Source organism: Arvicanthis niloticus, chromosome 1 (assembly GCF_011762505.2).
Source record: "Arvicanthis niloticus isolate mArvNil1 chromosome 1, mArvNil1.pat.X, whole genome shotgun sequence".
NCBI lineage: Eukaryota > Metazoa > Chordata > Mammalia > Rodentia > Muridae > Arvicanthis > Arvicanthis niloticus.
Genome location: NC_047658.1, coordinates 1,499,519 through 1,571,607, shown reverse-complemented (window position 1 = coordinate 1,571,607; position 72,089 = coordinate 1,499,519). Strand labels below are relative to the sequence as shown.

Here is a 72,089-nt window from a genome sequence, read left to right as displayed (position 1 = left end):
ATCATGTTCTTGACAGCATGCACTTCCAGCCACCCACATCAGTGTCTAGCTTAGGTGACTGTACATGGGATGAATACCCAGGTGGAATGGTCTCCTGATGGGCCCTCCTTTAGTTTCTGTCCCATGTTTTCTTTCCATATTTGTTCCCTTGACTATTTTGTTTCTCGTTCTAAGTAGAACTGAGGCATCCCCTCTTGGTCTTCCTTCTTCGTGAGCTTCATGTGGTTTGTGGGTTGAGTCTTTGCTATTCCAAGCTTTTGGGCTAACATCCGCTTAACAGTGAGTAAATACCATGTGTGATCTTTTGGGATTGGGTTAAATCATTCAGGATGATAATTTCTAGATCCATCCATTTCCCTAAAAATTTCTCAAATGCATTAGTTTTGATAGCTGAGTAGTACTCCATTGTGTAGATGTACCACAATTTTTGTATCCATTCCTGTGTTGAGAGACATCTTGGTTCTTTCCAGTTTCTGGCTATTATAAATAAGGCTGCTGTGAACATAGTGGAGCATATGTCCTTATTATATGTTGGAGCATCTTCTGGATATATGCCCAGGAGTGGGATAGCTGGATCCTCAGGTAATGCTATGTCCAGTTTTCTGAGGAAACGCCAGACTGATTTCCAGAGTGGTTGTACCAGCTTGCAATCCCACCAACAATTCAGGAGTGTTCCTCTTTCTCCGAATCTTCCCCAGCATCTACTATCACCTGAGTTTTTGATCTTATCCATTCTGGTTGGTGTGAGGTGGTATCTCAGGGTTGTTTTGATTTGCATTTCCCTGATGACTAAGAATGTTGAGCCTTTCTTAAGGTGCTTCTCAGCCCTTTGAGTTTCCTCAGTTGAGAATTCTTTGTTTAGCTCTGTACCCCATTTTTAATAGGGTTATATGGTTATCTGGAGTATAATTTCTTGAGTTCTTTGTATATCTTGGATATTAGCCCTCTATCGGATGTAGGATTGGTAATGATCTTTTCCCAATTTGTTGGTTGCCTATTTGTCTTATTGACAGTGTTCTTTGCCTTACAAAAGCTTTGCAATTTTATGAGGTCTCATTTGTCAGTTCCTGATCTTAGAGCATAAGCCATTGGTGTTCTGTTCAGGAACTTTTCACCTGTGCCTAGGTATTCAAGGGTCTTTCCCACCTTCTCTTCAATTAGTTTCAGTGTACCTGGTTTTAAGTGAAAGTCTTTTATCCACTTGGATTTGAGCTCTGTACAAGGAGATATGAATGGATCGATTTGCATCCTTCTACATGTTGACCTCCACTTGAACCAGAAACATTTGGTGAAAATGCTGTCCTTTTTCCACTGGATGGTTTTAGCTCCTTTGACAAAGATCAAGTGACCATAGGTATGTGGGCTCATTTCTGGATCTTCAATTCTATTCCATTGATCTTCCTGCCTGTCTCTGTACCAATACCATGTAGTTTTTATTACTATTGCCTTGTAGTATAATTTGAGGTCAGGGATGGTGATTCCCCCAGAAGTTCTTTTGTTGTTGAGAATAGTTCTTGCTATCCTGGGTTTTTTGTTGTTCCAAATAAATTTTCAAAGTGCTCTTTGTATCTTTATGAAGAATTGATTTGGAATTTTGATGGGGATTGCACTGAATCTATAGATTGCTTTTGGCAAGATGGCCATTTTTACTAAATTAGTCCTGTCAATCCAGGAGCATGAGAGATCTTTCCATCTTCTGAGATCTTCTATTTCTTTCTTCAAAGACTTGAAGTTCTTGTCATACAGATATTTCACTTGCTTGGTTAGATTCACTCCAAGATATTTTATATTATTTATAACTATTGTGAAGGGTGTCATTTCCCTAATTTCTTTCTCAGCCTGTTTATTCTTTGAATAGAGGAAGGCTACTGATTTGCTTGAGTTGACTTTATATCCAGCCACTTTGCTTAAGTTGTTTATCAGGTTTAGGAGTTCTCTGGTGGAAGTTTTAGGGTCACTTAAGTATACTATCATATCATCTGCAAATAGTGAAAGTTTGACTTGACTTGTTCCTTTCCTATTTGTATCCCTTTGATCTCATTTTGTTGTCTAATTGCTCTAACTAGGACTTCAAGTACTATATTGAATAGGTAAAATGAGAGTGGGCAGCCTTGCCTAGTCCCTGATCTTAGTGGGAGTGTTTCAAGTTTCTCTCAGTTTAGTTTGATGTTGGCTGCTGGTTTGCTGTACATTGCTTTTACTATGTTTAGGTATGGACCTTGAATTCCTGATCTTTCCAAGACTTTTAACATGAAGGGATGTTGAATTTTGTCAAATGCTTTCTCAGCATCTAGTGAGATGACCATGTGGTTTTTCTCTTTGAGTTTATTTATGTAGTGGATTACATTGATGGATTTCTGAATATTGAACCATCCCTGCATTCCTGAGATAAAGCCTACTTGATCATGATGGATAATTGTTTTGATGTGTTGTTGGATTCGGTTTGTGAGAATTTTATTGAGTATTTTTGCATCAATGTTCATAAGAGAGATTGTTCCGAAGTTCTCTTTCTTTGTTGGGTGTTTCTGTGGTTTGGGTATGAGCATAATGGTAGCTTCATAGACAGAATTGGGTAGTGTTCCTTCTGTTTCTATTTGATGGAATAGCTTGAAGAGGATTGGTATTAGGTCTTCCTTGAAGGTCTGATAGAATTCTGCACTAAAACCATCTGGTCCTGAACTTTATTTTGGTAGGGGGACTTTTAATGATTTTTTTTTTTATTTCTTTACGGTTTATAGGACTGTTTAGATGGTTTATCTGCTCCTCATTTAACTTTGGTATCTGGTACCTGTCTAGAAAATTGTCCATTTCATCTAGTTTTCCCAATTTTGTTGAGTATAGGCATTTGTAGTAGGATCTGATGATTTTTTAAAATTTTCTCTGTTTCTGTTGTTATGTCTCCCTATTCTGTTCTGATTTTATTAGTTTGGATACTGTCTCTGTGTGCTTTGTTTAGTCTGGCTAAGGGTTCATCTATCTTGTTGATTTTCTCAAAGAACCAGCTCCTGGTTTTGTTGATATTTAGTATAGTTCTTTCAGTTTCTACTTGGTTCATTTCAGCTCTGAGTTTGATTATTCTCTTGCCATCTACTCCTCTTAGGTATGTTTGCTTCTTTTTGTTCTAATGCTTTCAGGTGTGCTGTCAAGTTGTTAATGTATGCTCTCTCCAGTTTATTTTTGTAGGTACTTAGAGCTATGAGTTTTCCTCTTAGTACTGCTTTCATGGAGTCCCACAAGTTTTGGTATGAGGTATCCTCCTTTTCATTAAATTCTAAAAAGTCTTTAAATTCTTCTTTTATTTCTCCCTTGATCAAGTCATCCTTGAGTAGAGCATGTTCAGTTTCCATGCGTATGAGGGCTTTCCATTGTTTTTTCATAATTAAAGACCAGCCTTAGTCCATGGTGGTCTGATAGGGTGCAAGGAATTATTTCAATCCTTTTGTATCTGTTGAGGCCTGTTTCGTGACCAATTATATGGTCTATTTTGGAGAGGGTACCATGAGGTGCTGAGAAAAAGGTATATTCTTTTGTTTTAGGGTGAAATGTTATATATATATATATATATATATATATATATATATATATATATATAATCAGTTAAATCCATTTGGTTCATATCAGTTAAATCCACTTGGTTCATAACTTCTGTTAATCCCACTGTGTCTCTGTTTAGTGTCTGTTTCCATGATCTGTTCATTGCTGAGAGTGGGGTGTTGAAATCTTCCACTATAATTGTGTGAGGTGTAATGTATGCTTTGAGATTTAGTAAAGTTTCTTTTATGTATGTAGGTGCCCTGCATTTGGGGCATAGATGTTCAGAATTGAGATTTCCTCTTGGTACACTTTTCCTTTGATGAGTATGAAGTATTCTTCCTTATTTTTTTTTGATTACTTTTGGTTGAAAATCAATTTTATTTTATAATAGAATTGCTAATCCAGCTTGTTTCTTGGGACCATTTGCTTGAAACATTGTTTTTCATTCTTTTACTCTGAGGTAGTGTCCATCTTTGTCACAGAGGTGCATTTCCTGTATGCAGCAAAATTCAGGGTCCTGTTTATGTATCTGGTTTGATAGTCTACAACTTTTTATCTATCTCCAGGGTAGTCTCATTTTTAGATTTCTTTACTGTTTCTACTTCCATTTTTAGATTCTGGACAGTTTTGTGTAATTCCTTCACCGGTTTGGTTGTGTTTTGTTGCATTTCTTTGAGGGCTTCTACCTGTTTACCTGTGTTCTCCTCAAATTCTTTGAGAGTGTTGTTTATGTCCTTTTTAAAGTTCTCTATCATCATCATGAGAAGTGATTTTAATTTTGAATCCTGCTTTTCTGGTGTGATGTGGTGTTCAGGACTTGTTATGGTGGAGGAACTGGGTTCTGGTCATGCCCAGTAACTTTGGTTTCTGTTGCTTACATTCTTTTTTTTCCCCCTTTGGCTATTTTCTTTTTTTTTGTTTTGTTGTTTTTTTTTTTCTCTGATTTTTTTATTAGAAATTTTATTTACACTTCAGATGGCATCCCCTTTCCCCATTCCCCCTCACCCCCCTTAGGAAACCTCTATCCCATGCCCCCTTTTCCTTTTTGCATTTATAAATTTTTTAAAAATAATGTTAATCATAGGCTTTATAAGTTTGGAATTGTTCAATCAGAGGTGTAACCCACTGACCAACCTAGATATAACAACTATCTTTGACTGGTGGAGATACTTGAACATCTGCCTTCCTGTCTCCCCCCCTCTTTCTCTCTTTCATCACCTAGCTACTCCTCTCTTTCTTCCTCTCCTCTTCTTACTCCTTTTCTTCCTCTCAGTACTCCTCCTAACTTAGCTCCTCCTACACATCACCCTTCCTGTTAAAATGAAACTTTTCTCTCAAAATACAATTAGAACATAATTATGCCAATTTGTACCAGTGAGGTACAGGATAGTCCTAATACCCAGTCTATCCTTTTGTTGACTAACCAGCTCCTCTGTCATCTATTGTAACTAAAACATTTAGTTCTGAACCTGGTTTTAGGATGAATGTCAGCTGACGACCATCCACTCAAATCTTTCTCTTAAGGTCAATAGCTACATGTTTTCAACCCCATCAGAAATCCAGAATGACTGAGTGAACTATAATTGTGGGAAGCACAAATCATAGTTTCTAAAACTTAGCCAATTTATAGAGACCTCTGAACACCTGGACACTCACTCTACTTCAAAACGTTGGAGCATTTGTTCTTCTGCCTTCTGGCCCAGGATCATCTGACAGACCTTAGTGCTGCAGAATTATTAAGGGCTGATTACTCTGTCTAGGCAGATATAATCAGTCAACTATTCTGCAAGTGTGTCCTTTTCTGGACAGTAATTTGTCTGTAGAGGGAAAGTGGCAATTATTGCCTAGTGGCTGTCTCCACAATTGGAGTAACTCCAAAGATGCTCAATTTCTTCTTAGAATTCAATATAGGAAGCTGTCCGGAGCAGACAGGTCTCTAATGAAAATGAACATTAATACTGAAATGTTTGTCATGTCAATTTTAAGGATTTCTGATGTTTTGAAAACCAGCTATCCATGTAAGGTAATCTGGACTCTTGCCTGTTAACTCCACTCAGCTATTTCTAAATAAAACATAGAGAACACCCTTATAATAAACTCCAAGTCCTGAATTTGCTATAGTCCCTTAACTCACAGGCTGACCATCTCAAATCAGTTAAAAAAGTTAAAGAAGGACTGGGTCTAAGCTTTGTATTCCTAAATGTGTTATACTGGTACAATGCCTATGAGAGTAACAATATTCATCTCACTCTTATATCACTAAGAAGCTCATGCCAATGAAAACCTTAAAATTTGTAAACAAAGTAAATTGGTGCCATTTAAGAATTTATATCTTCATCTTGATATTAATTGTACAGATTTCTACTAATAGGTTATGGCTATGCAATAAACCCTAGCTAATTCTCTCTATTACGACAAAACCACTACTTTTCCCTAGAAAGACAGCCCAACATTTACCACCTTAGTCCCCATGCCCAGGGAATAGGGGCGCTGACTCATCATTAGGTTCTTCAAGCTGATTATGAGCATTGAGATATTAGAAGAGGAGTGGGGGGAGAGCAAATTGACAATCCTCTGATGCTGTGTCTTTGCTGCCTCCAGATGGAATTCCCAGACCTCAGAGGTTTGAGCAGGTCTGCCCAGCTTGCTTGTTGAGTAGATACACCAAGGCTGATCATTCTGCAATATACAATTTTCAAAACAAATTTTAGTATCAAGATAGTTTTTTTTTTTTTAAAGAGGGCTGACATTATATTAAGAATGTTGTTTCTAACTGCTTTTTCTATTTTTTCCCCTCTTTTATTGGATATAATATTTACATTTCAAATTTTATCCCCTTATTATATTTCCCCCACCACCCAGGAACCCCTTATCCCATCCCCCCTCCTCCTGCCTCTATGAAGGTGTTTACCTACCTATCCCCAGCCCCCTCCCCACCCTCAGATTCCCCCCCATCAGTGCTCAGCCTTCAGGGTACCAATGATCATGTCTCCCACCTATGCCCAACAAGGCCATCCTCCCCTACATATACAGCTGGAGTCATGTGTCTCTCCATATGTGCTCCTAGGCTGGTGGTTTAGACCCTGGGGAGCTCTGGCTGGTTGGTATTGTTGCTCTCCTCACTCTTCATGGGGCCACCAGCCCTTATGGTTCCTTCAATTTACTCTCTAACTCCTCCCTTGGGAACATTTGATCAGATTAATGGATAGCTGTTGGTATCTGTCTCTGGGTATGTCATACTCTGGGGGACCTCTAAGGAGACAGCCTTAACAGGCTGCTGTCAGCTTTCCCATCCTGACATCCCTATCAGTGTCTATTTTTGGTGACTGCCCATGGAATGAATACCCAGATAGAATGGTCTCCCTACAACCCCCCCTTCAGATTCTGTCCCACACTTTGTCTCCATATTTGCTCCCTTGGGTATTTAGTTACTCCTTCTAAGAAAGACCTAGGCATCCTCACTTGTTCTTTCTTCTTCATGAGCTTCATGTCGTCTGGTAGTTGAATCTTTGTTGTTTCAGATTTTTGGGCTAATCTCTGCTTATCAGTGAGTAAATACCATGTGTGTTCTTTTGTGATTGGGTTACCTCACTCAGGATGATATTTCCTAGTTCCATCCATTTACCTAAGAATTTCCCAAATTCATTATTTTTAATAGCTGAGTAATATTCCATTGTGTAAATGTACCACATTTTTTGTATCCATTCCTCTGTTGAAGGGCATCTGGGTTCTTTCTAGCTTCTGGCTATTATAAATAAGGCTGCTATGAACATAGTGGAGCATATGTCTTTGTTATTTGTTGGGGCATTTTCTGGGTATATGCCCAGGAGTGGTATAGCTGGGTCCTCAGGTAGTGCTATATCCAATTTTCTGAGGGACTGCCAGACTGACTTCCAAAGTGGTTGTACCAGCTTGCAACCCCACCAACAATTCAGGAGTGTTCCTCTTTCTTCACATCCTCGCCAGCATCTACTATCACCTGAGTTTTTGATCTTAGCCATTCTGACTGGTGTGAGGTGGTATCTCAGTGTTGTTTTCATTTGCATTTCCCTGATGACTAAGGATGTTGAGCATTTCTTAAGGTGCTTCTCAGCCATTCGAGTTTCCTCAGTTGAGAATTCTTTGTTTAGCTCTGTACCCCATTTTTTAATGGGGTTATTTTGTTGTTTGGTGTCTAATTTCTTGAGTTCTTTGTAAATATTCGATATTAGCCCCCTATCGGATGTAGGATTGGCAATGATCTTTTCCCAATCTGTTGGTTGCTGTTTTGTCATGTTGACAGTGTCCTTTGCCTTACAGAAGCTTTGCAATTTGATGAGGTCCCATTTGTTGATTCTTGATCTTAGAGCATAAGCCATTGGTGTTCTGTTCAGGAACTTTTCCCCTGTGCCTAGGTATTCGAGGGTCTTCCCCAAATTCTCTTCTAATAGTTTCACTGTATCTGGCTTTATGTGAAGGTCCTTTATCCACTTGGAGTTCAGCATTGTGCAAGGGGATAAGAATGGATTAATTTGCATTCTTCTACATGTTGACCTTCAGTTCAGCCAGCACCACTTGTTGAAAATGCTGTTCTTTTTCCACTGGATGGATTTAGCACCTTTGTCAAAGATCAAGTGACCATAGGTGTGTGGGTTCATTTCTGGGTCTTCAATTCTATTCCATTGATCCTCCTGTCTGTCTCTGTACCAATACCATGCAGTTTTTATCACTACTGCTCTGTAGTACAGTTTGAGGTCCGGAATGGTGATTCCCCCAGAGGTTCCTTTATTGTTGAGAATAGTTCTCGCTATCCTAGGTTTTTTGTTATTCCAAATGAATTTGTAAATTGCTCTTTCTATCTCTATGAAGAATTGATTTGGAATTTTGATGGGTATTGCATTGAATCTGTAGATTGCTTTTGTCAGGATAGCCATTTTTACTAAGTTAATCTTGTCAATCCAGGAGCATGGGAGATCTTTCCATCTTCTGAGATCTTCTTCAATTTCTTTCTTCAGAGACTTGAAGTTCTTGTCATACAGATCTTTCACTTGCTTTGTTAGATTCACTCCAAGATATTTTATATTATTTGTAACTATTGTGAAGGGTGTCATTTCCCTAATTTCTTTCTCAGCCTGTTTATCCTTTGAATAGAGGAAGGCTACTGATTTGTTTGAGTTGATTTTATATCCAGCCACATTGCTAAAGTTGTTTATCAGGTTTAGGAGTTCTCTGGTGGAAGTTTTAGGGTCACTTAAGTATACTATCATATCATCTGCAAATAGTGAAATTTTGACTTCTTCCTTTCCTATCTGTATCCCTTTGACTTCCTTTTGTTGTCTAATTGCTCTAGCTAAGACTTCCAGTACTATATTGAATAGGTAAGGTGAGAGTGGGCAGCCTTGCCTAGTCCCTGATCTTACTGGGATTGCTTCAAGTTTCTCTCCATTTAGTTTGATGTTGGCTACTGGCTTGCTGTATATTGCTTTTACTATGTTTAGATATGGGCCTTGAATTCCCGATCTTTCCAAGACTTTTAACATGAAGGGATGTTGAATTTTGTCAAATGCTTTCTCAGCATCTAGTGAGATGACCATGTGGTTTTTCTCTTTGAGTTTATTTATGTAGTGGATTACATTGATGGATTTCTGAATATTGAACCATCCCTGCATTCCTGAGATAAAGCCTACTTGATCTTGATGGATAGTTGTTTTGATGTGTTGTTGGATTCGGTTTGCAAGAATTTTATTGAGTATTTTTGCATCAATATTCATAAGAGAGATTGGTCTGTAGTTCTCTTTCTTTTTCTGTGGTTTAGGTATGAGTGTAATGGTAGCTTCAAAGAATGAATTGGGTAGTGTTCCTTCTGTTTCTATTTGATGGAATAGCTTGAAGAGGATTGGTATTAGGTCTTCCTTGAAGGTCTGAAAGAATTCTGCACTGAAACCATCTGGCCCTGGACATTTTTTTGGTGGGAAGATTTTTAATGACTGTGTCTATTTCTTTAGGCATTATGGGACTGTTTAGATGGTTTATCTGCTCCTCGTTTAACTTTGGTACCTGGTATCTATCTAGAAAATTGTCCATTTCCTCCAGATTTTCCAATTTTGTTGAGTACAGGCCTTTGTAGTAGGATCTGATAATTTTTTTTAATTTCCTCTGTTTCTGTTGTTATGTCTCCCTTTTCAGTTCTGATTTTATTTTATTTTATTTTATTTTATTTTATTTTATTTTATTTTATTTTTTTTGGCTGGGAAATTTTATCTTTATTCTACAAAGAATATTTTGAGCACAAAGGTGCTCCCTAATCAAACACATGTGAGATTGAGACAGATAAGCCATAGTCACCTGCCTCTCTTTTTGACAAATGTGCTACACTTTTATATATACACATTATTTTAGAATACCCTGGTGTAATTATGCCAATAAGTTATCAATGATATTGAATGCATTATACCATGCATCTCCTTCATTTTTCGATCAAACTGCAGTAACTCATCATTACCTATCTCAATCTTATTTCTGATACATGTGCATTTTGTTTTCTTTTTTGAGCTATAACTTTATGGTGCCTGCTTTTCTTCAGATACTTTTTCTAAAATAAATGAAAAACAGGGTTTTCCACCAGCTTGAATGTTATTGTAGCATTTAACCTTTATATATGGATCATTGCAAAAATCCCTCCTTGGGTTATCTTCACAAAATTTATCATGCTGTTTTTAAAAGAATAAATCAACAGTGATATTTGCTGTCTTAGCCTTTACAGTGATCTTGGTAATACATCACTTTGGAGTAGTTTCATGGCTATTTGCTATACTTTTTCTATCACTGAATTAACTTCTTAAATATAAACTTATATGATGTGTCCTCATTTTCATTTAAATCTAAAAAGTCTTTAATTTCTTTCTTAATTTCTTCCTTGACCAAGTTATCATTGAGTAGAGCATTGTTCAGTTGCCAAGTGTATGGGGGCTTTCTGTTGTTTTTGTCTATGTCAAAGACAAGTCTTAATCCATGGTGGTCTGATAAGGTACTAGGGATTATTTTAATCTTTTTGTACCTGTTGAGGCCTGTTTTGTGACCAATTATATGGTCTATTTTGGAGAAGGTACCATGAAGTGCTGAGAAGAAGGTATATCCTTTTGTTTTAGGATGAAATGTTCTATAGATGTCAGTTAGGTCCAATTGGTTCATAACTTCTGTTAGTTTCATTGTGTCTCGATTTAGTTTCTGTTTCCATGATCTGTCCATAGCTGAGAGTGGGGTGTTGAAATCTCCCACTATTATTGTGTAGGGTGCAATGTATGCTTTAAGCTTTAGTAAAGTGTCTTTTATGTATGTGGGTGCCCTTACATTTGGGGCATAGATGTTGAGAATTGCGAGTTCCTCTTGGTACATTTTTCCTTTGATGAATATGAAGTGTCCTTCTTTATCTTTTTTGATTACTTCTGTTTGAAAACTAATTTTATTTGATATTAGAATCTCTACTCCCGCTTGTTTCTTGGGACCATTTGCTTGGAACATTGTTTTCCAACCTTTTACTCTGAGGTAGTGTCTGTCCTTTCCACAGAGGTGCGTTTCCTGAATGCAGCAAAATGTTGGGTCCTGTTTACGTATCCAGTCTGATAGTCTATGTCTTTTTACTGGAGAATTGAGTCCATTGATATTAAGAGATATTAAGGAAAAATGAGTGTTGTTTCCTGTTATTTTTGTTATTGGTAGTGGAGATATGTTTGTGTAGCTACCTTCTTTTACGGTTTTTTCCTGCTTTTTCTAGGTTGTAGTTTCCCTCCTTGTGATGGAGTTTTCCACCAATTATCCTTTGAAGTGCTGGGTTTGTGTTGAGATACTGTGTAAATTTGGATTTGTCATGGAATATTTTGGTTTCTCCATCAATAATGATTGACAGTTTTGCTGGGTATTGTAGTCTGGGCTGACATTTATGTTCTTTTAGGGTCTGTATGATATCGGTCCAGGATCTTCTGGCTTTTATGGTCTCTGGTGAGAAGTCTGGTGTAATTCTTATAAGTCTGCCTTTATATGTTACTTTGCCTTTTTCCCTTACTGCTTTTAGTATTTTTTCTTTGTTTTGTACATTTGATGTTTTGACTATTATGTGGCGGGAAGTATTTCTTTTCTGGTCTAAACTATTTGGAGTTCTGTAGGCTTCTTGTATATTTATGGACATCTCTTTCTTTAGGTTAGGGAAGTTTTCCTCTACAATTATGTTGAGGATATTTACTGGTCCTTTAAGTTGGGAGTCTTCCCCCTTATCTATTCCTAGTATCCTTAGGTTTGGCTTTCTCATTGTGTCTTGGATTTCTTGTATATTTTGGGTTAGTAGCTTTTTGTATTTTGCATTTTCTTTGACAGTTGTGTCAATGTTTTCTATGGTATCTTCTGCACATGAGATTCTCTCTTCCATCTCCTGTATTCTGTTGGTAATACTTGTGTCTATGGCTCCTGATTGTTTTTTTAAGTTTTCTATCTCCAGGGTATTCTCCCTTTGTGATTTCTTTATTGTTTCTACTTCCATTTTTAGATCTTGCTTGGTTTTGTTTAATTCCTTCTCCTGTTTGGTTGCATTTTCTTGCAATTCCTTAAGGGATTTTTGTGTTTCCTCTTTAAGGGTTTCTATCTGTTCATTGAGATTGTTATTTATGTCCTTCTTAAAGTCCTCTATCATCATCATGAGAAGTGATTTTAATTCTGAATCCTGCTTTTCTGGTGTGATGGGGTGTTCAGGGCTTGCTATGATGGGGGAACTGGGTTCTGATGATGCCATGTAACTTTGGTTTCTGTTGCTTACGTTCTTGTGCCTGCCTTTTGCCATCTGGTTAAATCTAGTGCTACCTGTACTTCTGTCTCTGATTGTAGCCTGCCTTTCCAGTTGTCTCGCTTGTGTTTGGTCTTCTAGGGGTCCAGAGGTCTCTGTGATTTTTTCCAGCTGCACTGATTACGGTGGTATCTCTAGGATGCCTCAAGATATGGTGCCTCCAAGGTAGCAGTCCAGCTAGTTGTCTGCTGTTCCGGGTGCCGTGTCTCCTCTTGGATATCTCAGGATATGTTGTCTGGCACTCTGAGTTCAGTTGTTCCTCTGTGGCTCTGGGTTGAGTGGACCTTCCTGTATGTCTCAGGCAGAATCCGGGGTCCACACAACTGCAGACCTGGCAGAGGTCTGGTCTAGGCCTCAGACCCAGGAGATGGGCAGAAGGGGGGTGCTAGCCGGCAGGGGCGGGGGAGGGTATCTGCTGGATTCTGGGCACTCAGGGCACCCAGCTATGAGCCCAGGGTTTTCCTACCTAAAGCTGTTTGTGGGATCTGTGGAGCCCCCAGAATGTGTCTGGCAGTGGTAACCAGGGTGCACTCACCAGCAGGCCTCAGACCTGAAGAGGGGTGAGCGGTGGAAGAGGAGTGCTAGCGCTGGCTATGGGTTCTATGGATCCCCCAGAATGTGTCTGGTGGAATCTGGGGTGCACTCACAAGCTGGCCAGGCAGAGGTCCGGCCCAGGCTTCAGGCTGGAAGAGGGGTGTGCGGCAGAAGGGGAGTGCTAGGGCTGGCTATGTGTTCTATGGCTCCCCCAGAATGTGACTGGTGGAATCCGGGGTGCACTCACAAGCTGGCCAGGCAGAGGTCCAGCCCAGGCCTCAGGCTGGAAGAGGGGTGCGCAGCAGAAGGGGAATGCTAGGGCTGGCTATGGGTTCTATGGATCCCCCAGAATGTGTGTGGCAGAATCCGGGGTATACTCACAAGCTGGCTGGGCAGAGGTCTGGCCCAGGCCTCAGGCTGGAAGAGGTGCGCGTGGCAGAAGGGGAGTGCTAGGGCTGGCTATGGGTTCTATGGATCCCCCAGAATGTGTCTGGTGGAATCTGGGGTGCACTCACAAGCTGGCCGGGCAGAGGTCCGGCCCAGGCCTCAGACCGGACTGTTGCTTACATTCTTAAGCTTGCCTTTTGCCATTTGGTTAGCTCTAGTGCTACCTGCACTCACTGATTCTTACTGGAGCCTGTCTTTCCAGTTATCTTGGTTGTGTCAGAACTCCTCAGGGTCCGGATGTCTCTATGATCCTGAGCTCCAGCTGTTCTGGGTACAGTGGCTCCTCTAGGATATCTCAGGTTATTTTGTCTCCATGGTAGTAGACCAGCTAGGTGTTTGCTGCTCTGAGTGTAGTCACTCCTTTAGGATGTCTCAGGATATGGAGTCTGCTACTCTGAGTTCAGTGGCTCCTCTAGGATGCCTTGGGATATGGTGTCCCCCGCTCTAAGGTCAGTGGCCTCTCTAGGATTTCTCTGGACGCAGTTTCCACAGGGGAGCAGACCAGCTGGGTATCTGCTCCAGCCAAGGGGATCTGGGGGAGGAGCAGAAGGGGGATAGTATTCTGCAGGGACAGGGTTTGGGTGCCAGTTATGCCCTGGGGGCTCCCTGCTGCCAGTTGTGCCTCTGGGGCATATGTTGGTGGGCAAGTGATTTTACCTGCATCTCTAAGGGCAGTGGCCTCTCCAGGATGTCTCTGGACACAGTTTCCACAGGGGAGCAGACCAGCTGGGTGTCTGCTCCAGCCACCGGGATCTGGGTAAGGGGGATTATTTACATTTCAAATGTGATTCCTTTTCCCCATTCCCCCCCTCCCAGGAAGCCACTATCCCATCACCACTCCTCCTGCTACTATGAGGATGTGCCTCCATTCACCCACCCACTCCACCTCCCCACCCATGAATTCCCCCACAATAGGGCATCCAGCCTTCACTGGACTAAGGACTTCCTTCTCTTTGATTCTAAATGGAGAGAAACTTTAAGCAATCCCACTAAAATCAGGGGCAAGACAACACTGCTCACTAATTCCGTTTTTTATTCAATATAGTTCTTAAAGTTCTCAAAGTTCTAGCCAGAGCAATTAGACAACAAAAGGAGGTCAAATGATACAAATTGGAATGGAAGAAGTCAATATATCCCTATTTGCAGATGACATGATAGTATTTATAAGCAGCCACAAAAATTCTAAAAGAGAACTCTTATAGCTGATAAACAACTTAAGCAAAGTGATTGTTATAAAATTACCTCAAACAATTCAGTAGCCTTCCTCTACTTAAAGTGTAGAGTGAAAAATTATAAAGGCCATTTTATGAAATATGTGTAGATTTTTCACCTTAGACCTTGGGCAGAAAAGTGCAGATTCCAGAACGAGGAACTGAATGTAAGATTTTCACCACCCCAGGACATATTCCAGGTGAATGTGACTCAAGCCTCAAACAATAGGCCCACCTATGGGTGGGAGAGGCCCAAGGCAGGAAGGCATTCCTGACTACAGATTAAGATGCTGCCACTTAGGTGGGGCTATAGCCAGAAGATAGTTAATCTGAAATAGTTGGTAAATGGCAGGATAGGACACAATAGCATGGTAAAAACCACATTTTTGAGAAGAATGAGTGTGCAGAGTGATTTTCACATGACTCTAGATCATTTGGGCTAGATTCTCTGAAATGTTCCACTGTCCTTGGTTACCCCTCCCTTGGTCTTCCCAGTGCTATGTTCAAAATTTGTAAAACAACCAATCATGTGTAACCATGCGAAAATGCAACCATTCATGTGTAAGCACGCAAAAATGCCTTCCTTCCCCCACCCCATGCTATAAAAGACCCTTTAACCCACCACTCTGGGCCAAAACCTTGCTCTTGGAGCTAAAGAGCTTGTAGTTTTGACTGCCAGCTAACTTCCCTAATAAAGCCTCTGCTGATTGCATCCAGGTATGGTTTCTTGTGATCTTTGGGTGGTCGTGATCTCCTGAGACTTGAGGAAGGGTCTCCCGAGTATGGGGGTCTTCAAAAGGATAAATGGATTGAGAAAGAAATTAGGTAAATAGCATCTTTCACAATAGTCACAAACAATACAAAATATCCTGGTGTGACTCTAAACAAGCAAGTGAAAGATCTGTATAATAGGAACTTCAAGTCTCTGAAGAACTAAATCGAAGAAGACTTCAGAAGATGGAAAGATCTTTCTTGCTCATGGATCAGTAGAATTAATATAATAAAAATGGCCATCTTACCAAAAGCAGTATACATATTCAATGTAGTAGCCATCAAAATTCTAACTCAATTCTTCACAGAGATAGAATGAACAAATCTCAAATTCATCTGGAATAACAAAAAATCCAGGATAGTAAACAGAGTTCTCAACAATAAAAAAAACTTCTGGGGGAATTGCCATCCCTGACCTCAAACTGTACTACAATGCAAACGTGATAAAAACTGCATGGCATGGGTACAGGTACAGACAGGAAGATCAATGGAATAGAATTGAAGACACAGAAATGAACTCTCACAACTTTGGTCACTTTATCTTTGATAAAGGTACTAAAACTGTAGAGTGAAAAATTATAAAGACCATTTTATGAAATATATGTAGATTTTTTTTTGCCCTTAGACCTGGGCAGAAAAGTGCAAGTTCCAGAAAGTGGAACTGAATGTAAGATTTTCACTGCCCTGGGACACATTCTGGGTGGAGGAAATTATCCCTGAATCAGAAGACACTTACTGGATTACATTCCTCAAGCCTCAAGGAATAGACCCTACCTGTGGGTGGGAAAAGCCCAAAAGGCAGGAAGACACATTTATGACCACAGAGAAAGATGCAAGCCATATAGGTGGGGCTGTAGCCAGAAGAAGTAAAAATAGTTAACCTGAAATAGTTGGTAATGACATGGTAGAACTACATTTTTGAGAAGAATGAGTTGCAGAGTGATATTCACATGACTCTAATCGTTTAGGGTGAATACCTCTTAAATGTTCCACTATTTTTATGTTTTGTATCCTTGACAAGCCCTCACCCCCCTTCCCATTCCCCTGGTTTGCGGGGTCGAACTCTACTCCTGCTCGAGTATGTAGTTAAACCACTGGCTGCCAGCTCTCTTCCCTAATAAACCTCTGCTGATTTCATCCAGGTATGGTTTCTTGTGGTTTTGGGGTGGTCGTGATTTTTGAGACTTGAGGAAGGGTCTCCTGAGTTTGGAGGTCTTCAAAACCATCCAGTGGAAAAAGGACAGCATTTTTAACAAAAGGTGCTGGTTCGACTGGAAGTCAACATGTAAAAGAATGAAAATTGATCCATTCTTATCTCCTTGTACAAAGCTCAAGTCCAAGTGGATCAAAAGTCTCCATGTTAAACTAGACCCTGGGGGCAGGAGGTGTCAAAAGAATGAGGGGACAAGAGACACAAAGAATGAGAGGTAGTCTGGAGTTCTGATCAAGCTCTGAAACTTTAATTTCAGAGGCAAGTTTGGGGGAAGGTCATTGCTTAGGGCTATCCACTACTGAATTATCATTGCCTAAGACCATCCCACTGTCATATCCTTATTGCCCTAGACTATCCCACTGTCATATCCAATTGCTAAGACCATCCCACTATGGTAACTGGCTCCTAGGAAATGCCAGATGATCTTTAAGTTCCTGGGCCTGAGACCCATAAACATCTTTTCTTAACCTTGTATGGACTAGGCTTTCTATAACATCAGGTAATTTCCTGAGGTTCTCTTAGAAACAGCAGGTAGTTTCCTGGGTTTGGCTACCAGCATCTGCTCCCTTTTAACAATTTTAAATGAGGCTGGCAGGCAAATTTGAACATTAAGAAATCTCATTGGCAGATAAATGGGCATTAACCAGAGGGGGAAAGCATTGACCTGATCCTGTCATTATCATTTGTAATGGTGTTTTGGGGGGGAGGAGTGGGTTATTTGTCTAGTGGACCACTTAGGATATTGAGGGTCCTAGCCGGCTGCTTTGAGACATAAGAAATCAACATCAACCTCTATGCAACCAGGTTTGCTTTTCAGGGGGACACAGAAGCAGACAATTTGGGTCCTCCCCCGGTGGTACGTCATCATACACCCCTTGCAGGTACCCACATTGTGTCCATGCCATTCCAAACCAACATGCATAGATCTGAGTTCTATGCAGCTCCTAAAGGAGCTATGTCATCACAAGGCTGAGTCAAGCCTCTATCAGCCAGATGAAGTCTATGATAATGTACTTGTAGAGGTTTCAATACCATGGAGTCAATTTGTTGTTTTATAAAGCCAGTGAGTCTGTTAAAGGCCCAAGGGCCAAAAGCCAAAAGGAGAAAAAGACCAACCACAGGATGGTCCCAGCATGGAAGAAAGAAGGGTAGTAAGCCAAGGAGAGGCAGAGAACTACTTTTTGACATTCTAATCTCTCTCTGATCTAGACCACACTATCTCTAACTACCCTAGTGTGGTCAGTATAAAAAAAAGCATTCCTCCTTGAGGGCATCACAGAGCCCCCCCTTGCTGAAGGAAAAGCAGATGAGGTATTTTCCAGATTAGTGATGACAATCTCTAGCTGTTCGATGTTCTATGTTCTTGTCAATGGCCCATTGAAATTCTGAGTAGTGCAAGTCTGGAGGCCAGCATCAGGATTAGAACTTCCAACAGCAAACATCACGGGTGGCTCATTTTTATCCAGAAAGGAAAAAAGAAGGGAATTCTCAGGGAGATCTCTCATCCCTGGATCTCAATTTGTTATCCATTTTATCTACAATTGGGTCTGGCTTTGTGGAGGTATCTGTTTGTTTCATCAATCTTTCTGGCAGCCATCTAGCCCTGCCTTCTTTGGTATCAAACAGACGTATCAATCCTCATCCACATATGAGAACTGGGTTTGGGCCATTCCATTTATTAGTCTCAGGGTGACAAAGGCGATCAGCAGCAGATTTACCATGAGCATCCAGATTTAGAAAATTGAGAACAAACAAGGCATGAGGGAGAGTATTTCTAGGGGACCCCTTCTGGGAGTATAACTCCCACTCTTTTTGTCTTTTAAAAGCCAATTTTTTAGAGTTCCTTGCAAAACCAGGGCAGAAGCACCAGTAGCTGCTCCTCCCACACTCAGAGAGTTATGAAGATATTATTTTAAAGTTCCACAATACCTGTTTCACAATACCTTGTCCTTGAGGATTATAAGAAATACCAGTAATATGAGTAGTATTAAATTGTCAGCAAAGCATCCTAAATGTCTGACTGCAACAGTCAGTTCTATATTCTATCTTAATCAAATATGGAACACCAAACATAGAAAGATAATGTAGGCAATAACTAATTACATTTTTAGTTGCTTCTCTGCTAAAGCAGTTGCAACTAGAAAGCCTGAAAAGGTGTCAAGTCACATGTACATGTTTTAATTTTCTAAAATCAGAAATGAGTAATATCCACTTGCCATAATTGGTTAGGTATAAGTCCTCAAGGATTAATACCGTTATTAAAAAATTGAGGACACTGAGAACAAGTTTTTGCAATTTGACCTGCACACTCTAGAAATACAAAATTATTGTCTCAAGCTATTATTATTTTGATGATATAAAGAATAAGATTATATGGCCAACTGTTTCTGTAAGGCTTATAATCTGCCTGGTATACAAATCTGCTGTGACATTGACCTGGGGTCCAGGCAATCCATTACGAGCTCTTTAATGTCTTATAAAGTTAAGGAAAAGTACATGTTCCTTAAATTAAGCTGTATTTGTAAAATTTGAGAATTAGCAATGTCTAAAAAAGGAACAATTTCAAGCAATTATAAGCCATGGGCTACATACTGGCTATGACTATATAAACTGAACGCTTAATTTTTCAACATTTCAAACAGTGGCTACAGCACGTAATTTAATTATTTGTGCTGAACCAGGGGGAAACTTAAGAAAATGAACATGTGATTCAATTATATATACTGTCTTCCCATTAGGTGAGCTGTCTGTAAAAATGCAGAAATGTAGGACAAAAAAAACTTATTTGGGGGTATCCGGCAACCATGTGCCAGTGACCTGCCACAGTTGGCGAGTCCCACATACATGAGAAAGTCCAAGGTTTCAAAGGTTGGAAGCTTTGGTCATGACAGGCCCCAAAGATATGAGAATTTCGTGGATTTCCAAGAAGTTTATTGTTCATGGTGTGGTCATTGGGTCTGAATGTGCTTCACCCCCCCCCCAGTAAAAGCCAGGGGGAGCTGGCTTAAATAGGGAGGGGGAAAAGAGGAGGGACTGGGAAGAAATAACTTAATTTAGCTATGCCTACCAGCCTTTAGGTAATTCATAAATATGGAAATCTCAAGGCAGAGGCCTGTAACCACACCCTCTACCTGTAGCTGTAGATGGTGATGCAAAATCTCTCTGGGAGGACCTACTGAGCCAAACATGTCTGCAATGAGCAGGTTAATGAGGGACATGAACTGCATGGAAGAGTCTGGAATCCGGGGATGTGGAAAGATATATGCCATCCCTCACAGGCCATGTCTCTCACAGGCCATGGTCTCATGTTGGGTCTCCAGCTATCTCAAACCCAGTGCTCTACTGAGGAGACCAAATCATCACTTCACAGCCCTACACAGATATTCATGGGCAGCCATCAGACTGAGCCCAGGGACACTAATGGAAGAGTTAGAGGAAGCTCTGCCCCAGTCTGCTGGGCAGTGAACTGGGACCCAAGGATTACCTGAAAGAGAGAATGGGGACAAGGGCAAACAAAGAATGATAGCCTGTCTGGAAGTCTGATCAAGCTGTTGAAATTTAATTTTTCCACACAGGGTTATATACACATAGAAGCAGGATAGGAGGAGGGGAATGATGTAGGGTCTTCTCTGTTTCTGGGGAGCACAGGTGGTCTCCGGAACAGGATATTGGCTGGGTGAAGAGTTCACAGAAGAAGCAGGGTGGAACAGGTCACTATGTACCTGTCCATAAGATCTATTATTTATTTGTTCTGATCTAAGCTAGTACTTTCCCACCAAGGCTACCTGTCGATAAGATCTATGATTATCTGTTCTTATCTAGGCTGATACTTTCCCACCAGGGCTACCTGTCTACAAGATCTATAGATACCTGTTCTAGGGTTAGTACTTTCTACAGAGACCAAGACTTTGTGTCAGTAGGCACATATGGATGACTTAGGCCTATGGCTGAAATTGGCCATTAATGTATAAGCAAGGTCGCTCCCAACAAAGGTCTGAAGGAGATGAAAGGGATTGCAACCCAATAGGAAGAACAACAAGATCAACTAACTAGACCATCCAGAGCCCCCAGGGACTAAACCACCAACCAAAGAATATATACATGGAGTGATCCTTGGCTCCAGATACATATGTGGCAGAGTAATGCCTCATCTGGCATCAATGAGAGGGAAGTCCCTTAGTCCTGTGGAGGCTTGATGCCCCAATGTAGGGGATGCTAGAGGAGTAGGCAAAAGCAGATGTGTGGGTAGAGGAGCACCCTCATAGAGGCAAAGGGGAGATGGGATGTGGAGTGTGTGAATGGGAAACCTCGAAGGTGGACAACATTTGAAATGTAAATAAATAAAATAAACAGAAAAACGGAGATGGTATTGGAGATAGAAATTTTGGAGAGTCTGAATGAGGCTCTCCTTTGATGTAGCAAGAATAGTAGGCAGGTCAGCTAGAGGCTGCATAGGAAGTGTCAGGAGTTTGTTCCTTATGATGGTTTCAGTAAGAAATGTCCCTCATAGTCTTAGGCATATGACCATGTGGTCTTGAGTTGTTTGGTGAAATTTCAGAGCCATAACCTCTACAGTCAGATCATCCTTAGGGAAGTTCTGAGAATGGGAGGTCCTGAACCACTTCCTATTCTATCTCCTTGCTTTGTGTTTGCAGTTCTAGATTTTAGTTCTCACCTTCTTGCTCCTGCCACATCACTGACATTTTGATGTCCTGCTTCACTGTCATGAAGGGCCATAAACTCAAATAAATTGTTTTCTCTATAAGTTGTCTTTGTTGTGATATTTTATTACAGCAACAATGAAAGGAACTAAAAGTTGTCCAGATGGAGATTGGAAGGGTTTTTTCCCCAGTCTTTAGAAGGCCACAATAGATCTAAGAGCTGTGTAGGCCTCCACTAATTACTACCTAATAGAGGCTAGAAGAACATTGAATTAGTAAAGTACCTGTGTACCAAGCCCAATGCCAGCATATGTTGTGAAAACTTCCAAGTAAACACACATGTGTTAACTGAGCCTGAGTCTGAGATGCTATTTTTCTTTATCATAGGTAGTAACCCTGAGATTCTTCAGACAGGAAAAGTCCCTCTATGCCATTCTTGGCTCTAGGCTGTGTCTGACTAGATATGCTGTGGATATCACAGGAAACCATGGCCAACCTAGATGTTTATATAGGTGTTTTATGTTGTAAAACCAAAAGTAACTAAGTAGTCTGTCTCTGGACATTATGGAATACAAGTTACTCACATGTAACACTCAGATTGACTGTGTCACATTGTTTTGCCCTCACAAGGTTCCATATTTTACACTAAAAAGATCCTGTATGAACTCTCATAATGATGCTTAAGGTATATTTTTGTTGCTTTCAAAAAGTTCAGCTGCACCTTCTAACCACTCATCCACCATACAGTAGGTTATATCCTGAGTCTCAGGTTGATGTTTTAATGCCTAAAATCTTTACTCACCTCTGAGTTGTATGTATTGCCTATGGTTATGTGTAACAGTGCTGTGCAAACATGAAGGGTATTTTCCTGTATTGATCCTTTGATCCTTGCAAGTGACTTTCCACTAGTGTTGGCATCTCACCTCCATGTTGACCAGACTTAAGGGAATGACTGAGAATGTGAATCTCTGACAGATGCAGGGGGATCTGAGTGCTTAGAGATGGTGTGACCTCCTGTGCTATGTAAAACACCACAAGGCTTTCTTACATGTGAGCAGAGCTACAGAGCTAGGATGGGCATGCAGCCCAAAGTTCTGTGTTCCTCTAAATGTACTGACCTCCTCTACTCAGCATGGACCAGTGCCCTCCAAGGCTTTGCTGTCTAAGGATACCCTACTGATAGGTGGTGATGAGAGTTCCAATTGTGCTTCTCCAGAAATATTCATAAATGACCCTCAGGATTCAATGTGTGAACAGAAACAGAAACCCAGGGAACCATGACTTTCAGCTCAGTGGTCAAGTTAAACCACAATTAGAGCCATTGTGCTTAGATGGTTCATGATAAGCCACTGGTTACCTAAAAATGAAGCGTGAATCTAAAAATGAAGTAGCAATGTGAATGGTTCACATAGGCTTTGCAACATATATATGATATATTATATGTGGAATCTGAGCTATGAGATGATATATGATTGATATATATGATACAAAATGTGTGATATATGGCATGACATATAATGCATAATATGTAATATAATCCCATATATCTCAAAACATGTATAAACATGAAAAAGCATCGAAACATGTATAAACATGAAAAAGCATCATTATGAGATCTGACTGTAAAAGTCAGTTTCAGGATAAGAACAGTGAGTAGAGCACTACACCAAGGATTTTACATCTGGATATCAAACAAATTGTGAGTTAAAACTATTTAGAAACTACCTACGTGCACAGTGAACCGTGGGCAGTCCCTTCTGTTACTCTTTCTCACTTCCCATGGAAGACTGGTGGTATCCAGGTAGAATTGGTGTTAGATGACACTATTTGAGCATATGAGGGGATTTTATCTCCATGCAAACACTGCACCATTTAACAGGGGACTTGGAACATTTTGAAAGCTTGAGGCTCCTAAAGTTAGTCTTCATGGATTCTTTAAAAAAGTTTATATATTTGTCCACAACCTAAGATCTTAATTATGTTTATTATATTAATGTCTTTATTTTGCTTTGAAAAACAATTTTCACATTAATTCACAGCCTGTCCTTCTACACAAGGTTATATCAGGACTACAGATATCAGTAACCATGAAGGCAGTACATGAATGAGCGGTAACTGACATTTTTTATCACATAGCTCATCTCCATTTGCACCCTATCAATCAAGAAATGACCCCATTCTGCTGTATGATGAGAGGAGAGAGGTCACTCTTCCACTTCCATCACAGTCAGGCCGACTGGGAGACTGGTCTTTGAACTGACTGGGTTGGAGACCTCACATTGATACTTTCCAGCATCCTCCTTCCTGACAGGATCTATGGTGAGTTGACACTTTGACGGGGAAAGTGTCATCCTCTCTGTGAGTTGCAGACTCTGCTCATTGAATAGCCAATGGATGGAGATTCCAGGGTCAGCTGAGAAGCAAGTGAAGACCACTGAGCTCTGGACTCTGACTGTGGTTTCAGTGACTCTCACAAAGGGCCATGAAACAGGGTCTGTAAAGAAACAGAGGAGGGGACAAAGTGACAGTAGTCCTTCAGAGAGCTCAATGATTTCCTCTATAGTTCACACTTAAAGATTACAGGGAGGAGAAATTGGAGCTGTTACTATAAACAAATCTTATGTTTGGAATTTGTCATCCATGGGCTGTGTGCCCCTGATTTGCCCACTGAGTTTACTGTGTCTTGGTTTCTCTATAATATGACACATGGTACATGATCATTGCTGTGTTTATGAGTTAAGCTTAGTTATGATCAATTTCTAAGTCTTGCAATGAGGTAGATCCTCAAACCAGAAGGAAATATCTGCAGAAAAATATTCCCTATGCTGGACCCCTGAGGACAAGTAGTAGGGTGGAGTAACTGTCTCCATTGTGTTTCCTTCGGGAACACTGACCTTCCTGGAAAGTCTCATAAATCCAACACAATAATTGGTTAATACTCCAGGAACATGTGAAGTGTGATTCAGAAGAAAGTGATGGCCCAGATGGCCTACAAAACTTCAGCTTTTGTGGCAGTGTATAGCTGGTTCTATGGTCTACAGAACTTGGGCAATCAGTATAAACTTGTTCTCTGTCAGCTCTAACAGAAAATCAAACCAAAGCATTGACAAAAAGGTTCCCAGTGGCACCTGGAAATGAAGCATGAACAGAGGTTGGAGCCAGAGAAAACTGGTAGGCTTTGTGAGGATTCAATATCTTCCTCAATTAGGGCTTCACCTAATTGAGTATAACCAGGAAGCAGGTATATGGTGAGAATCCTAAGAGTTTGTGCTGGGCCTGATGAGCTAGTATTGAGTTATCCAGCATATGTCCTCCTCTCTGCAAGAAGATACAGGTGAGGGATTCTGGTCTACTGTAATTTGTCTAATGAATGAGTGGTCTGTAGTAAGTGCCCAAATCCCAGTTTGGGGAGAAAATATAATGAGAGAAAGAGGTCCAGCTCTTTCCAGACAGTACAACATATAAAGCAGGATAAGCCAGGCAAAGCAGCTAGAGGCCAGTGAGAGTTACTTACTATTTACATGGACTTGTGCATGTGCTCTCTCAGTTTTGAAGTCCTTGTGTAAAATTTCTAACATATACAATCCTGCATCATTTTCAGTGACATTCTGGATCATCAAGGATCCATTTGTGTATAACATCTCTCTTCCGCTGTGTGCAAGCCCCCAGATAGTGGATTCCATGGCTCTGCTATATTCTGCAATTTTAAATATATCTGTCCTATACACCGATTTGTACCAGAAAAGTGTCTGAATGTCTTCTGGTATGTTATAAGTGAGAAGAAGAACACTTTTCCCCACAGCAACATTCTGAGGCATCAGTTCAATCCTGAGTTGGTCAGAGGTGAGGAGGTTACAGCAAGTAGAGGCTACAAGAAAGAAAAAATAAAGGTAGTGAGCTTTTTTCCAGAGCAGATGAATTGATCCTTCAGTCTAAACATGAAGGCATAGGTGTGTCTCTCCTATCTGATGGAGGTTGTCAACTTGACAACTTGACTTCCATTCCTTCAGGGGTGCTAAATGTAGGATCTCTCTCTCTCTCTCTCTCTCTCTCTCTCTCTCTCTCTCTCTCTCTCTCTCATTTTTCAATGACTGCCTCCTCACTGACCACAGACAAAAACTGGGCACTTTCATGACACTAAAAGTTGAGATGATGTCTCCCCTGAAATCTTTGTAACTTTTGTGCCAGTCTGCTTTATAGCTAAAGCAAGTCACTAAATTTCCCTGCTTACACATGCCTGCTGCTCTGTACTGAAGCCCATAGAACTGGGGCTGAATGATGGCCCAGAGAAGTCTGATTTTCTTGCCAGGCTCAAATATCAGAAAAAGTTCAGAGACTAGAATGGCTCGCTTTGTATCAAGTTGAAACATGCTAGAGAATTTGGAAAATGGGAATCTCAAGTTAATATACCACAGCAGGATTGGCCTCAGAAAAAGCCTGCAAGATTTAATATTTGATAGGATATTGATATTGCAGGGTACAGACACCTTCAAGAAAATCCAACTCCTTTGCTATCAGTCCTGGGAGGATAAGAGGAAACATAGCACACTGAACAAGCCATAAGAAGTAGGCCAGTAAGTATCACAATTCTTTTTATCTGCATGACATTCTACATTATATTTACAGGCCTCTGATGCTTTGGGCTGATAGATACCCCAGTTTGACATGATTGGCCTAAAACTCTGGTTCCCTCTAAGCACTGAGAAAAGTAAGGGCAATGTCCAGGCAAATAATTTCCAGGGTCACTGTGGTTAGAACTGAGTCAGATGACTGTATTCATAACTTACTGGTACTCACTTCTCTGTGAGAATGCATTGGTTTCCTCATATACATGGCTACAACTCTGATTTTTGGCAGACTCTGACACTTTAAGATGAGTTGCTTCCCAACAATGACTTCTTTGGTACAGGGGAGCATCAGACAACAAAGTCTTATCTATGGCTGTTCAGCTTCATCTTGTGTGTCCTGCACTAAGGGCACAAACCTCAACATGCTAACACAGTACACTAGATGAAGGAGGCACAGTACAGGCATGACAATCCTGTGAGACTAAGCCCCACCTGAACATGAACAATCACAGAGAAACACTTACTGTCCAGCTGGAGTTGTACATGTGCTACCTCATCTTTCAGATCTGTACTCATAGTTCTTAGAGTATAGAATCCACTATCATTCGGTGTGACCTTCTGGAGCAGCAAGGATCCATTGCTGTACACTGTTTCTCGACCACTGTGTGCAGGCCCTGGAATACTTGAACTTGTGGCTATTATGTGTTGGATGAGCTCAGATTTCTTCTCTGCAATCACCCCTTTGTACCAGAAAAGGGATAGAAGGTTTTTTGGGACATTGTGAACCTGTAGAAGAACACTTTCACCTTCCGCAATGCTGGGTGGCACTGATTCTATACTGAGCTGTCCAATGGAGGGAGAGTCCTTGGAGTTTGAAACAAAGCCTAAATTCAAGGAGAAAGAATCATATTAATTGTGACCTTTGTGTTTTCATAAGATGAGGCCTTCTGTCCTGAGGAGTATTCATTGTAAAGTCTAACTGTGTGGGGGAGTGTCTCCCTTTTCTAATCTGTGTCCCTCTACTTGTGGTATTTTCTACATGGTGCTCTCTCCTCGGGTGTCAACATGGTTCTGGCTCACTCTCTTCAGATACCTGATATCATTCAGCATAGAGTTGTGTAACACCCTACCTTTGTCTCTACACACCCTGTGTCTTAACTCCCTTATTCTTTGTTACTGCTGTTATTGTTGTTTTGATTTCTTCTGTACTTCTTGTGGTTCCAATCACCTGATTTTAGATTTCATCTTTCTTTAGTGGACATACTTGCAGTCAAATAAATCTGGGATGTTATAAGATTTGGGATTTCTCATAATTTTTTAGGAATGCAGCCTAAAAAAATCAGATACCTCTGGAAAATAAATGAAAAAAAAGAATGAAAGAATGAAGTTGTAGAATCCTTTATGTCTCTCTATATTTGTACATATATAAAAACTTAATACATATATATGTATATATGTGCATATATATGTATATTTGTACATACATATATATGACAGATAGGTTCTCATATAGAGAGCTAAATTTTTCCAATTGCTTTCATTTTTAACTTATTTATACTTTATACTTGTGCATGAGTCCTGTGTAAAGCTGTGTCTTAGTGTGTATGAGGCATGCAGGAATCAGCACTTAGGTGGTGATTAGAGGGCACACTGTGTTCCTAACTTCTTAGGTTATCAGACAATGAAACAAATGCCTACATTTATTAATTCATGTCACTGATCAACACAAAGATAATTTTTTGTTAACAAAGGCTTAGCTGAGAATATTAGTCTTCATAGAATTTTTGTCATAGTAATTAACTATACATAAAAAAGTCTAGTGCCCATTCTTAAAATTTATATTCACTATGAGATTTCTGATGAGGAGCTTCTGTGTATTCTTTGTATTCTCTTCTAAAGCCTCAAGACTTCTCTCAGGATCTTTTGCCTATTAGGAGAATTGAGACAGGAGAGGGACCTACTGTCATGCTCCTGCTCACCTGTGAGCAAAGCTCCTGACAGATAGTATAACTTTGCAGAGGGTCACAAGGGTATCCTTCTTCTGTTAACCTTCAGCTCCAGCACAGCTCCTGAGCTCAGCTGTACTTTCCCCCTCTGAGTGGTGCCCACTCCTAGGCAGCAGCATCTCCCATATCCCCATGAGCTGTGGATCAGTCTGTGTTAAAAACATTGCTCTAGTTCCTCAACTCTCAGTACTTCCCAGTGTCTCTATCCCCTTTCTCTCTTTATATTTTATTCCTCCAAATTACACTATGATCAAAAATGTTGATAGATACTTCTGTGCACTAAGAGAACAACAAATTAACTGAGGGCTGATTTCTATAATGTCCTGAATTTTGTCTGTCAGAACAAAAGAGAGAGACAAACCAAGCTGCAGACACAGCCTACTCACTGATCACAAAGTTCTATAAAGATGAAATTTTCCTCTCAGCTAGAAGTGGACAGAGATGCCTGAGAGAGCTCCAAACAGGACAAGCTGAGTTATGCACGAGGAAAGGTTAGGAGCTCTTCTGAGGCAGCATTCTGAACCAAGACAAAGGACCAGGAGGAGATTTATGAAGTTTCACATGTTGGGTTTGTGTGTGTTGGTAACCTGAGTCCTGAAAAGACAGGGTGGACTCCATTGTACCTTGAAGAGTTTCAAGATGGTACTCCCAGTTTACTTGATGAGCTGTGTGATGAGTCTGCCTATGTGTTCCCTGGGTTTTCTTGGATGCCCTGGACTTCTGTCTAGGTGATGTTGCTTGTCTAACTAATCTTTCCAAATGGAACTGAACAAAATAGATAAATGAACATGATTCCCTGGCAGAGTAGCAAACACGGGGACTAGTCATTAGGTCTAAAAAGGCTGTGTCCTTGACTTTCTGATCTGTAGGGGAAGAAGTAGAAGCCAGGCTAAAAGGTAAGGTCATGGTTCAGATGAACATTATTCTGAATATGTATTGTGTGTCACAAGAGTGCAAATATTTATAACTGGGAAAACTGCAGCTCATGCATAGGAAACTATCCAGATGAGCACAGCCTGTTGTCATTTGCCTGTAGAAAAGACTTCCTTTAGCCAGACCCCAGAGGACTAATGTTCTTTTCCCTCTACCTAGGAACCATGACTTTCCTATAAGCCACATACATCCAACAGGACAGTTAATTAATAGGCTAGGAACATGTCCAGCTATGCTATTCTTGCTCAGTAACTAGAGAGTATCCCAATATTTTCTCAACCACATGGTTTCACTCCCTATCAAGATCTTTCTCAAGGACATGATCCTGGACAGAATCCCAAAGTGTAGACAGGGGCTGATATCCTTGGGATGAGTTACCCACCATAAATTAAAGTACCTGCATTTTGAAGTCAAATGAAGCATTCTAATCAATTGCAATTAGTCTGTAACATGTGATTCCACACTAAATGCCAAAGCCCAAACGTGGAGAAACAACAAACAGTGAGGTTGTCTACTCTAAGTGTATACTGTGTAAATACCCAGTATGGAGAAAAAATGCAATGGGAAAGTGAGTAGGTCCAGCTCCTTCTATACAGTTCAATATATAAAGCAGGATAAGCCATGTACCAGGAGGACATCAAGAGTAACTTACTATTTACATGGAGTTGAATGTGGGCTTTTTCAATTTTGAAGTCTTTCTTTAAAATTTCTAGCATGTAAAATCCTGAATGGTCCTCAGTGACATCAAGTATCAGCAGCGTTCCATTGGGGTATCCAATCTCTCTTCCACTGTATGCAGGCCCTGAGATGGCAGAATCAAAGGCTCTGCTGTATTCTACTATCTTGAATGTATCTGACCTATGTGCTGATTTGTACCAGAAAAATGCTTGAAAGTCTGTTGGCAAATTATGAACTAGGAGAAGAACACTTTTTCCTACAGCAACATTCTGAGGAACTGATTCGATCTTGACTTGCAAAGGGTGACAGCAAGCAGAAAGGAAGGCTAGACAAAAAAGAGAGGAAAAAAATTATCATTGGGAATATTAGCTTGGTGAGAAGGTGCTGATCTTTGTCATGAACAAATATATTTATCACTCTGCCTACAGCTACAGGTTTGATATGCCTATCCTACTTGGTGAATGTCAGCAACTTGACTTCTACTCTCTCAGGGACACTGAGTGAATGATTTCTCTGCCAGGATCTCTCTCTCTCTCTCTCTCTCTCTTATCTCTCTCTCTCTCTCTCTCTCTCTCTCTCTCTCTCTCTCTCTCTCTCTCTCTTTCTCTTTCTCTCTCTTTCTCTCTCTCTTTCTCTCTCTCCTTTCTTTCTCTCTGCCTCTGTCTGTCTCTCTCTCCCTCCCTCTCTCTTCATCCATTTCTCCTTTCCTGTCTCTCAATATCTCTCTCTCACTACTTTCTCTCTCTCTCTCTCCCTCTCCATTTTGTTTTTTTCCATGACTGCCACCTCACTGCCCTCAGTCAAATACTGGATACTCCTATGCCCACTGAAGTTTGAGATAATGCCTTCTCTGAACTCTGTAACTTTTATTCCAATTTGCTTTATAGCAACAGAAAAACACTAACTGCACTTGATGGATGGGTTTGCTGGACTACCATGCAACACATGGGATAAATGATGGAAAGAACTCTGATCTTCTTAGGCTCACATAGTATAAAAGTAGGGATCTAGAATAGATGCCTTTAAATAATCTTGATACATGCTAGAGTCCTTTGGAAAATGGAAGCCTGAGTTTAATATGCCACTATAAGACTCAACTATAGTATATAATGTATAATGGGATATTGATATTTCAGGGTCCCAACCACTGCAGGATATCCACTCCTGATTGGATAATAAAAGAGAACACAGCATACTGAGCAAGCCATAAGGGTCATGCCTGTATACAGCACTACTAATCTTATCTGTATGATATCCTAGATTATATTTACATACCTCTGATGTTTGGAGCTGAAAATACCCCAGTTTGACATGATTGGCCTAAAACCCTAGTTCCCTCTAAGCACTACATAAAGTAAGAGCAATTTACTGACAAATGATACCCAGGATCACCTGTGTTTAAACCTGGGTCAGATGACTGTATTCATAGCATACTGGTACTCACTTTTCTGTGAGAATACATTGGTTTCCTCATATGTATGGCTACAACTCTGATTCTTTGCAGACTCTGACATCTTAAGCTGAGTTGCTTCCCAATAATGAATTCTTTGGTACAGGGAAGAGTCAGACAAGAAAATCTGATCTATGGCTGTTTGACTCAACCATGAGTGACCTGCACTAAGTTCTCAAACAATAACATGGGGACACACTGCAGTAGGTGATGGAGGCACAGTACAGGCATGACAATCCTGTGAGTCTAAGCCCCACCCAGACCTGAAAAATCACAGAGAACCACTTACTGTTCAGCTCGAGTTCCACATGTGTTACTTCATCTTTCAGATCTGTACTCATAGTTCGTAGAGTATAGAATCCACTATCATTCAGTGTGACCTTCTGGAGCAGCAAGGATCCATTGCTGTACAGAGATTCTCGACCACTGTGTGCAGGTCCTGGCATGCTTGAACTTGTGGCTATTATGTGTTGGATGAGCTCAAATTTCTTCACTGCAATCACCCCTTTGTACCAGAAAAGGGATAGAAGGTTTTTGGGGAGATTGTGGACCACCAGAAGAACACTTTCACCTTCAGCAATTCTGGATGGCACTGGCTCAATACTGAGCTGTCCAATGGAGGGAGAGTCCTTGGAGTTTGACACAGAGGCTAGATGCAAAGAGAGAGAATCATATTAATTGTGACCTTTGTGTTTTGGTAAGAGGAGGACCTGTGTCTGAGGGATGCTCGTTTTAAAGCCTAGCTGTGGGTGAGTGTAAACCTGTCTTATATTGCATCCTACTACTTGTGATATTCCCTGCATGATGCTCTCTATTAGGGTGTCAACAAGGTTCTGTCTCACTGTTCTCAGATTCCTGATAACATTCAGCACAGATTGGAGTTGGGGTCATTCACCCCAGACATTTGCCCCTACACACCATGCATCCTAACTCTCTGACTCTTTGTTATTTTTGTTGTTGTTCTTGTTGTTGTTTTGTTTTATTTTCTTTTGTTGCTGTTGATGACTTCATTATCTTCTGTGTTTCTTATGGTTTCAGTGACCTGACATCAAATTTCACTTTTCTTTACTGGCCATTCTTCCAGTCAACTGGATCAGAGACATTATAAAAATTGGGGTTTGTCTTATACATTTTAAGGAAATGCAGCCTAGAAAAAAACTTCAGATATATATGAATAATAAATGAATTGATTAATGAATGAATGAAGTGGCAGCATTCTTTATGTCGCTCTTTATGTGTGTACTTATAAAAAACTTATATATATATACATATTCAAGCATATGTATATATATATATATATATATATATATATATATATTCAAGTATATGTATTTATATACATATTCAGGTATATATATGAATGTCTATATGTACAAACATTTATATGATTTTCCAATTACATTTAATTTCACATGAATTTACAAGTTATATTGATGTGTGAGTCCTGTGCGAGGCTGTATCTCAGCATATGTGGATGGATGCAGGAAACAACACCTAGGTGGAAGTTAGAGGACATACTGTGTTCATCACTTTTCAGGTCATCAGACAATGAAGCATGTGATTATACACATTAATCCATGTCACTAATCGACACAAGTGTAATTTTTTTGTTGGGGAAGGCATAGCTGAGATCATTAGTCTTCATCATATTCTTGTCATGGTAATATTATACAAGAAAACTCTAGTAACCATCCTTAAATTTTATGTTCACTATGAGATCCTGATGGAGAGCTTCTTTCTGACTCTTTGTGTTCTCTTCTAAAACCCCAAGACTTCTCTCAGGACCTTTTGCCTATTAAAAGAATTGAGACAGCAGAGGGGTCTACTGTCATGCTTCTGCTAAACTGTGAGCAGAGTTTCTGACAGGTGGTATATCCTTTGAAACGGCCAAAGGGGTATCCTTCTTCTGTGAAATTTTGGCTCCAGCACAGCTCCTGAGGTCAGTTGAACTTTCCCTCTCTAAGTGGAGTCTCCAACCTGGCAGTAGCATCTCCCAGATTCCCATGAGCTATGGATGGGTCAGTGTTCAAAACAATGCTTTGCCCCCCTCACTCTTAGCAATGTGTCCCTCTACCTTTTCTCTTTTTATATTTTAGGTCTCCAAACCTAAAAAAGTTGACAACTGTGATCAAAAAAGTTGACAACTCTCCCTGTGCCCTGAGAGAACAGCAACTTAACTCAGGGCTGACTTCTACAAAGGCCTGGATTTGGTCTGTCAGCATCAAAGATAGAGCCTCTGTGCTTCTTGTGTGAAGCACACACCCAGCTGCAGACACAGCCTACCCACTGATCTCAAAATTCTATAAAGATGAAATTTTTCTCTCAGCTAGAAGTGGACAGAGATGCCTGTGAGAGCTCCAGATAGGACCAGCTGAGTGATGCATGAGGAAAGTTTAGGAGCTCTACTGAGTGGAGCCACCAGGTAGCATTCTGAACCAAGACAAAGGACAAGGAGAAAATTTATGGAATTTCACACCTTGAGTTTAGGTAAGTTGGTGACCTGAATCCTGGAAAGACAGAGTGGACTCCATTATGCCTGGAAGTGTTTCAAGATGATGTTCCCAGTTCTGTTTAATAATATGTGTGATAGGTGTGCCTATATGCTCTCTGAGCTTTCTGGGATACCCTGAATTTCAATCTAGGTGATGTTTCTGGGCTACCATACCTTTCCCAAAGAAACTGTACAAAATTGATAAATGAACATGATTCCATGACAGAGTACCAAAAATGGGAACCAGCCATTAGGTCTAAAAAGCCTGTGTCCTTAACTTCTTGATCTGTAGGGGAAGAAGTAGAAGCCAGTCTAAAATGTAAGGTCAAGGTACTGACAAACAGGATTCTGAATACGTATTGTGTGACACAAGACTGAACATATTGATAACTGGGGGAACTGAAGCTCGTGCCTGGGGAACTATCCGGATGAGCATAGCCAGTTGTCATTTTGCCTGCAGAAAAGAAATCCCTGAGCTAGACCCCAAAGAAAAAATATTTTAGGAGGACTAATGTCATTTTCCCTCTACCTAGCAACCATGACTTTCCTATAAGCCTCATCAGGACAGTTAGTTTTTAGTCTGGGAAATGTCCATCTATGGTATACTTGATCAGTAACTAGGGAGTATCCCACTATTTTCATAACCAGGTGCTCTCAATGTCTCTCAGGAACTTTCTCAAGGACACATTCCTGGACAGAATCTCAAAGTGTAGATAGGGGCTGATATCCTTGGGATGAGTTAAGGACTATAAATTAAGGTACATACATGGTGATCTCAAATGAAACATTCTGGTCAATTGCAGTTATTCTGTACCATGTGACTCCTGCACTAAATGCTCAAGTCCCAACATGGAGATACAGCAAACAGAGAGGTTGTCTACTCTATGTGTAGAGTAAAGTGCAAAAGCCCCAGTGTGGAGAAAAAGCACTATGGAGATGACAGCAGGTCCAGCTTCTTCTAGACAGTTCAGTTTTTAAGGTAGGATAGGCCATGTACAGCACCTGAGGGCATTGAGTGTTACTTACTATTTACATGGAGTTGAACATAGGCATTTTGAATTTTGAAGTCTTTATTTAAAATTTCTAGCATGTATAATCCTGCATCCTCCTCAATGACATCAAGTATCAGCAGTGTTCCATTGGGGTATCCGATCTCTCTTCCACTGTATGCAGGTCCCGAGACGGCAGAATCCAAGGCTCTGCTGTATTCTACTATCTTGAATGTATCTGACCTATGTGCTGATTTGTACCAGAAAAATGCTTGAAAGTCTGCTGGCAAATTATGAACTAGGAGAAGAACACTTTTTCCTACAGCAACATTTTGAGGAACTGATTCGATCTTGAGTTGCAAAGGGTGACAGCAAGTAGAAATAAAGGCTAGACAAAAAAGAAAAAAATTATTATTGGTACTCGGGTTGGTGGGAAGGTGTTGATATTTGTCATGAGCAAATATATTTATCACTCTGCCTACAGCTACAGGTTTGATATGCCTATCCTACTTGGTGAAGTCAACAACTTGACTTACATTCTCTCATGGATGCTGAGTGAATCACTTTTCTGTGAAAATTTTTCTCTCTCTTCTTCCTCTCTCTCTCTCTCTCTCTCTCTCTCTCTCTCTTTCTCTCTCTCTCTCTCTCTCTCTCTCTGTGTGTGTGTGTGTGTCTTTCTGTCTCTCTCTCATCTCTCTCTCTCTCTCTCTCTCTCTCTCTCTCTCTCTCTCCATATATATATATTTCCATGGCTGCATTCTCAATGGCCTCAGTTCCCATGCCCACTGAAATTTGAAATGATGGCTTCTCTGAATTCTGTAAATTTTATTCCAATTTGCTTTATAGCTACAGACAACCACAAACTGCACCTTATGGATATTCTTGCTGCTCTACCCTGCAGGACATGAGACTTGGAATGAATGATGGCAAGGAGAAGGCTGAACTTATTCTCAAGCTCACATATAATAAAAGAATGGTATCTAAAATGGCTGGCTTTAAATAATCTTGCTACACGCTAGAGTCCTCTGGAAAATGGAAGCCTGAGTTTAATATGCCACTACAAGATTCAACTATAGTGTATAATGCATAATGGGATATTGATATTTCTGTGTCTCAACCACTCCAGGACATCCAGCCCTGGTTGGATAATAAAAGAGAACACAGCATACTGAGCAAATTATAAGGGTCAAGCCTGTATGCAGCACTACTAATTTTATCTGCATGATATCCTAGATTATATTTACATACCTCTGATGCTTGAAGCTGAAAAATACCACAGTTTGACATGATTGGCCTAAAACCCTAGCTCCCTCTAAGCACTGAGAAAAGTAAGGGTAGTGTCCTGGCAAATGATCCCCAGGGTCAGCTGTTATCAGGCCTGGGTCAGACAAATGTGGTCAGGGCTTTCTGGTACTCACATCTCTGGAAGAATGAAATGGTTTCCTTATATAAATGGCTACAACTCTGATTTTTGGCAGACTCTGACATCTTAAGCTGAGTTGCTTCCCAACAATGACTTCTTTGGTACAGTGAAGAGTCAGATGACAAAGTCTGATCTATGGCTATTTGGCTCCACCATGTATGGCCTGTACTAAGTGCTCAAACAGAAACATAGGGATACAGTTCAGGGGCAGAAGGAGGCACAGTACAGGCATGACAATCCTGTGAGTCTAAGCCCCACCCAGACCTGAAAAATCACAGAGAACCACTTACTGTCCAGCTGGAGTTTCACATGTGCTACTTCATCTTTCAGATCTGTACTCATAGTTCGTAGAGTATAGAATCCACTATCATTCGGTGTGACCTTCTGGAGCAGCAGGGATCCATTGCTGTACAGAGTTTCTCGACCACTGTGTGCAGGTCCTGGCATGCTTGAACTTGTGGCTATTATGTGTTGGATGAGCTCAAATTTCTTCACTGCAATCACCCCTTTGTACCAGAAAAGGGATAGAAGGTTTTTGGGGAGATTGTGGACCACCAGAAGAACACTTTCACCTTCAGCAATTCTGGATGGCACTGGCTCAATACTGAGCTGTCCAATGGAGGGAGAGTCCTTGGAGTTTGACACAGAGGCTAGATGCAAAGAGAGAGAATCATATTAATTGTGACCTTTGTGTTTTGGTAAGAGAAGGACCTGTGTCTGAGGGATGCTCGTTTTAAAGCCTAGCTGTGGGTGAGTGTAAACCTGTCTTATATTGCATCCTACTACTTGTGATATTCCCTGCATGATGCTCTCTATTAGGGTGTCAACAAGGTTCTGTCTCACTGTTCTCAGATTCCTGATAACATTCAGCACAGATTAGTGTTGGGGTCATTCACTCCCTATATTTGCCCCTACACACCATGCATCCTAACTCCATGAGTCTATGTTATTTTTTGTTGTTCTCGTTGTGTTTCTTTTCTTCTCTTTTCTTTTTGTTGCTGTTGAAAATTTATTATCTTTCATGTTTCTTGTGGTTTCAATAATCTGACATCAGATTTCACCTTTCTTTACTGGCCATTCTTCCAGTCAACTGGGTCAGAGACATTATAAAAATTGGGATTTGTCTTATACATTTTAAGGATATACAGCCTAGAAAAAAATTAGATAAGTATGGATAATAAATGAATTGATTAATGAATGAATGAAGTTGCAGCATCCTTTATGTCTTCCTTTAAATGTGTCCTTACATAAAAGACTCATACATATATATATGTACATATTCATGTATATATGTATGATTATACATACAAACATATATATGATTTTCCAATTACATTAAATTTTACCTAAATTTACAGATTATATTTATGTGTGAGTCCTGTGCAAGGTTGTGTCTCAGTGTATGTGGATGAATGCAGGACACAATACCTAGGTGAAGGTCAGAGGACACATTGTGTTCATCACTTCTCAGGTCATCAGACAATGAAGCAAATGCTTACATCCATTAATCCATATCACTAGTCAACACAATGGTAAGTTTTTGTTAGCAAATGCATAGCTGAGAACATTAGTCTTCATAATATTCTTGTCATGGTAATTAACTTTACATAAGAAAAGTCTCACACCTATTTTTAAATTTTATATTCACTATGAGATTCCTGATGAAGAGCTTCTGTCTGACTCCTTGTATTCTCTTCTAAAACCCCAAGACTTCTCTCAGGACCTTTTCCTATTAGGAGAATCAAGACAGCAAAGGAATCTACTGTCATGCTCCTGCACACCTGTGAGCAGAGCTCCTAACAGGTGCAGAGACCACAGGGGGATATTTCTTCTTTGAAATTTCAGCTCCAGCACAACTCCTGAGTTCAATTGTTCATTTTCTCTTTAAGTGGAGCCTCTGCCCAGGAAGCAGCATCTCTCAGATTCCCATGAGCTGTGGATGAGTCTGTGTTCAAAGCACTGCTATGCCACCTCAACTCTCAGTACTGCCCAGTGTCCCTCTCCACTTACTTTTTATATTTTGGGTTGCCATACAACACTATGATCAAAAAAGCAGAGGATTAACAGTGTGCCCTGAGAGAACAGCAACCTACCTTAGGGCTGAAATCTACTATGGCCTGGATTTGGTCTGTCAGCACAAAATAGAGAGCCTCTGTGCTTCTTGTGTGAAGCACAAACTCTGCTGCAGACACAGCCTACCCACTGATCTCAAAGTTCTTAAAGATGGAATTTTTCTCTCAGCTAGAAGTGGACAGAGATGCCTGTGAGTGCTGCAAACATGAACAGCTGAATAATGCATCAAGACGGGGGCAGAACTCTTCTGAGTGGAGCTACCAGGAAGCATTCTGAACCAAGACAGGAACCAGGAGAAGATTTGTAGGGTTCACACCTTGGGTTTATGTGAGATGGCAACCTGAGACTCAGAAAGACAGGGTAGACTCCATTGTCCCTGTAAGAGTTTCAAGATGATGCTCCCAGTTCTGCTTGATGAGCTGTGTGATTGGTTTGCCTATGTGCTCCCTGGGCTTTCTGGGATGCCCTGGACATCTGTGTAGGTGATGTTTCTTGGCTACTGTATCTTTCCAAAAGAAAATGTATAAAAGCAAAAAGAAACATGACTCTAAGGCAGTATAGCAAACAAAGAACCAGCCATTAGTTCTAAAAAATGCTGTGCCCTTGATTTCATGATCTGTAGGGGTAGAAGTAGAGGCCAGACTGAAAGATACGGTCCTGGTTCAGACAAACAGTGTTCTGAATATGTATTATATGTCACAATAGTACACATATTGATAACTAGGAAAACTGCAGATCATGCCTGGGGAACTATCCAGATGAGCATAGCCTGTTGTCATTTGCCAGAAGAAAAATAATTCCCTAAGCCAGACCCCAGAGGACAAATGTTTCTTAGGAGGACTAATGTTCTTTTGTATCTCTGGCAACTATGACTCTTTTTTATGATCCCCATAAGCCTCACAGGACAGTTAATTAATAAGCTGGGAACATGTCCATCTATACTATACTTGCTCAGGAACTAGGGAGTAGCCCATTATTTCTATCCACCAGGATGTCTCATTGTCTATCAGGATCTTTCTCAAAGACACATTCCTAGACAGAATCCCAAAGTATAGACAGGGACTGATATCCTTGGGATGAGTTACCCACCATAAATTAAGGTACCTACATGGTGAATTCAAATGAAGCATTCTGATCAGTTGCAGTTAGTCTGTAACATGTGCCTCCTGCACTAAGTGCCCAAGTCCCAATATGGAAATACAGCAAACAGTGAGGATTTCTACTTTATGTGTACACTGAAGTGCAAATACCAAGTGTGGAGAACAATGCAGTGGGAAGGTGAGTAGGTCCAGCTCCTTCTATACAGTTCAGTGTATAAGGTAGTATAAGCCATGTGCAGTACCTGGAGGCCATCAAGACTCACTTACGATTTACATGGAGTTGAACGTGGGCTTTTTCAATTTTGAAGTCTTTGTTTAAAATTTCTAGCATGTAAAATCCTGCATCATTCTCAGTAACATCAAGTATCAGCAGTGTTCCATTGGTGTAACTCAACTCTCTTCCACTGTATGCAGGCCCCGAGATGACAGAATCAAACACTTTGCTGTATTCTACTATTTTGAATGTATCTGACCTATATGCTGATTTGTACCAGAAAAATGCTTGAAAGTCAGCTGGCAAATTATGAACTAGGAGAAGAACACTTTTTCCTACAGCAACATTTTGAGGAACTGATTCGATCTTGACTTGCAAAGGGTGACAGCAAGCAGAAATGGAGGCTAGACAAAAAAAGAGAAAAAATAATTATAATTGGGAATATTAGCTTGGTGAGAAGGTGCTGATCTTTGTCATGAACAAATAGATTTATCACTCAGTTTAAAGCTGCAAGTGTGGATATGCCTATCCTACTTGGTGAATGTCAGCAATGTTTCTTCCATTCTCTCAGGGACACTGAGTGAATGATTTCTCTGCCAGGATATTCTCTCTCTCTCTCTCTCTCTCTCTCTCTCTCTCTCTCTCTCTCCTCTCTCTCTCATTTTTCCATGGGTTCATCCTCACTGCCCTCTAATCAGATACTGGGCACAAACATGCCAACTTAAGATTGAGATGATGCCTGCTCTGAACTCTGTGAATTTTATTTCAATTTGCTTTATAGCTGCAGACAATCACTAACTGCACCTGACAAATATGCTTGCTGCTATATCCTGCATCCCACAGGATTTGGGCTGAATGATGGCAAGGAGAAGTCTTATTCTCAGGGTCAAATATGAGAATAGGTTGGAATACTAGAATGGCTGGCTTTAAGTATTCTTGACACATGTTAGAATCATTTGAAAAATGGAACCTTTGGTTTAATATGCCACTACAAGATTCAACTATAGTATATAATGTTTAATGAGATATTGATATTAAAGGGTCAAGACCACTGCAGGAAAATCCACCCCCTGGGAGATGATAAAAGAGAACACAGCACACTGAGCAAGCCATAAAGGTCAAGAAAGCATGCAGCACTCCTCATTTTATCAGCATGACATCCTAGATTATACTTACATACCTCTGATGCTTGAAGCTGAAAAATACCACAGTTTGACATGATTGGCCTAAAACCTTGGTCCCCTCTAAGCACTGAGGAAAGTAATGGCAATATCCTGGCAAGTGATTCCCAGGGTCATCTGTTATCAGTCCTAGGTCTGACAACTGTGGTCAGGGCTTCCTGGTACTCACATCTTTGTAAGAATACAATGGTTTCCTCATATGCATGGCTACAACTCTGATTCTTGGCAGACTCTGACATCTTAAGCTGAGTTGCTTCCCAACAATGACTTATTTGGTACAGGGAGAGTCAGATAACAAAGTCTGACATATTGCTGTTTGGCTTTACCATGTGTGGCCTGCACTAAGTGCTCAAACAGAGACATGGAGACACAGTCCAGTGGCTGAAGGAGGACAGTACAGGCAAGTCAATCTTGTGAGGTCCCACCCAGACCTGAAAAATCACAGAGAACCACTTACTGTTTAGCTGGAGTTGCACATATGCCACTTCATTATTCAGATCTGTACTCATAGTTTGTAGAGTATAGAATCCACTATCATTCGGTGTGACCTTCTGGAGCAGCAAGGATCCATTTCTGTACACTGTTTCTCGACCACTGTATGCAGGCCCTGGAATACTTGAACTTGTGGCTATGATGTGTTGGATAAGCTCAAATTTCTTCTCTGCAATCACCCCTTTGTACCAGAAAAGGGATAGAAGGTTTTTTGGGACATTGTGAACCTGTAGAAGAACACTTTCACCTTCAGCAATGCTGGGTGGCACTGATTCTATACTGAGCTGTGCAGTGGAAAGAGAGTCCTTGAAGTTTGAAACAAAGCCTAAATGCAAAGAGAGAAAATCGTATTAATTGTGACCTTGTGTTTTCTTAAAATGAGGCCTTCTGTCCTGAGTAGTGCTAATTGTAAAGGCTAACTGTGTAGGGGAGTGTCTGCTGTCCTACTTTGTGTCCTTCTACTTGTGATATTCTCTGCATGGTGCTTTCTACTCTGGTGTCATCATGGTTCTGGCTCACTCTCTTCAAATCTCTGATATAAATCAAGTAGCTTTGCCTTGACACATCCTACGTCTTAACTCCCTAATTCTTTCTTATTGTTGTTGTTGTTCTCTTCTGTACTTTTTGTGGTTCCAATTACCTGACTTTAGATGTCTACCTTTCTTTCATGGGAATTCTTCCAGTCAATTGGGTCTGGGACATTGTATGAATTGTGATTTGTTTTTAAGAAAATACAGCCGAAAAAAATAATCAGATACCTCTGGATAATGAATGACTGAACTAATGAAGTAATGAAGTTGTAGTGTCCTTTATGTCTCTCTATAAATATGTAAATATAAAATGTTTGTATATGTATACATATGTTTGAATATGTATATATATACTTACATATACACATACATATACATGTACATGTGTATGTGTCTATATGTGTATATGATTATCTGTACATGCATATAAATGATTCATAGGTTTTGACATACAGTGCCTAATTTTTCCAATTGCTTTCACTTTTTTTACTTCTTTACAAATTATATTAGTGTGTGAGACCTGTGCAAAGCTCTGTCTCAGTGTGTGTAAATGGATGCAGGACATAGCACCTAGATGGATGTCAGAAGACACACTGTTCATTACTTCTCAGGTTATCAGACAATGAAGCAAATGCTTACATCCATTAATCCATGTCACTGATTAATATGGGTGAATTTTTTTGCAGGGGAAGGCTTAGCTGAAAACATTAGTCTTCATCATATTCTTGTCATGATAATTAACTTTACATAAGAAAAATATCATGCTCATCATTAAAATTTTTATTCACTATGTGCTTCCTGATGAGGAGCTTCTGTCTGACTCTTTGTGTTCTCTTCTAAAACCCCAAAGCTTCTCTCAGGACTTTTTGCCTATTAGGAGAATTAAGACAGCAGATGGATCTACTGTCATGTTCTTGCTCACCTGTGAGCAAAGCTCCTAACTTTGCAGAGAGTCACAAAGGTATCTTTCTTCTGTTAAACTTTAGCTCCAGCACAGCTCCTGAGCTCAGCTGTACTTACCCTTTCTAAGTGGAGCCTCTTTCCTGGCAGCTGCATCTCCCAGAGTCCCAAGAGCTGTGGATGGGTCTGTGTTCAAATCATTGGTTGGGCCCCTCAACTCTCAGTACTTCCCTGTGTCCCTCTTCCCTTTCTCTCTTTAAATTTTAGTTCTCCAAACCACACTGTGATTAAAAGGGTTGAAAAGTCTCCATGTAACGTGAGAGAACAGCAACTTAACTCAGTGCTGACATCTACTATGCCCTGGATTTGGTCTGTCAGCCCCAAAGAGAATCTCTGTGCTTCTTGTGTGAAGCATAAACCCAGCTACAGACACAGCTTACCTACTGATCTCAAAGTTCTATAAAGATGAAATTTTTCTCTCAGCTAGAAGTGGACAGAGATGCCTGTGAGAGCTCCAGATAGGACCAGCTGAATGATGCATGAGGAAAGGTTAGGAGCTCTCCTGAGTGGAACCACCAGGCAGCATTCTGAACCAAGACAGAGGACCAGGAGGAGATTTATGGAGTTTCATATCCTGGGTTTGTGTGTTTTGGTAACCTGAGTCTTGCAAAGACAAGGTAGACTCCATTGTCCCTTGAAAAGTTTCAAGATGATGCTCCCAGTTCTGCTTGACAATCTTCATGATGGGTCTGCCTATGTGCTCTCTGGGCTTTCTGGGATACCCTGGACTTCTGTCTAAGTGATGACCCTTGGCTACCATATCTTTTCCAAAGGAACTGTACAAACATGATAAATGAACATGATTCCCTGACAGAGTAGAAAACCTGGGAACCAGCTGTTAGATCTAACAAGCCTGTGTTCTTGACTTCCCTATCTGTAGTGGAAGAAATAGAAGTCAGGCTGAAAGGTGAGGTCATGGTTCAGACAGATACTATTCTGAATATGGATGGTGTGTCCCAATAGTGCACATATTGATAACTGGGAAAACTGCAAAGCATGCCTGGGGAACTATCCAGATGAGCATAGCCTGTTGTCATTTGCCAGAAGAAAATAATTCCCGGAGCCAGACCTCAGAGAACTGTTGGGCCTTGGACGAGGTAACTCCATTTAACCTGTTACCTTCAGTCACGTAGGGCACAGGTAGAGGGCATGATTAACAAGTCTCTACCTCCAGAGATTTAAATATTAATGAATTATCAAAAGGCTAGGGTGTAGCTAATTAAGTTATTCCCTCCCCTTTTTCCTTCCCTATAAAATGAGAGTCCCCTGGCCTTTGGCGGGGGAAGCACGTACCACTTGCGTCCATTCACCATGCCATGAACAATAAAAGCTTTGGAAAACCGGATTCCATGTCACATGGTCTCTCCAACAGATTCCCAGCCTTTGGAACCCTAGAGCCTTGCCGATGGAGCCGCCGGCCCACCCATTGACAGCTGCCTGAATGTGAGATCCTCCACTGGCGGCGAGGGAAGCCTGCCCAGGACCCTGATGCCAGACCGCCCTGGGACTCTGCCGCCGGACTCCCTCCCCCCCGCCCGCTAGATTTCTTCCCCACAGAAAACAAATATTTCTTAGGAGGACTAATGTTCTTTTCTTGCTGTCTGGCAACTGTGACTTTCCTATAAGCCCCATAAGCCCACCAGGACAATTAGTTAATAGGTGGGAACATGTCCAGCTATACTATACTTGCTTAGAAACTAGGGAGTATCCCATTATTTCCTCAGCAAGGTGCTCTCATTGTCTCTCAGGATCTTTCTCAAAAACACATTTCTGGACAGAATCTCAAAGCGTAGACAGGGGCTGATATCCTTAATTTACGGTGGGATTAGTTACCCACCATAAATTAAGGTACCTACATGGTGAATTCACAGAAAACATTCTGATCAATTGCAGTTAGTCTGTATCTTGTGACTCCTGCACTAAGTGCCTAAGTCCCAACATGGAAATACAGCAATCAGTGAGGTTGTCTACTCTTTGTGTATACTGAAGTGCAAATACCCAGTGTGGAGAACAATGCAATGGGAAGGTGAGTAGGTCCAGATCCTTCTATACAGTTAAGTGCATATGGTAGGATAAGCCATGTACAGTACCTAGAAGCCATCAAGAGTCACTTACGATTTACATGGAGTTTAATGTGGGCTTTTTCAATATTTAATTCATTTCTTAAAATTTCTAGCATGTAAAATCCTGCATCCTCCTCAATGACATCAACTATCAGCAGTGATCCATTGGTGTATACCATCTCTCTTAAGCTGTATGCCATCCCAAGGATAGTGGAATTTAATGCTCTGCTGTATTCTGCAATTTTGAATTGATCTCTCTTATATGCTGATTTGTACCAGAAAAATGCTTGAAAGTCTTTTGGCATATTATGAACTAGGAGAAGAACACTTTTTCCTACAGCAACATTCTGAGGAACTGATTCAATCTTGACTTGCAAATGGTGACAGCAAGTAGAAAGGGAATCTAGACAAAAAAAGAGAAAAAAATTATCATTGGGAATATTGGCTTGTTGAGAAGGTGCTGATTTTTGTCATGAGCAAATAGATTTCTCACTTAGCCTAAAGCTACAGGTGTGGTATGCCTATCCTCCTTGTTGAATGCCATCAATATGATTTCCATTCTTCAGGTGCTGAGTGTTTCATTTATCTTCAAGGATCTCTCTCTCTCTCTCTCTCTCTCTCTCTCTCTCTCTCTTTCTGTCTTTCTCATTTTTCTCATTTTCCATGGCACTCTCATTTTCACCTAAGTTTGAAATAATGTTTCTTCTGAACTCTGTGAATTTTATTCCAATTTACTTTATAACTACAGATAACCACTCACTCCACCTGATGTATATGCTTGCTGCTCTACCCTGCAGCCCATGTTGTTTGGGCTGAATAAGGGCAAAAAGTCCGATCTTTTTCTCCATCTCAGGTATTAGAAAAGATTTGGGTACGGTAATGGCTGGCTTTAAGTATTCTTGACACATGCTAGAGTCCTTTGGAAAATGGAAGCCTCAGTTTAATATGCCACTATAAGATTCACCTGTAGTATATAATGTTTAAGGGGATATTGATATTTCAGTGTCCATACCACAGACATGACAATTCTGTGAATTTAAGCCCCACCCTGCACTGAACAATCCCAGAGGACTACTTACTATCCACGTAGAGTTGCACATGTGCTACTTCATCTTTCAGATCTGTACTCATAGTTCGTAGAGTATAGAATCCACTATCATACTGTGTGACCTTCTTGAGCAGCAGAGATCCATTGCTGTATACTGTCTCTCGACCACTGTGTGCAGGCCCTGGAACACTTGAATTTGTGGCTTTGATGTACTTGGCAACCTCAAATTTCTTCACTGCAACCACCCCTTTGTACCAGAAAAAGGATAGAAGATTTTTTTGGAGATTGTGAACCCATAGAAGAACATTTTCCCCTTCAGCAATTCTGGGTGGCACTGATTCAATGGTGAGCTTGGCATAGGGAGAAGGGTGCTCACATGTCCAAAGAGATGCTAGAAGAAAAAGAAATCCATATAAATCAGAATGCCTTTTGGTAATATGATGTCTTGAGCAGGTATGTTCATTGTTAAGCCTAACCATGTGGGTAAGTGTCTCTCTGTCCTACTTTGTGTCCCTGCTCTTGTATTTTCCTCTGCATGGTACTTGCTACTAAAGTGTCAGTATGGCTCTGACTTACTACCCTTTATGTACCTGCTAACATTTATTGTAGATTGGTATTGGGTTGGTGCCTCCTGTAAAATTTTCCTTACAAAACCTGTAGCTTAACTCTCTGACTTTTTGTTGTTGTTCTCTTCGTCTTGTGGTTCCAGTCAATACCTGACTTCAACTACAAGCTTCTGTTTACCTGCCAGTCTTCTAGTCATGAGAACTGTGATTTATTTTATAATTTTTAAGGAAATGCATCCTAGAAAACAATTATATACCTATGGATGAATCTATCTTGTTATAGGACACTGTATACCCTTATATTTATTTAAAATACTAGTAAGTTTGGACATACCATGCTACATTTCTTCAGGCTTTTTTTTTTTTTTTTACTTTTTAGACTTATTGAAAAATTATATTGTGTGTGTTCATGTTCATGGGTGTGTCACAGCGTATGTAGGTAGGTGCATGACATAGTACCTATTTTAAGGTCAGAGGATATGTTGAGTTTATTGGTTCTCATGTTATCAGACAATGATACAAATGCCTATGTCCATTGAACTATGTCACTGTTAAATACCTGCTTGATATTTTTTTTTGGTAAATCATAGCTGAGAACACCAGTTTCCAGAAATTTTTAATAGTGGTTAAGTTTATGTAAGAAAAATCTCACACAGTTTTCATATAGAATATATATACTAAAAAAGTTTAGTCTATAAAAAAGCCTTACCTTGATTAAGTCTCTTCATATACTCTTTGGCTGTGCAATGGTGGCTCTGTGTGTAAATGCTATGCACTATACAAATATGATGTGTACAAGATAATGCCTCATATGGATCAGATGTCTGTTTGTTATTGTGTTTGTTAACAACTCTATCTCTTAATGTAATAAACTCCATTCAAAACTGGTTAAAGTCTTGTCAAAAATATTTCACACCCATCTTTACCATTTCTTTGTCATTGTGAGCTTCCTGATTTTGAGCCTCTGTATGGTTCTGTGAATTCTCTCCTAAAAACATTGAGAATCCTCTCAAGTCCTTGTCATACTTGAATAATCTAGACAGTAGCATGATTTATTCTCATGATCTTCCTCACCTGTGAGAATGAGCTACTGACAGTTGGTGGACTGTGGTAGAATTTTGATCATACTGTGAACCCTGAGATTTTGTTATTTACTGGAAAATCCTGTTTCTAGTTGTACTGTTCAGCCTCACCTCAACAGCTTTCTGTTTATTTTAAACAGAATTAAATATATTCAACCATGGGTCAAGTGTCATGGCAAGCAACCAGTTTACAGGGGGTAAACATAGAAAAAATTTATAGAATATAAGAGGGAGACAGGAGGGTGGATATAGATACTCACAGGAAGAGGGAAGACATATTCAGTTGAAAGAGTTTTATGAAAGCAAAGGAGTAAGAAATCTAAATTGGGGGGATGTCAACTGAGGAAGAAGGGCAGCTAGGTGCTTTTTCTGCTTCTCTTAGTTAGCAGGCTTTCACCCAAGCAATTGACCCTGAGGCCCTTTTGGTAAAATTGATATTTCTTCAAAAAACACATTTGGTACACCAATGCATGCCACAACTATCATGATAGAAAATTCATGCCAGATACACATAAACTGAGAAGCCATCAGATTTGGTAAATCACCTGAAAAGTTCTCAAGGAGAGAGACAAGGATGGAAAATACCAAAATAGAAGGTTCTAGGACCCTGTATGTAATGCTGCCTTAGATGGCTTTAAAATATAAATAGATAATGGAAATATATCTGAGGTTAACATAATGGTGATTATAGTTACTATGTTTGTTAATTCATATTTTGTCCTCAATAGCCATAGATTTGCAAGTAAAAATAAGAAGACTACTCAGATACAGGGAAATTTGGACAAGAATCTACCAAACCACCACAAGATGAAACTGAAGAGGGGAGCCAAAGGTCATTAGAAAACCAACCTTGATTGATGCTCTTTATCCTATTTAAAATATTATAAGGAGGTTCAGAGTTTAAGAGTAAGAAGCCATCTCAAGTGTCATACCAAATACCAGCAGATTTGTGTTACTCCTAAAATTTACAATGATAGTCATTATAATTAGGAAAAAGTTCAAAGACAGTGTATTTGGCATAATTATAACACCTCTATAGATGTTTTAACTTTGCATAGTGAGCTTATAGATTTAAAGAATGCTGCTCTGCTAAGTGTTGATACAGCAGATACTGCTGATAAATTACCTATGGCCTGAAGTTAATATTTCCATTTTGGTCAAGTTTCAAGAATTGCATATATAGCTTGATCATGCTAGCCCTTTTTGTCCTGGGAATAATTTTATTCCTGCCCATCATGTTTAAGCTTGTCTTTAACAACATCAACATGTTAGCAGCCAAAGTACACGGCTTGAACCTGAAAATAGACCCCCAGACAGAGTTACTAATTTAATAGGCTGGCAAGCCAAGGACAAGTAAAATTCTGCACAGAGACTTAACAACCTAACACAGAAATGCATTGCTTTCAATAATGCATACTTCATGAGTAAGGAAGGCATTCTTGTCAGAATGACCTATAACAGGCTCAGTCTTGTTTATGAAATAAAAAAGAAGAGAGGCAGAAAGCCTTTGGGGCTGCTTGGCAAAAATCTGACATGAGCCAAGGACAGGAAAATGGGATGTTTGGCAGGAGTTTGACACTAGGCTAGAACAAAGAAGTAATTTCAGGCAGAAATCTAAATCTTAGGCTAGAACAAAGAAGTGGGCTTCAGGCATGAAAATGACTTTGAGCTAGGACATGGAAGAGGGCTCACATACTTTGGTCATCCTGATAAGCCCTTAGAAATAATGATCATGGGAGTGATCACAGAACTTTGTTTATTGCCTTGCTTGTTTTTTTACTATCTATGTTTATTATCTTGCTTGTTCCTTGACTATTTGCATCTATTTTATTGCTAGTTCCTCAACCTCGAACTTACCTTAATACTTGCATGTAATCAAAATGGTAAAAAGCAAAAAGGAAGAGGCGGATAGAATAGGGCATTTGGGAGGGAGAGTGGAATGGGGAAAGGGGATGACATCTGAAATGTAAATAAGTAGAATATCCAATAAACAGACAAAAACAAAAAGAAAAGAAAACCAACCTTTGTTAATCTAGTTACTATGTAAGAACTACCAGCAGACAATGCACACCCCCATGGTTATTAAAAAATTAAGTGAAGTACTATAAACATATTACATATGAGGAGATTCAAGTAAATGGTCATATTATATGGCATGCATTCACCCTGTGTGAAGCAGATGATAAATCCATGGGCAACTCAGAATATAATTTTTCCTCAAGACCAGAAACATTTGACTACAACAATATTTGAAGCTGATCCTAAATTACAAAGGTGAACATGTTGAAAAGAGGAAGCAAGGAACACAGAACAATGAAATAGTGCTAGAGGTATTAATATTTCCCAAGTTCAGTTGCTAGGTGGAGGTCAATATGCTAACTTACAAAGCCAGCTTAAAATTGATGATCACACCTTGGTTCTATGTCAGTTAGTAACATTATATTCTTGGGAAAAGGCTGAAGAATAAGGATTGAGGTCAGAGTCATTTACTAAATGTATACAAGCCCCCAAATAAATTTTCACTGATTTTTGCAAAGATTGACCTCAACTGTAAATAAAATAGTATTGGATCAGAAGTCCAACAAATATTAATTAAATCTTTGTCTCTTGAAAATTCTAATGCAGAATGCAAAAGGGTGATTAGACCTTTAAAGATAAGCTCAACACCAATAGATAGATGGATAAGAAATATGACTGATACCCAATCTCACATTTATGATGCTACTCTAAAGGGAAAAGTAATTTTTAAAAGTTTTAAGAAAAATCAAAATCTCAGATGATTTAATAATGGTAAGCAAGGTCATTAGAAAAAAAGGATGTAGGCAAGATGCTTCTAGGAATAATTTTTTCTAAACATAATCTAAAAAGTTGTCCCCACCCTTCTATAGTAGTCAGAAGGTGTGGAAAAGGCATCATTTAACTAAATGAATGCAAATTAACAAGAAACAGAAAGGTGACATTTTGCCATCCAAAAATACCCTAAGGGGCCTCATGCAGGTCCCAATATTCAAGTCAATTCGACCATTCCCTGTTAGGATCAGAGAAACTCAGCCACAAAGCAATTAAATGATTTGATAAGTCTTGTTTTTTTTAAAAAAAAAAAACAACACTGCTCTGGGTGTAAACAAGGATGGAACAGCTTCAGTAAATTAAAAAAAAATAGGGGGGAACAGAAAATAAGTCTTTTGGCAAAATTCTAAAAATTATCAGAGACAGCTGAAAATACAAATAAATGGATTTGAAATTGAAGACTAGTAGACACAGAAGCAAATGTAGCAATAATTTCAGCAAAACCTTGGCATCAAAATTGACCTTTTCAGGGGGGTAAATATTTAACTTCTATCTCTTGGATCTTCTATCTTCTATTGGATCATCTCAGGTAAAGCAAAATGTGAAATGGATAGGTGCCTAGGAACAGAAGGTCAAAAAGGAAAATCAAAGTCATGTGTGGCTAATAGTGCCATGAATTTATGGAGCCAATAAAAAACAAACAAATTAACATTCTTCTGATTTCAAAAACAAACAAAAAAATAAAGGATGCTTTTGAGCAAAATGTTAAAAAGAATTATCAAGAACAGTCACAGATTGTCCATTTTGTCCATAAGCAGGACATGACAAATGTTGGTCTTTCAAAGGTACCAAATGCCCTACCTTTAAAATGTTTAACTGACAAGACTGTATGTGTGGAACAATGGCCTATGACAAAAGAAAAATTGCAGGTTTTACAATAGCTGGTACAGGATCAATAAAACGCTCAACACGTTATAGAATCTACCAGCCATGAACTTGCCCTGTGTTTGTTACAGAAATCAGGGAAAGGGAGGGTGTTAACAGATTTTGGAGCCATAAATGACATGAATCACCCAATGGACTCTTTACAACATAGAATCCCATTGCCTTCTTTCTTACCAAGTCATGTCCTTTTACAGTAATTAATTTAAAATTGATTTACAATCCCTTTGCATAAGTATTATATGGAAAGGTTTTCTTTTTCATTACCTACTTATAATAACAGTTGTCTAATAAAGACCTGTCATTAGAAAGTCTTACCACAAGGAATGGTAAATAATCCTACCTTGTGTCAATATTTTGTACAAAAGCCATAACAAATAATTCATAAACAGTTTCCTCAATCTAAAATTTATCACTATATAGATGGTATCTTATTGGTTGATTCAGAAGATACCTTAGAAAAATCATTTGATGAAGTAAAAAGAATTTTGCCTTTTGGGAATTACAAATTGCTCCTGAAATAATATAAAGAGGAGACTTTGTTAATTATGTAAGATATAAGATAGGTTTACAAAAACATCACCACAGAAAGTACAGATCAGGAGAGGTCAATTGCAAACCCTTACTGATTTTCAAAACTAACGGAAAGATATTAACTAGCTATGACCTATAATTGGATTAACTACTCAAAAGCTAAGCAATTTACTTCAAACATTACAAGGAGATAAAGACTTGCATTGTCCAAAAAAATTAAGAAAAAAAGATGCCTATATATATATATATATATATATATATATATATATATATATATAAAATTTGGATCCAAAGATGGATTGTACTTAGGTTATGTTGCCTTCTACTCATTTTCCCAGAAACTGTAAACAACCTAGATGTCTCTCATCTGAAGAATGGATAAAAACAAGTGGTACATCTACACAATGAACTACAATTCATCTTTTAAAAACAAAGACATTATAAAATTTGAATAGCATATAGCAACTTGAGTGAGGTAACACAAACCCAGAAAGACACACATGGTATGTGCTCACTTATAAGTGAACATTAACTATAAAGTACAGGCTAACCATATGCTATGTTCTGCAGACCCAAAGAAATGAAGTAATAAGTAGGACCCAAGGAAAACAGAGAAAACAAAATAGTCACTGAAGATGGAAGGAGGGAAGAAACTGGGTGGGTAGGAGTTGAAGAAGAAAATGAGTAAGGGGATCAGGTATGGGGAAATGGGTATGAAAAGGCTGAGAGTAAGAACAGAAGTCAATGAAGGCCATCTCTGGTTCTACCTGGAGACATGGGACAAAGGAGGTTCTGAGAAGTGTGTGAAAATGACTTTAGCTGAAACTCCTACATCAGGGGATATGGAGGCTGAAGTGGCCACTTCCAGTAGCCAGGTGGGACTTCCAGCAGAGGGGGCACATTGACCCACCCAGTAAAACCTCCAACACAAAATTGTTCCTGCCTACAAGATGCTCAGAAGTAACAATGAAGCAGAGACAGGGGAAATAGCCAACCAGTGACTGGCCCAATTTGAGACCTATCCCATATAAAAAAGCTGACGTCTGACACTATTAATGACACTCTTCTATGCTTGCATGCAGGAGCCTAGAATAACTGTCTCCTGAGAGGATTAATGGAAACAAATGTGGAGATCCACAGCCAAACATCAGGCAGTGCTCAGCGAGTTGTGTGGAAGTGTTGGGGATATATTTGGAGGCAAAAGCATCAAGGACTTTACAAGAAGACCTACAGAGTCAACTAACCTTGGCCCACAAAAGCTCACAAAGACTGAGCTACCAACCAAACAGCAGGCATGGGCTGTGCCTAGGCCCCCTACATATTTATAGCAGATGTGCAGTATGGTCTTCATATGAATCCCCTAACAATTAGAACAGGGGATGTCTCTGACTCTGCTGCCTATCATTGGATCTCCTTCCTCTATCTAGACTTCCTGGTTTGGCCTCAGTGAAAGAGGATGCATTTATTCCTGCTTGAACTGGACGTCCCAGAATAGAGTTGTACCCAAGTAGGGCTTTCCCTCTCTGAGGAGAAGGAAAGGAGATAATGAGGGGAGGGATGTGTAAGGGTCAGAATGGGAGGAAGAGAAGGGACAAGGCCCAACATCAGGATGTGAAGTGAATGAATTAATAAATGAGAGAAAGAAAGAAAGAAAGAAAGAAAGAAAGAAAGAAAGAATAGAATAGAATAGAATAGAATAGAATAGAATAGAATAGAATAGAATAGAATATGACTCTCTTGCCAGCCTTTGGACCCCTTTCCCCTAACTGAGCTATGTTATCTAACCTCAGTAAAAAAAAAATGCACCAAGTCCTACTCTAGTTTGATATGCCAAGGTGGTTGATATTCATAGGTGCCCCATCTTCTATGAGGAGAAGGGGATGTGTGGGGGAGAAAACGGGAAAGGAATGGGCTGGGAAGAGAAGAAGAAGGTATGATCAGATTGTAAAGTAAATAAGTTAATTAATTAACAGTTAAGGGCTAAGTAATTTATTTCAAACCTTACAAGGTGATAAGGACATAAATAATCCAAGAAAATTATCAGATAAGATTGAGAAAGAATTGGCTCTGGTAGAAAAGGAATTGCAGGATGCACTATAGATTATTTGGATCTTAAGTAGGATAGAGATTTAGTTATTTTACTTCTACTCATTCCCCCACAGGAATTCTTATGCAGAAAGAAGATAATATCTCAAAATGAATACTCTCAGCACACAAACAGTAAAATCTTAAAGACCTATATAGAAAAAATTTCTGAATTAATTCTGAAAAAAATAAAACTTCATCAATTAGCAAAAATAATTCCACCAGAAATTATAGCACCTTCTACTACTGCTGAAATTGCCTCATTATGGACAGAAAATGAACATTGGCAAAGGTCTTGCAACTGTTGTGGGGGGGAGGTGGGGTTAGCAACAAATACCCCAGAAGCACAACACATTAGTGTTATTGTTGTTTGTTTGTTTTATTAGTTATTTTATTTATTTACATTTCAGATGTCAACCACTTTTCCAATTTCCCCTCCCTAGAAACCCCATATCTCATCCTCCCTTCTTTTTTTTTTTTTTTTTTTTTTTGGTTTTATACCATTTTAATTACATGGGAGTATTAAGGTCAGTTCTAGGTTGAGGAACTAGCAATACAATAGATGCAAATAGTCGAGGAACAAGCAAGACAATAAACACAAATATTCAAAGAATAAGCAAGGCAATAAACAAATTTCCATGAATACTCCCATGATCATTATTTGTAAAGGCTTATCAGGATGCCAAAATATCTGAGCCTACTTCCCTGTCCTAGCCCAAATTTATTTTCATGTCTGGAGCCTACTTCTTTGTTCTAGCTTAAGATTTAGATTCCTTTCTGAAATTACTTCTCTGTTCTAGCCTAATGTCAAATTCCTGCCTGAAGCCCACTTCCCTGTCCTTGGCCAGTGTCACATTCCTGCCAATGAACTCCAATTTTTTAAAGCCTCTACATTTTATACAGATGCAATTAAATAAGAAAAGGCGGGTTATATAAGTCACACACAAAAAATGAGTGAAGTGGCTCAGAGTTTTTGTTATTCAGTTAAAACAATCAAAGCTATGTGCCATTTTTTATGGTACTTTTAGATTTTCTGGAATCTCTTAATATAGTTATTGACTCTCAATATGCAGAGTTGTTTTACATATTAAGGCCCTTAAAATTATTCCAGATTATTCAATATGTCCAACTATTTATCCAACTACAACAAGTAATCAGAAATAGAATTCATCCATTGTATATAACATATCACATCCCATATGAATCTACCAGACCCACTTAGCACAAAATAATGATGAGCATATATTAATATGGAATGTGCTAGATTCTTCAGAATTTTATAAGAAACACAATGTTATCTGCAAAGTTCTGAATATTGCCTTAACAACAAGCCAAGGAAATTATAAGGAAAAGTGCTAATTGTTCTTTGTATAACCAAACCCTATTATCTGCATGAAGTAACCCAAAATGTACCCAAGGAATTCAAATTTGGCAAATGGATGTTTATCATTTTGCAGAATTTGGAAAATTAAAGTATGTACACCATCCATAAATACATGCTCAGTATTTCAATGGGAAACTGCTTTAAGTTCTGAAAAGTCTGATTTTGTAATTACACATTTATTCGAACTTATGGCTAATATGAAATATCTGTACAAATTAACAGTGACAATTCTGCAGAATATGCATCTAGTAAAACAAAACAATTTTTTGCATATTACAATATGAAGTATATTACAGTTATGCCACATAATCTTGCAGGACAGGCCGTTGAAGAGAAACTAACTGTACTTTAAAAGAGATGCTTAACAAACAGGAATAATAAAAACCACCAAAATATATTAACTTTAATTTTTTAAATACTAATGAGAAGGAACAACATCTGTGAAGAGACATCAGCTAGAAAAAAACTGCTGATTTAAATTGGTCTGTATATTTTAAAGATGCATTGACCTCAGAATAGAAATGAAAATATATGCTATGTTGGTGGAGAGGTTTTGTCTTTGTTTCCACAGAAGAAAAGTTGTGGATACCATCAAAATTGATAGAGCTTATATTTCAACAGGAAAGATCTCCTGAAAAAGGAGAAGCAGTAGTTCATCAGACAACTTGGTTATTCAGTCCAACCAAAATTATAAAGACTAAAAAAAAAGCCTTTATTTTGATCAGGCATAAATGATGATGATGATGATGATGATGATGATGATGATGATGATGATAATGATAATGATAATGATAATAATAATAATAATAATAATAATAATAATAATAATAAATTTCAAATGATATTTTACCAAAGGGTAACTTGCCTTATGGAATGGAATAAAAATGGGTTTGCTTAAACCACATGTCTTAGTTTCATGTTAGAATGTGAGACTGCAGATTGTAACATGGCTTATGCCATGTTCAAAATCAGCTTTCAAGTTTTCTTCTTTAAAAAAACAATATTTTTGTTGTTTGGTATTAAAACACAATTAAGGGGTTTAAAAGGTTATAAGTAAATTTAAAAGCTTATTAAAAATCAAAGTTGTTTTCTAAATATCTAAGAATTGGGTCCATCCTGTGCATTGCCCCAGGGCAGATCATCAGAATGTCTGCCCTTCTGAAAACCACACAGTCTGAAAGACTCCCAGGAGATCTGCTATACCCAAGGCAACAGGTAAGGGACTTTCTCAAATAATTGTATCAGTTGGGACCCTAGAGGAGCCCAGAAGATTAGGGACCCATCCCCTCTGCTCAAACTCCACCTCCCTTCTAGCCTGTGCCTTCAAGAAGAACAAATCATCAGCATGGTCAGCACATCTGCCCCTCTGAAGACACCACAGTCTGAAGGCCTCAAAGTAGACTTACTGCACCCAGGGCAACAGGTAAGGGGCCCTCCCAAATAACCACAGCTGGGACACTCAAGGAGTTTCTAGTGGAAACAAGACAGATCCCCTCCACTTGAATTCTACCTCCCTTTCCACCAAGTAGATCATCAGAGTGCCTGGCCCTCTAAAGACTCTACTTCTGAAGGCCTCCCATGAGATTTGCTGTACCCAGTGCAACAGACCCCACAGTCTGAAGGCATCCAAGGAGATCTGCAGCAGATGGGTCAGAGGTATCCCAGGAGACCTGCAGCAACACAGAGACACAGGAGACAGGCTCCAGAAAGAGACAACCAGGCCAGTTAAAAGATAACTAGAGGATAAGAGGCAAGCACAAGACCATAAGCAACAAAAAGCAATGTATTTTGGCACCATCAGAACTCAGTTCTCCCACCGTAACAAGCCCTGGATATCCCAATACACTGGCCCTGTCTGCAGCAGATCTCCTGGGCAGCCTTCAGACTGTAGGGTCTGTTGCCCTTGGTGCAGTAACAGGCCTTGATGCTGACCTAAAATCCTATCTCATGAAGGTAATAGAGTCCTTTGAAGAGGATATAAATAGCTCACTGAAAGAAATCCAGCAAAACACAAGAAAACAGGCAGAAGTCATTAAAGAGGAAACAAATGAATTTTTTAAAGAAATAGATGAAAACACAATGAAACAAGTGAAGGAATTAAACCAAGCAGTCCAAGGCCTAAAAATGGAACTGGAAACAGCAAAGAAAACACAAATGTAGGCAACTTTGGAAATGGAAAACCTAGGAAAGAGGTTAGGAGATACAGAGGCAAGCATCACCAACAGAATACAAGATGTAAGAGAGAAACTCATGTATAGAAGACACCTTAGAAGATATTGACAAAACAGACAAAGAAAATAGAAAGCATAAAAATCTACTAACCCGGCCGCTCGCCCCTCCTGCAGTCTGAGGCCTGCGGGTAAGTGCACCCAGGAGCCCCCCAGACACATTCTGGGGGATCCATAGAACCCATAGCCAGTGCTAGCACGCCCCGTCCGCCGCTCGCCCCTCCTGCAGTCTGAGGCCTGCGGGTAAGTGCACCCAGGAACCCCCAGACACATTCTGGGGGATCCATAGAACACATAGCCAGCGCTAGCACGCCCCTTCCGCCGCTCGCCCCTCCTCCAGTCAGAGGCCTGCGGGTAAGTGCACCCAGGAGCCCCCCAGACACATTCTGGGGGATCCATAGAACCCATAGCCAGTGCTAGCACGCCCTGTCCACCGCTCACCCCTCCTGCAGTCTGAGGCCTGCGGGTAAGTGCACCCAGGAGCCCCCCAGACACATTCTGGGGGATCCATAGAACACATAGCCAGCGCTAGCATGCCCCTTCCCCTGCTCGCCCCTCTTGCAGTCTGAGGCCTGCGGATAAGTGCACCCAGGAGTCCCCCAGACACATTCTGGGGGATCCATAGAACCCATAGCCAGCACTAGCACGCTCCTTCGGCTGCTCGCCCCCCCTCCGGTCTGAGGCCTGCAGGGTCTGAGTCCCAGACCAGACCTCTACCAGGTCAGCAGTTGTGTGGACCCCGGATTCCACCTGAGACATACTGGAAGGTCCGCTCAACCCAGAGCCACAGAGGAACAACTGAACTCAGAGTGTCAGACAACATACCCTGAGATATCCAAGAGGAGACACTGCACCCAGAACAGCAGACATCTAGCTGGACTGCTACCTTGGAGGCACCATATCCTGAGGCATCCTAGAGATACCACTGCAATCAGGGCAGCTGGAAAAAAAACACAAAGACATCTGGACTCCTAGAAGACCAAACAAAAGCGAGACAACTGGAAAGACAGGCTTCAATCAGAGACAGAAGTACAGGTAGCACTAGAATTAACCAGATGGCAAAAGGCAGGCGCAAGAACTTAAGTAACAGAAACCAAAGTTACATGGCATCATCAGAACCCAGTTCCCCCATCATAGCAAGCCCTGAACACCCCATCACACCAGAAAAGCAGGATTCAGAATTAAAATCACTTCTCATGATGATGATAGAGGACTTTAAGAAAGACATAAATAACACTCTCAAAGAACAGATAGAAACCCTTAGAGAGGAAACACAAAAATCCCTTAAGGAATTACAAGAAAATGCAACCAAACAGGAGAAGGAATTAAACAAAACCATGCAGGATCTAAAAACGGAAGTAGAAACAATAAAGAAATCACAAAGGGAGAACACCCTGGAGATAGAAAACTTAAAAAAACGATCAGGAGTCATAGATACAAGTATTACCAACAGAATACAAGAGATGGAAGAGAGAATCTCATGTGCAGAAGATACCATGGAAAACATAGACACAACTGTCAAAGAAAATGCAAAATACAAAAAGCTACTAACCCAAAATATACAAGAAATCCAAGACACAATGAGAAGGCCAAACCTAAGGATAATAGGAATAGATAAGGGGGAAGACTCCCAACTTAAAGGACCAGTAAATATTCTCAACAAAATTATAGAGGAAAACTTCCCTAACCTAAAGAAAGAGATGTCCATAAATATACAAGAAGCTTACAGAACTCCAAATAGTTTAGACCAGAAAAGAAATACTTCCCGCCACATAATAGTCAAAACATCAAATGTACAAAACAAAGAAAAAATACTAAAAGCAGTAAGGGAAAAAGGCAAAGTAACATATAAAGGCAGACCTATAAGAATTACACCAGACTTCTCACCAGAGACCATAAAAGCCAGAAGATCCTGGACTGATATCATACAGACCCTAAAAGAACATAAATGTCAGCCCAGACTACTATACCCAGCAAAACTGTCAATCATTATTGATGGAGAAACCAAAATATTCCATGACAAATCCAAATTTACACAGTATCTCAACACAAACCCAGCACTTCAAAGGATAATTGGTGGAAAACTCCATCACAAGGAGGGAAACTACAACCTGGAAAAAGCAGGAAAGTAATCTTCCAAAAACCGTAAAAGAAGGTAGCTACACAAACATATCCCCACTGCCAATAACAAAAATAACAGGAAACAACACTCATTTTTCCTTAATATCTCTTAATATCAATGGACTCAATTCTCCAGTAAAAAGACATAGACTATCAGACTGGATACGTAAACAGGACCCAACATTTTGCTGCATTCAGGAAACGCACCTCTGTGGAAAGGACAGACACTACCTCAGAGTAAAAGGTTGGAAAACAATCTACCAAGCAAATGGTCCCAAGAAACAAGCTGGAGTAGCGATTCTAATATCAAATAAAATCAGTTTTCAACCAGAAGTAATCAAAAAAGATAAAGAAGGACACTTCATATTCATGAAAGGAAAAATGTACCAAGAAGAACTCGCAATTCTCAACATCTATGCCCCAAATGTAAGGGCACCCACATACATAAAAGACACTTTACTAAAACTTAAAGCATACATTGCACCCTACACAATAATAGTGGGAGATTTCAACACCCCACTCTCAGCTATGGACAGGTCATGGAAACAGAAACTAAATCGAGACACAATGAAACTAACAGAAGTTATGAACCAATTGGACTTAACTGACATCTATAGAACATTTCACCCTAAAACAAAAGAATACACCTTCTTCTCAGCACCTCATGGTACCTTCTCGAAAATAGACCATATAATTGGTCACAAAACAGGCCTCAACAGATACAAAAAGATTGAAATAATCCCCAGCACCTTATCAGACCACCATGGATTAAGACTTGTCTTTGACATGGACAAAAACATCAGAAAACCGACATACACTTGGCAACTGAACAATGCTCTACTCAATGATAACTTGGTCAAGGAAGAAATTAAGAAAGAAATTAAAGACTTTTTAGATTTAAATGAAAATGAGGACACATCATATCAAAACATGTGGGACTCATTGAAAGCAGTACTAAGAGGAAAAATCATAGCTCTAAGTGCTCACAAAAAGAAAGTGGAAAGAGCATACATCAACAACTTGACAGCAAACCTGAAAGCATTAGAACAAAAAGAAGCTAGTATACCCAAGAGGAGTAGACGGCAGGAAATAATCAAACTCAGGGCTGAAATCAACCAAGTCGAAACAAAAAGAACTATACAAAATATCAACAAAACCAGGAGCTGGTTCTTTGAGAAAATCAACAAGATAGACAAACCCTTAGCCAGACTAACCAAAGGGCGCAGAGACAGCATTCAAATTAATAAAATCAGAACTGAAAAGGGAGACATAACAACAGAAACAGAGGAAATTAAAAAAATTATCAGATCCTACTACAAAGGCCTATACTCAACAAAATTGGAAAATCTGGAGGAAATGGACAATTTTCTAGATAGATACCAGGTACCAAAGTTAAACGAGGAGCAGATAAACCACCTAAACAGTCCCATAACGCCTAAAGAAATAGACACAGTCATTAAAAATCTTCCCACCAAGACACAGCATCAGAGGATTGTCAACTTGCTCTCCCCCCCCCACTCCTCTTCTAATATCTCAACGCCCATAATCAGCTTGAAGAAGCTAATGATGAGTCAGCGCCCCTATTCCCTGGGCATGGGGACTAAGGTGGTAAATGTTGGGCTGTCTCCCTAGGGAAAAGTAGTGGTTTTGTCGGAATAGAGAGGATTAGCTAGGGTTTATTGCATAGCCATAACCTATTTGTAGAAATCTGTATAATTAATATCAAGATGAAGATATAAATTCTTAAATGGCACCAATTTACTTTGTTTACAAATTTTAAGGTTTTCATTGGCATGAGCTTCTTAGTGATATAAGAGTGAGATGAATATTGTTACTCTCATAGGCATTGTACCAGTATAACACACTTAGGAATACAAAGCTTAGACCCAGTCCTTCTTTAACTTTTTTAACTGATTTGAGATGGTCAGCCTGTGAGTTAAGGGACTATAGCAAATTCAGGACTTGGAGTTTATTATAAGGGTGTTCTCTATGTTTTATTTAGAAATAGCTGAGTGGAGTTAACAGGCAAGAGTCCAGATTACCTTACATGGATAGCTGGTTTTCAAAACATCAGAAATCCTTAGAATTGACATGACAAACATTTCAGTATTAATGTTCATTTTCATTAGAGACCTGTCTGCTCCGGACAGCTTCCTATGTTAAATTCTAAGAAGAAATTGAGCATCCTTGGAGTTACTCCAGTTGTGGTGAGACAGCCACTAGGCAAGAATTGCCACTTTCCTTCTACAGACAAATTACTGTCCAGAAAAGGACACACTTGCCGAATAGTCGACTGATTATATCTGCCTAGACAGAGTAATCAGCCCTTAATAATTCTGCAGCACTAAGGTCTGTCAGATGATCCTGGGCCAGAAGGCAGAAGAACAGATGCTCCAACGTTTTGAAGTAGAGCGAGTGTCCAGGTGTTCAGAGGTCTCTATAAATTGGCTAAGTTTAAGAAGCTATGCTTTGTGCTTCCCACAATTATAGTTAACTCAGTCATTCTGAATTTCTGACGGGGTTGAAAACTTATAGCCTCATAGCCAATCCTGGCTATTTACCTTGATAGAAAAGATTTGAGTGGATGGTCATCAGCTGACATTCATCCTAAAGCCAAGGAAAAAGCCAGGTTCAGAACTAAGTGTTTTAGTTAGGATAGATGACAGAGGTGCTGGTTAGTCAACAAAAGGATGGACTGGGTATTAGGACTATCTTGTACCTCACTGGTACAAATAGGCATAATTATGCTCTAATTGTATTTTGAGAGAAAAGTTTCCTTTTAACAGGAAGGGTGATGTGTAGGAGGAGCTAAGGTGGGAGGAGTACTGAGAGGAAGAAAAGGGGTAAGAAGAGGAGAAGAAGAAGGAGAGGAGAAGCTAGGTGATGAAAGAGAGATAGAGGGGGGAGACAGGGAAGCAGATGTTCATGTATCTCCACCAGTCAAAGATAGTTGATATATCTAGGTTGGGTAGTGGGTTACACCTCTGATTGAGCAATACCAAACTTATAAAGCCTATGATTAACATTTCTTAAAAAAATGTATAAATGCAAAATGAAAAGGGGGCATGGGATAGGGGTTTTCTAAGGGGGGGAATGGGGAAACAGGATGGTATCTGAAGTGTAAATGAAAGATCTAATAAAAAAAATAAATAAATAAAAAGAAAAGAAAAAAAAAATCTACTAACCCAAAACATCTAGGAAATTCAGGACATAATGAATAGATAAACTCTAAGAATAATAGGTACAAAAGAGAGTGAAGATTTCCAGCTCAAAAGACCAGAAAACATCTTTGACAAAATCATAGATGAAAACTTCTTCAACCTAAAGAAAAACATGGCCATAAATGTACAAAAACCTATAGAACACCAAATATATTGGACCAGAAAACACTAAATGCTCAGAACAAAAACAGAAAAAAATATTAAAAGCTGTAAGGGAAAAAGGCCAAGAAACATATAAAGGCAGACTTATCAGAATTACATCTGACTTTCTAAGAAGGCCCTAAAAGCCAAACAAACCTGACCAGATCATAGGGCCCTTTACTGATCAATCCACCTAGATTGTGGTAACAGTAGCCACTGGACAACTGCCCCAGGCCTCTTCTGCCAGCATGTTCTTCACAAACAGGATGCACCTTTGCATTGACTGCTGTGTTCTACCTAGGTAGAATTGCCACTAAGCTGACAACCATCTAAAGATTAGCTTTGGACTACAAATAGCTCAGGACATTCAATTTGCCAAGTTCATAGGAGACTGACAGGAAAATTTTACAGAACTTTGAACTCAAAAATACTTCATCCCAAGATTATCAAATACAACCAAGCTAGACATCATGGAAAGCTGTGAAAAAATACTTCATTGCTGTAAATGTTGAGGGCTGCTCCTTTTAACACAACATTAACCATTTTGTATTCAGTCTCTATTATGCTTATGAGGTAAAATTAAATTCAGGCTCTCAGAATCTACTTCCCAAAGTAATTATCCATAGCTAACACTAAAGAACGCTACTAATAAGCCAAAAAGTTATGGTTGAATCAATTGTACCCTGTTGTCCCAATGTACTGAAATTCTCCTATTCACCACCTGTCCTCCACTCTTCTTACTTCACTCAGGACCAATCAGTTTAAAGATTAGCTGAGACTACTTTGTCTAGCTAGCCAAAAATATTATTCTACTTCACTGCTTGGCTTCAAACTTTGAGCCTGGTTTGTCTTATACAAGCCTGCCCTGAGGGAGAGACTGATTAGAATTTTCCTTCTCGTGGTCCTGAACATCTAGTATTATGCCATGCATTCAGTAAGCTATTCTTGCTTAACACAGGTTGGTGCACATATGGTTTGTGTGGCAATTTCCAGAGCACAACAGTAAATAATTTTACTGTATTAGAGTTAAAATCTTTTCTTTTTAGTTAGACAAAAGAGGGAAATGTTGCAGAAATTTTGATCACACTGTGAGCCCTGAGATTGTGTTATTTACTGGAAAAACCTGTTTCTTGTTGTGATCTGACTCTGCCACAGCACACACTTTTAATCCAAGAGCTTTCTGTTTACTGTAAACAGGATTAAAGACAGTCAGCCATAGGCCAAGAAGCAAAGCAAGCAACCAATTCACAGGGACTGAACATAGGGAAAAAAACAGAGAGTAAGAGGGAGTCTGGATGGCTAGAGAGATGCACAAAATTAAAAGGGAGGAACATTACATTTGAGGGGTTTTTGAGATGATATATAGAAGGAGAACTTCCTTCTGGAATATTGACTGAGGAGGAAGGTAAACTGGAAACATTCTCTGCTTTTCTGAGCTAGCAACTTTTGTCCCAGCATCTAGTACCTGGTTTGAGATTTTACTTACTCCAAAGAGAAAGAAAGAAAAGAAGTACACCCCTTGAAAAGCCATAGAAGAGTGTCTCCCTGGTCTCTGAGACCTGACCAGCCTTTTCACTGTGAAACTTGTGCTACATAACCGTTCCCAAACTCTGTTGTCCTTTCCCCTTCTGAGCTAAGCCTCCTCCCAGGCAGCAGCATCTCATGAGTCCCATGAGCTGTGGGTGGGTCTGTGTTCAAAACACTGATCTACCCCCTCCACTCTCAGCACTGCCTTGTGTCCCTCTCCCCTTTGTCTCTTTATATTTTAGTTGTCCACACCATGCTGTAATCAAAAAGCTTATAAGCATTCTTGTGCCCTGATAAGACATCAGATTATCTCAGGGCTGACATCTGCTGCGACCTGGATTTGGTCTGTCAGCATCAAAGAATGTCTCTGTGCTTCCTGTGTAAATCACAAACTTAACTGCACACAGAGTTTACTCTATGATCTGTGTTCTTTAAAGATGGAATTTCTTTTGGCTGAAAGGGGACAGAGATTCCTATGAAGGCCCCAAAGGGACAAACTGAATGTGAGTGGTACATGGAGAAAGGTACAGAACTATTCTCAATGGAAACTTCTGACCCAAGACAAGTGTCAAGACCAGATTTGTGGAGTTTCACACCTTAGGTTTATAGCTATAGGAAATATGATTCCTGGAAAAGGGGGTAGGCTCAAGTGTCCCTTGAAGACTTTCAAAATGATTCTTCCATTTTCTCTGCTTCATGAGCTGTGTGATAGTGTAGGGCCTAACAGGAGGTCTAATCTCCATTCCACCTTCACCCTTCAGTCAGTACACAGGTGGAGGACCATGAACAGGCCCTAGAGAGATTTACATACTAATGAGGTACCTGAAGGCCAGAGGTGGAGCTGATTAAACATTCCTCCCCAACCCCTCCCTCCTTCTCCCCTCCTCTTTTAACTCAGGTCCATCCTGGGTTTTAAGGGGTATGCATCTAGATTCATCCACCATCCGCCATGTGAATAAACCAGTCTTGGAAACCCAAGGACTTTCTCCTGTGTTGGGACAGTGCCGCCATGAGGAACCATGAGGAGCTGGTGAGAGGCTTTTAGTTAATGAGCAGCCAGGCACTACTTCTAGCTAGAGGAACCCAGAGCATTCCCAGCTGACTACCCACAGCATGGCAGGAGGAACCCTGGGATTACCAGCCTTATTTTTTCCCTACATGATGGGTCTGCCCATGTGTTACCTGGGCTTTTATGGATGCTTTAGACATTTGTCTAGGTGATTTCCCTTGGCTCTCATATCTTTCCTAAAGAAACTACATAAGGGAGAGAATTGAACGTCATCCCCTGGTAATGTAGGGGTTTTTCCTGATGCTCATCTTTTTCAGAGGCCCCCATTGCTTTCTCAACCAGGCTAAATCTTTGTCTCTTGGAGTCTTCCTCAAGGACATATTACTGGTGAGAACCCTAAGAATTTCACAAAAAGACCCAACATTTTTGCATTAAGAGTCTTTCTCACCTATACATTCCTGAAGAGATGGTGATGTCCTTGGCTGATTTAACTACCATGTGTCTACCTGTCTGCAAGATGAAGTTAAATGAAGGATTCTAATCTATTGCCCTTATTCTACATCACCTGTGTCTTGCAATAAATGTTCAAACACCAAAATAAAGATACAATGGAGAAGGAGATATGCACAGGCAGGCCTGATATTATTTTGTGTGTCTAGTGAAACGAAAGCCACCAGTCACCCAGATTTTACAAAGAATTACTTACAGTACACGTTGAGATATATGGATGTTATGGATAAAATCTCTGCATGTCTGTTTATGATTCGTAGGCTGTAGAACCCTATATCCTCCTGGTTGACATTGTAGATCTGCAGGGATCCATTGCTGTACAAAGTCTCTCTACCACTGTGACCAGGCCCCAGCACAGTAGTATTAGTGGCCAGGGTATATTGTCCAATTTGCGGGCTCTTAATCCTTGTTCCTCTGAACCAGGCTAAGGTTACAAGATTCTCTGGCAGATTGTCAATACGTATGAGAACATTTTCTCCTTCAATCACTTGGGGTGGCACTAATTCAATGGTTATTTGTGCAGTGGTAGGCAGGTGCCAGCAGGTTAAAAGGGAGGCTAGACAGGAAAAGAGGAAAACAATCAATACTGAACAGGTGTATTTATCACTTAGCTTAGCTATGTGGGTAGCGGTGTGCCCATCTTCCTTGATTAAGGTCAACAACATAACCTCTACTCCCTCAGAGTGTCTATGCCCTTTCCTCTCTATGGGATTCTTTGCTCAGTTGCAGCCTGATTCACTGCTTAGTATCTCCACATCCATCCTCATTAAAAGAGTATTTGGTGTAATTGTCAATTTGACTCTGACCTAATCCTCTAGAGTGTCTTTACTTTCTGATCTTTTTTTTCTGTTCTCTGTGGTTCTAGAGAAAATGTGACCTCAAATCCAAGACAGTCTGATTTCTCATCAGAGTTTTGTGAGGAGCTGCATTGATCTATTAGTCTGATATCTTTAGAAGGTTTAATTCCTCTAAAAGACCCAGACACCAATCAAGGACCAAAGGAAGGAAGGAATGAAGGAAGGAAGGAAGGAAGGAAGGGAGGAAGGATGAAAGGAGAAAAGGAAGGAAGGAAGAAAGGAAGGAAGGAAGGCAGCAGAAAGGGAGAAAGGGAGAAAGGAAGAAAGGGAGAAAGGGAGAGAGAAGAAGGGAGAGAGGGTGGGGTAGGGGGAGGGAGAGAAGGAAGAAAATAGAAAGGAAGGAAGAATTAGAAGTAGGGAGGGAGAAATGAAGGGAGGGAGAAAATCTAAGGAAGGAAGCAATGAGAGGAAAAGAAGGAAGGAGGAAGAAAGCAAGGAGGGAAAGAGAGAAGAAGGGAAAAAAGGAATGCCCATGAGTTTATATTTATTGTTCCCAGGTTTGGCATTAACAACAATAATTGTACTGAAGTTTGATTTTATTTTTTTTATTTTCTTAGGTGTTATATGTGTTTTGTAATGGTACCTGTCTTACTGTGCACATATGTGAGTTTATGCAACAATGCTGTGTGAAAGAATATGTCTCCTGGTGGGAATATGTACAGGCAAATTTGTCAGCACATGTGTGGAAGACAGGATTGAGTTTTCAAAAGTCTATTCTCTACATTTACCATGTAGGAGTTAAGGAATAAATTCAAGTTGTCAGACATAGAGACACTGAGTCATCTCACTGCCCCATCTGTTTTTTATTTTTATTTGCAGAGTCCCTCTGTTATAATTGGGAACATCAATATTCAGAATATGGCACCATTATGACTGACTTGTGACTTATGAATAGTGAGTGGTTGGGGCATTTCACTTTCCTCATCATCTCCTGTCTCCTGAGAGCTTCTAACTGCTGAGCCTCTGTCCCTCACTGTATCTTCTGTCCTATGGCTGCAAACAAAAACTCTAACTCTCATTTTGGGCTCCTGTCCTCTTTATGACATCCCACATGGCTTTTAAGTTTCCCTACCTCCATACTCAGAGAGTAAGTACCCTTACCTGTGATCAGAAGCCCTTCCAAGTGGATACACCACTTGCAAGGAAGTACAGAAGATGCTTCCATCTCTTTTGGATATGCCGTCCTCCCTCTGTGGAGAAGAGTTTTAGCTCTAGCACAGCACTCAAGTTCTTCTGTCTTTCCTTCTTCTTAGCAGAGCTTCTCCCAAGGAAGAGCCACTTTCCAAGATTCAATGGGCTGTGGGTGGTGGGGTCTGTATACAAGGTACTGCTCTGTTCATTCTACTCTCAGTGCTGTCATGAATCCTTCTCAACATTTCTCCCTTTATGTTTCACCTCCAATAAACACACTGAGCAACAAAGCTGATAAGCATCCCCATGCCCTCAGAGAATAACAGCTCATCCCAGTACTAACATCTGCTGAATATGAGCCTTGAGCGTGTCAGCATCAAAGAGGGCGTCTCCATCCTACCTATGTGTCATTTGGACATATAGACTCATCTGAGAACCCAGTCTGCCCTGTGTCCTCAAGTGCTCTGGGAAGGTGAGATTCAATACCATCAGGAAGATGACAAAGATGTCTCTGAGAGCCAGAAAGGGGAAAGCTGAATGGTGACTAGGAATGAATAGCAACCATGTATCACTGTTGTTACCAGTCAAATAGTCCTGATCCAGGAGAAATGTCCTATGGTTGTGTGTGGAATTTCATGTCCTCAGTGTTGAGGTGATATGTGTGTCCTAAAAATAACTTTTTCCTCCTTTTTCCTACAGAGGGTTTTAATAAAATCTTCCAGCTTCATGTGCTGTGTAAGCTGTATGTTAGATGAGCCCATGTCCTCTCTGATCTTTCTTGGCCCCCTATGCTCATTGTCTAGGTGATTCCTCAGGTATCAGCCTTATGAGAGAAGATAGGATGAAGGGGAGTTCTGTGTTACTCAGACAGAGAGGTGCTCTCAGGCACAGAAAGCAGCTGGTACATCACAGCATGGTCTAGAATGGGATCTCTGGGTTAGAAGACTTAGGAATGAAAACCAGTCTACAAGGCTCAAGCACTTTTCTGAGTGTTGAATATATTTCCTGATAGTACCCACTGAATATCACTGGGAGAATTGCAATCTCATGTCTAGAGATACAGCAAGCATGGTCACCAAATCAAATGTATCCTGCCCTGATCACTTCATCAAAGGTGGGATGCGGGGCCTGCCATTCTGCTCACTGTACTCTGCAGAACTCCTAATTCCATCTATTGTAGGACATAACTAGACAGGTTTCCACATTTTTCCTGTGAAGACCTGGACTAAACTTGAAAGTAGTGGTTCTCCAAAGGATGGGCATTCTCTCAAGGAGAGGTTTTCCTGCAAATTTTATTTCTGGTCCTTCTCTGGTGTCTAAATTCTCCCCCTTTTTGCACAGAAAGTACAAAGAGTTCTGTTGGATACAGAGAACACTGATTCAAATGCATGTGTCACACACTCTTACCTATACAATGTTCCAAGTCTCCTTCTCCTGCTATGATAAATCCACCCTGAACAGAAGAAGTTTGGGAGAGCAAAGGATACATTTGCCTTAAAAGTCTAAGTCATAGTATTGAAGGCACTCAAGGCAGAAAACATGCTGCTTGCTGACTCATTCTCTGTTTAACACTATGGCTCACGGTTACCTGTAGGACAATTAAAAAACAGCATAGTTTCTGGTCAAGTACTAGTTAAAGATGGCCACAGCAGGTTTGAGACAGGTTTCCCTGCAAGGGTCAGCATGCATTTCACCATGCTCCCAGACACCAGCTTCTGATATGAGTCCAAAGACTTCCATCAATATGAGGCTTTTAGGAAGGTAAGACAATGCCATTAGTAGGCCCTTCACTGGTAGAGGGCATAACTACAGGCCACAGAGCCTCAATACAGATCTCAGTATTAATGAGATACCTAAAGGCCAGAGGGTGTAGCCAATTAAGCATTCCTTCCCAGACCCTCCTTCATACAAAAAGTATTTAACTTCAGGCCCTCCCTGAAAATACTGGGGTATAGCTTCATCCATTTTCTGCCATGACAATAAATATTTTAAGACCATGGACTATCTCTCTTCCTTGGAATTTGCTGTGGGGAATCATGGAGAAAGTTTTCAACTACTGACCTGCTGCCTAATCTCCTGCTGATGGCCTCTCTATGCTTACAGCCAAGGAGACCACCAACTCAATCATGCCAATCGAGCAGCAGCCACCACAGCCAAACAAGTCACTGTGACCAAAAGTCTCATCCCTGTGGGACACAACCAGAGCTTCTCCCCCTCCCCACAGGACCTCAGACTATGTTCCCCACCTGCAGAGCAGAGTCCCACAGCTTCACACAACCTGACATCCACTCTGCTCAGGCACGGAATGAACATAGTCAACTTCCTGAGCCTCTGCCTCTCTCAACCACTGCCCTAGCCTCTTAAAGGGGCAGACATGGGACTTACAATACAACCCACAGGACCCACGCCCTCTACAAACACACAGTTACATCATTTTATTGTACAAACTAGGAATATCTGCCTATGTATGATACTGCCCACAGTGACCTGGGTCCTCTTGCATAAGTTATGATAATCCCCCACAGATATGTCCACCATGGAAATTGATAAGACAGTTACTCAGTTGAAAAAACATTTACAATTGAGACCCAGATAATTTTGGACTGGGTAAAGCTAACTGTTTCATGCTAAGGCACTGATTCAAAATGCTAAGTCCTCCTCAACAGGGAGACTCCACAGAAAATTCTCCATTTTTCAAGTGAGTGTCCTGCTCTGTTTGCTATGGTCATGACATGTGCTGCTGTCCACTGCCCCTCACAGCAGTACCTTCAGAGCCAGAAACATCTCAGATCATCAATCTCGTATCACTTTTTCACACTTCCTAGATCCTGTTTTGATGTCCACTACTGACATTGTGAAGAATAAGTGAAACAACACCATTAAAAGTTTCCTCCTGACTCAGGAAAGACCTCCAACGCACATTCATCAACTGCCTGTCCTGGCTCTATTGGAAGTAGATGAAGCCAATAACCACCTGATACAAGAGAAGAGCTGGGAACATTTGGGGTAAAAGAACATGAGCATCATTTAAAGATCTGGATTTTTTCTGGGCCATGGAGATCATGATAGCAAATGGAGAAAACAGAAAAGAAAAAGTTAATGGCAGAAAAAAACTCTACTTGTCCTGGCAAGTTCCTCCCACGTTCACATTCTAAGTACAGTTCAGGGATGCCCAGTAGAAATCAGAGAGGCAAGAAAAGAGGGAAGAAACAGAGCTTGAATCTCAAGAATGGACTGGGATTTCTTTAAATGGAGACGGGCTGGGAATTAGCTTCTCTATCTATTTATAAATCCAAGGCTTCACCCCAAAATTCAGTGGTGACATTTAACAGATTCATTTACAAAGTTTTCTTCACTGTGGTCCTATCAAGGCTCATGGCATAGCTCCAGACAAGGGATACATAGGATCTGATTTGCTATTACTAGTAGTGATGTTAGGGATAAAACACTTTTAGAAGGATGATTGAGGTTTTCCATTGATGTATCAAGAGTATTGTTGGGGGTAGGGGTGAAAGAAAACATGGCTGGAGAGATTGATGTTTGCATCTGGATAAATATGAATATCCAAAAGAAAATAAACACAGGACATTTGAACCATCTTGAACAGAATTAACCCACATGTTATATCAGCAGATAGAAACAAAGGTTATGTTCTACAGAAGGCCATAATATCTCTTTAAGCTATGCTATAATCTCAGTTAAGCGGGTCTCAACCAGAGCTTAAGGGACAAATTAGTAGAAGTTTTCTAATGTAGCATGCACAAACCCTTGATCCATCACCAGAATAAACCCAAAACAGACACACAGTGTTCACTATGCCTGAATCTGAGATGTCCTGTGTGTCTATCTCACCATGAGCTTTTCTATGCAAAGTCCCTCCAAACCATTCTAGCTCAAGGTTGGACCAGGATGAACATACTTGGATGATACCAGGACACCCTGGCTAGCCTAGGTGTCTGCATGGTGAGTCTGTGCAACTCAAGATGGGCCTATTGTTCTGGCTCTAGCCTTCTGTCTTTATGTAGGCACAGCCATGATGAGACAGAAATTACTCATAGCTAACATTCAGTTTGAATGGGTCATTTCAAATGATACTCACTCAGTTACAGATTAATAACAGTAGTTGTGACATTGAGTAAGTGAGAGCCCAATTGTCCTCTGAAAGCTTCAGTCTGTAATATTCTGAGAGGTCTTGATCATTTATCCTCCACAGGTATGTTATATGCTGAGTCTAGTGTTCATGGTTTAAGGCATCATCCTCAACATCCCTCCCATAGGGTTAGAATTGTGACTTGTGGTTTTAGCCTCAGGTATCATTGCTGTTCAGACAACAGAGAGACTTCTGAAAAGGCCTCTTTTAACCAGTATTGGCCCCTATAAACTCTACCCCCAATCCATGTCCTTAAAGGACTAAGGATAAGATGACTCACAGGCAGACATAAGAGGACCTGAGTGCTGAAAGATGTTTGTCAGACCATGGAAGGTTATCCTGATTCTTGGGTTTTGGGTTCCATTTGCCCCCAGAACCCAGGCTCCTGACAAGAGGTCCAATCTCCAGTCAACCTACACCCTTCAGTCA

General features: G+C 40.1%; 1 protein-coding gene across 1 annotated transcript; it reads right to left on the bottom strand.

Moving 5' to 3' along the window:
• Window positions 1-23,387: 23,387 nt before the first annotated feature.
• Window positions 23,388-67,544, bottom strand: LOC117714232 (cell adhesion molecule CEACAM5-like). Its single transcript, XM_034510929.1, has 13 exons — window positions 67,481-67,544; window positions 65,719-66,078; window positions 45,414-45,773; window positions 44,387-44,737; window positions 40,747-41,106; window positions 39,162-39,512; window positions 36,012-36,371; window positions 34,336-34,686; window positions 31,108-31,467; window positions 29,343-29,693; window positions 26,276-26,635; window positions 24,698-25,051; window positions 23,388-23,677 (listed from the first exon to the last, which is right to left on the bottom strand). The coding sequence occupies exons 1-13, from the start codon at window positions 67,542-67,544 to the stop codon at window positions 23,388-23,390; spliced, it is 4,272 nt and encodes a 1,423-aa protein (XP_034366820.1).
• Window positions 67,545-72,089: the final 4,545 nt, after the last annotated feature.

Excerpts from the sequence above, each read along its gene's own strand:
- LOC117714232 (XM_034510929.1), bottom strand. The coding sequence starts at position 67,544 with ATGGAAGCATCTTCTGTACTTCCTTGCAAGTGGTGTATCCACTTGGAA. Across the intron at positions 34,687-36,011 it reads TGTGAAACTCCAGCTGGACA|CCTTTATTTCTACTTGCTGT; the intron begins GTAAGTGGTTCT and ends TTTTTTGTCTAG. Across the intron at positions 31,468-34,335 it reads TGTTCAACTCCATGTAAATA|CCTCTGTGTCAAACTCCAAG; the intron begins GTAAGTAACACT and ends CTTTGCATCTAG.